General features: G+C 38.1%; 4 protein-coding genes across 4 annotated transcripts; 2 read left to right on the top strand and 2 right to left on the bottom strand.

The window, feature by feature from the left end:
* Positions 1-2,474: 2,474 nt before the first annotated feature.
* On the bottom strand, positions 2,475-4,490 carry LOC149016405 (uncharacterized). The gene has a single exon (XM_089154543.1). It carries the CDS (start codon positions 4,084-4,086, stop codon positions 2,863-2,865), a length of 1,224 nt encoding a protein of 407 aa, XP_089010669.1. The 5' UTR covers positions 4,087-4,490; the 3' UTR covers positions 2,475-2,862.
* Positions 4,491-20,429: 15,939 nt separating this feature from the next.
* Positions 20,430-21,684, top strand: LOC149016404 (uncharacterized). Its single transcript, XM_089154540.1, has 2 exons — positions 20,430-20,992; positions 21,103-21,684. The coding sequence occupies exons 1-2, from the start codon at positions 20,691-20,693 to the stop codon at positions 21,530-21,532; spliced, it is 732 nt and encodes a 243-aa protein (XP_089010666.1). The 5' UTR covers positions 20,430-20,690; the 3' UTR covers positions 21,533-21,684.
* A 243-nt stretch (positions 21,685-21,927) lies between these two features.
* On the bottom strand, positions 21,928-41,795 carry LOC149016403 (ATP-dependent RNA helicase DEAH12, chloroplastic-like). The gene is made up of 4 exons (XM_089154539.1): positions 41,405-41,795; positions 40,454-41,311; positions 36,714-39,864; positions 21,928-23,362 (listed from the first exon to the last, which is right to left on the bottom strand). The coding sequence occupies exons 2-4, from the start codon at positions 41,276-41,278 to the stop codon at positions 22,143-22,145; spliced, it is 5,196 nt and encodes a 1,731-aa protein (XP_089010665.1). The 5' UTR covers positions 41,279-41,311; positions 41,405-41,795; the 3' UTR covers positions 21,928-22,142.
* A 5,306-nt stretch (positions 41,796-47,101) lies between these two features.
* LOC149016402 (zinc finger CCCH domain protein) lies at positions 47,102-66,862 on the top strand. The gene is made up of 12 exons (XM_089154538.1): positions 47,102-47,278; positions 47,923-49,324; positions 53,725-53,732; positions 55,271-55,446; positions 56,819-56,879; positions 56,992-57,090; positions 57,698-57,792; positions 58,033-58,146; positions 60,824-60,891; positions 62,813-62,923; positions 63,869-64,103; positions 65,756-66,862. Exons 2-12 carry the CDS (start codon positions 47,982-47,984, stop codon positions 65,864-65,866), a joined length of 2,421 nt encoding a protein of 806 aa, XP_089010664.1. The 5' UTR covers positions 47,102-47,278; positions 47,923-47,981; the 3' UTR covers positions 65,867-66,862.
* Positions 66,863-67,095: the final 233 nt, after the last annotated feature.

Below are 67,095 nucleotides of genomic sequence, written 5' to 3'. Positions count from 1 at the left end.
TCCACTGCAACTAAACATAAAAGAGGATGGGAGGGATAAAGGATCTCTTAAAGTGGATTGGTTTCTTCGTTCCACTTCATACAACGTGTTAGATACTATCATTAGAAACTCCTAAGATAGCCAAATATATGTTACCAGATTTTATGCTTTAAAGTCAAGTAACAGGGCCAACAATAGGTATAGAGGGGAGAGGCCATTAGAAGTTCTTGTTGTTACATCAGAGCGGCGCGCAGGAATTGCAAGAGGCATAACAGTTAGTTTGTCTCAGATAAAACATTTCCAATTAAATTGTAAAAATATAATACTTCTGTCAGATTCTTCATCTGAATCCTGCATTTCATATATTTGTTGGGATGCATAAACTTACATCAAGAATTTAATTCGTAGCAAGAGATACAGAAACAAATGCCACAGCTATTTGGTTCTGCAAATCAAGCTTGGTTCTTCTTGAAAACTTGAAATGGCAGGTAAAATGCCAAAATTCTTTATCCCAAGACGACTTGACTCTGATTGTCGGTTCCATCTTCCTTCCAATTATATACAGTTCACCACCTTATAGCTTTAGTGTATATTTTGATTTAGAGAAAACGAAGAGGACCCCAATTTGTTGGGGGCAGAAGCTGAGATATCTTTGTCTTGCAGCCATCTCAATCTTGACTAAATATAAAAGAGGAGGAAAAGAATAAAAGATATCACAGAGGAAGAATTGATTTCTTGGTTCCACCATATCTTGTCATCTCTCTACACTTCATATATCTATATGATGCTTCCTAACTGCCCAACATTTTTCACCATCCATCAGTACCAGTCATATGACTGTCCTTCCTCTTCAAGTGTTTTTACATATAGACCAATAGACATCACTCCAAATGCAACTCTACACTTCATCTATCCTATTTTAATTCTCTATGAATTAGCTCATCTAATCACATCCTTTATTTATGATTGAGCTAAGATACAAAGATAATCACTTTGCAAGATCTGCTTCTCATCAATTTTCGCCCTCTCATTGCCTGTACTATTATAACTGTGTCCTCTATGCGTCTATTTATCTTGGAACACTTTGATTCCAAAGCTGATCTCCAAAAGTCTAACTTGGCATTAATCAATCCCTACTTTATCTCATCATGATCACTCAATAGTGAATATGGTATGACACCCCCACCCCCAAACAAAAAAAAAAAAAATGAACATGGTAATTAATGAAAGAAGCATCACGATAAAATAGGAATGAGATCTTTTGTAGAACTGTGTTAAGTACACTGCATGGACTACTTAGCTATGTCAATTATCTCAATGACAACTAAACCAGGGAATGCAAAGGTAACACCCCTGAAAAATTAGAAGGAAATAACCATAAAGAAGGCCCCCAAAAAAAATGTGGTGCCTCAAATTTTGTTACAGTACCATTTCAATTTGAACCCTGTAAAGGCCAACTTCTAAGTAAACAAAAGAGACTCTAAATGATCACATAACTAGAACAAAAGTGTTTAGAGAAGGAAGCAAGCAATCAAAAATTTATAATAACAATGAGCAAATCAGTTAACAACACAAGAAAAAACGTAGGAAAAGTGGTACTTGAAAGGTTACTAACACATGTGAGCAATAGAAGAAGAAATATGCATACAAATAACAGATGCAAACACCTCTGTATGCCCCCCATCCCCTCAAAAAAAAAAAAAAATAAAATAATACATTCTTTTCCAAATCTCAAAGCAGCTCACCATGATCGACATAAATATAAGAATATTAAAGGAAGAAATAATTGTGCACCCATCAATTCCAATAACATGGATCTCTTATTCAATTCCATATCAATGTCAGATACTATCATCAGAGAAGCTCCTGCAGTAGCCAGATAAATGTTAGCTTCAATGCTTCAAAATCAAGTATCAGTACTGTCAATAGATGTTCAGGAAAGAGGGTCATTATGAGTTCTTGTTACAGCAGAGAGGAAGCAAACATGAGCAACCAAAATGATATAAATATAACAATGCTAATGTAAGATTTTTCATTTGAATCTGCATTCTCATTAGTCATGAAGTATAAGATTACATCAGGAATTTCATTGCATCGATACAGAAAGAACTGCCAAAATCGCTTGGTTCTCCAAATCAAACTTGATTGTTAGGGAACGGCTGACATATCTTACTGTTGTAGATATCTCCGCTGCAACTAAACATAAAAGAGGATGGGAGGGATCAAAGATCTCATAAAGTGGATTGGTTTCTTTATTCCACTTCATACAACGTGTTAGATACTATAATTAGAAGCTCCTAAGATAGCCAAATATATGTTACCAGATTTTATGCTTTAAAGTCAAGTAACAGAGCCAACAATAGGTATAGAGGGAATAGGGCCATTAGAAGTTCTTGTTTCATCAGAGCGGCAGGAATTGCAAGAGGCATAACAGTTAGCTTGTCTCAGATAAAGCATTTCCAATTAAATTGTAAAAATATAATACTTCTGTCAGATTCTTCATCTGAATCCTGCATTTCATATATATGTTGGGATGTATAAACTTACATCAAGAATTTAATTCGTTGCAACAGATACAGAAGAGATACAGAAACAAATGCCACGGCTATTTGGTTCTGCAGATCAAGCTTGGTTCTTCTTGCAAACTTGAAATGGCAGGTAAAATGCCAAAATTCTTTATCCCAAGACGACTTGACTCTGATTGTCGGTTCCATCTTCCTTCCGCTTATATACAGTTCACCACCTTATAGCTTTAGTGTATATTTTGATTTAGAGAAAAACAAGAGGACCCCAATTTGTTGGGGGCAGAAGCTGAGATATCTTTGTCTTGCAGCCATCTCAATCTTGACTAAATATAGAAGAGAAGGAAAGGAGTAAAAGATCTCACAGAGGAAGAATTGATTTCTTGGTTCCGCCATATCTTGATAGCAAGAACTTTCCACCACACGAGACTGATCTTTTCATGGCAATAGGTCCAGTTCTTAGAACTTGACGAGTGAAAGAACCATTCATCAGCTTAAATAGTCCTGGACTTCCACCTTGGCCCTTGAAAACAAGTTCTGAATTGGATTCGTCCACTGCGATTACTTGGGTAGACGAATTCCCTTCCGAATTTAATGGAGGAATATTGGAGGGAGAGAAACACAACATGGCTGCAGCAAATGAACCCATAGAAAAAGACCTTTTTACAGGTTGCACGATTCCTTCCTCGCCCAGACGATCATCACCCAAATCGATGCTGACCATCTGAGTTCCAGAATTTGCAGGGTTTGATAGCACAGTTGTTGCCTCTTTTTCAATCTCAGCATCCTTTCTTCCATCATCAACCCGTGATTCAATTTGTTCATCTGTTCCAGTACCAACCCCACCTTCGCCAATCTGATTGCTTCCTGAAGCGCCATCACCAGAAGAAATCCCCAGCTGGGTTTCATCCACTGTACCCGAACCGCTCGAGTTCATTTCAGTCGCAATCGATGAATGCCCAAGACTACCGGAGTTAGAAACGATCGGGGCACGACACAGAGGGCAATTAGTATGGGATCTGAGCCACATATCGATACAGGGAAGGTGGAAGGCATGGCTGCACTTGGGTAAGAGCCTCAAAGTATCATCTTCTTGGAACTCACCAAGACAAACTGAGCACTCAGTCCCTTCAACCAAACCCGTTCCTCTCTGATACTTGCAGACAGTGATTGAATTGACGACGTTATCTGGGAGACCTACCGTTTGGATTAACCAGATGGGATGATCTATAACAGGTCCCTGATCTTCATCGAAGAAACCCTCATAGTCACTATCAGGTTGGGGAGGAGAAATTCTCGCTCGGTTCACAGTTGAACAGTATTTCACAATGAAGGCATAGTAGGTAAGGAGAAGACAAGCACCACCGAGAACAGCGAAAACGATGATCAAAATTGGGGAAAATCTATGAGAGAAGGAATCTTCAGAGTAATAGGTAGTTGGCGGAGGAGGAAAAAGAGAAGAAAGAGGAGGGCAAGCATAAACAGAACAAATAATTGTATCGTTTGTTGAGGGTACACAGCTTTCAATTGAACAATCGGAAGTCATATTGGAATCGGAAAAAAACTTCTGATAAACAGACGCCATGGAAGAAGCAAATGAAGGGAACTAGGTAGAATTAGAGCTTGGAAGAAGAGGGTAGCAGAAGATGTAAGAGTTAAGTTCAAACCTACTCTGTGAATGGTCTGAGAGACGATGTTGATTGGAAGAGATTCTGATACTTCTCCACCTTCCGCTTTGTTCCCATTTCGCTTTCTCTCTTTTTCTCCAAGTGGGCAATTTGGATATAAATTTTCAACCAGGAAAGATGAAGAAACACTGAGAAGTGAGAACCAAGCTTACATAGAAAGCTGATGCTCCTCTAAGGGATGGAGAAGAATCGAACTCAGAGAGTTGCCTGAGAATAATTCTGGTTCACCAACTCAGCTCACCTTTCTGGGTTTGTTTGGTACCACTACCACATGTTTATGGGATGATTTCACATCAGTCCAATGGGCACACTGAAACGGGTCAAATTTTTGTTCTTCACCATTTGCTTTAAAGCAAAGAGTTGTCAACATTTTTTTTTTTTTAAATTTTTTGAGTAAATTGAATTGGTGTTCGAAAATGGAGGTTTTAATCTTACAGTTGTGACACTTCATTTTACATTTGAAACCATAGAGACATAAAAATTGAATTTTCGTCAACGTAGAGCTGTTTTTGTGGTGAAACTAATACCTCTTAGTGAAAGGTCGTATGTTTGACTCTTGCTAAGGCATATTAATATTTCCATCCCCGACTTAATAAAGCCATTTGTACTAAAAATATATATTTGAATTTTCAATAGATACATTAGTCCAATTTATCACTGAAAATTGTTGAGTCACTGTTTATTATAGGGACATTTATGGACTAACGTATCTAATGAAAATTCAATTTTGAGAACTTTTTTTTTTTTTTTTTTTGAAACAAAAGCTTTTATATGTTTGGAGTGGGAATATTATCTATGTCGTCCACGACAATCGAACTTACGACTTCTCCAGTTAGAGGTTTGGATGGATCTTACCAGTCGACCAACCCTGCATTGGCAATTGTCGAAATTTTAAACTCAACCACATTTAGACCGTCCAACTGTTGCAAGACCATAAATGTGTAGGAGTTAATAGAGAATCAATTGGGCGTTGAATCAGAAATCAAATCACTTAGATGCCAAATAATAGGCTAAAAAAATTATAAGTCTATTTTAGACTTTTAAATTTTAAAATCATGCTTTAAATTTCAACCTATTATTTAGCATCTAAGTGCACTGTTGTGCACAACAGAGGATTTTCTTCCTCAAAACCCAGTGCCTAAAAAAAATAATCCAAATTTACCAACCTAATAATATTCAATTGACAACGATAATTCCGGAGAAGCAAGTACAAGTATCAATAAAATATAAATGAATAAAATTTAGCAGCTATAACTAATAATTAAGGGGCGTGACAGCACGATAATGTCCAAAGTGGGCTGGCCATTAAACCGGGTGTTGTAGAATTAGATTAACTCGTGCAGTTGGTTTCTGGACCGGTGAGCAGTAATTGTAATGGTAGTGGATCAGTGGTGAGGTTCATCTGGGCATTGAGCATCTCTACTATATCTTCATGGGAGTTTTTGCACATAATTTAAATACATACAAGATAAAGTCGAATCCATGTCTTCTTCACTAAAAAAATATCCGTCATTGCCGATTGAGTTAGGCTTTGATGTTAATGGTGAAGTTCAGGGGAGGAGTGTGAATAATGATAGCGAGGTGTTTTGAGTTGAGAGGTCATTGATTAGGTGTGTGAAGGTCTATGTTGCTTCACTTGTTTCTTGGGCCAGACTCGTCACCCACAGATAGCTAATGCTAGAAGTGTGCTTTTGCCTTTTTAAATTGAAAATGATTGGAGAACTTTCGAGATTTCACAAGATATTTTTTTCCGATGGAAACGAAATGATGAGTGAGACGAGAGGGTGCACTTAACACATATGGTCTAAGGTCTCAACTTTTAAGTTGTAACTTTGATGATTGAATGGTCATTTCAACTTTGCAATCTGTCTAGGTTTCAAACTTTGATGAATATTAACATACAAAAAAATGAGTATATGATGCATACAATAAATCATCCAGGGAACGGAACTTTGCCGGATTTCGGAGTTTCACTGGCTGGCAAAACCAACAAAACCCTGAAATCTCGGTGAAAGTTCGCCAACATTTTGTAGAGTTTCGGTTGGATTTCGCCGGAAAAAATGAAGAAATTGAGGGGCACCGATCATGGGCTGGTGCAGCCGGAGTTAGAGAATTTGAAGTCATGAGAGTGGTTGATGCTCTGGAAAATCGATTCCGACCTTTTCCACGGTGGAGGAAAGTGAAACTCGAAAAAAATCGTTTTCCGCAACTTGGGCGATTTCGAACTTTTCTATTGATTTTCCAACAACGTGTTGCAATTTCGATCGCTCTATTTATCGCTGGCGAATGTGAATTTTGGTGAAATTCGACGATTTATTGTTCCGTGGAATCATCTAAGGTTTCATAAATGAGTCATCAATGTATTTAGAACAGACGAAATAGATTGATCAACAAGTTTTAACCTCAATAGTCTTGGGTTGGAGCCTCGAGTTGGGAAAGAAATTTTCACCAAGTCAGCGAGATCTCAAGGCAATTCTCTATTTTGAGATGGTGAGATGGACCTTGAAATAGAGATTTTGAACCATAATTCGAACTCATCTTAAAGATTTACCGGCAAAGCTTTCCTGGGTATTCCAACAACTCTAGATTAGCTCCGCTTCAGGGGGAACAATATGCTCCCTTAACACTTTTGAATCACAAAATAGAGGGTGAGACTCACTTGAAAATATTTTCAAAAAATAGAGATAGAAGCCTTAGTGAGATTCATGTGGGCCCCATGCTTTATTTTGTAATTCAAAAGGGTCAAGTGCAGAACATTGTTCTCACTTGATAAGGGCTCTATTCAAACCTCTTTACATGTCCTTTAATGTTGATGATGGTTCTTCCTTAGAGGCAGGACAAGCTTTTACCCTTAATTGTAGCAAAACAGAGCTGTAACAAAGACAAAACGAAGAAAGTCTTTGAGTCTTTTTTGACAATTTTAACATTTCTTGCGCCACTTTTAGCATTTCAAAATTTTTGATTAAACGTCAGTCAACTACATATAGCCAATCAAAAGAGTAATTTATCAACATCGAGTAGTCTTTATGTCAAATTCGATCTATGATTCATTGAGTGTTTCCAAAAAGAAAAAACTTTTCCAAAAGTCAGTTCCGATACCAAACTGATTAGTAAATCACTCCACCGATTTCAATTCAGTGATGAAAATAAACAAGAATACTGTGTTTGATTAAATATATTTTTCAATATTATTTTAGTAAATTTTTTTTCAATACTGGAATTAATGGTTTCGGGCCTGGTTTCGATTTGGTTTCGGGCTAACTAACGGTTTGGGCTAACGGTATATACTCGGGTTGACTAACGATTTTAGGTTAATAATTTATAATATACAATAAAAAAATAAAAATAAATAGTCAAACATCATATAACAAGAACCAAAATTTTATGGAAAACAAAATTATTATTGATCAATTTTCATTAAAAAATGAAAAGTCATTCCATATTGTAGAAATCCCACTCACCTTATAGAAATCAAGAACTTAAATAATAAGTAGTAACATAGAAACTACAAGCTCATTCCTTAGGCTCCACCTGATAGTCTTGAAACAAATCTTCAAACCAAAAACCCTTTTAAATTTTAAGTTGTGATATGATTGATTGTCTTGAAATTGGGTTCTTGTTTTGTGAGAATGTTGATTTTTTTTCTCCCTTCTATGAAATCCATCTCTTTTTTGAGTTGGTATTTAATTGATATGCAAAAGAAATACCTCTCGATAAATATAATCATACTTAATCAACATTTTCATACTTGATAAATATTTACTTAATTTAAACAAACTCCGTACATTCAATTGAACATTAATATTTAATCCTTCTAATTGTCTCTTATAAGTAGTAGAATGACTATTTGATTTTTGAATTCATGCTCAATTTTTTTGATAGTTTATACCAACTACCTAATGGTAATATGATGATTCAAACAATATTTAATGTTAAACTATATAACAGGTTGTAAAACAGGTTATAACAGGTTGCGGTTTGGGTTCAAGTTGGTGCGGACTCTACCACCCTTAGCCCAAACACAGCCCATTAAGGTTCGGTTCGGGCTTGTTCGGGCTATAATTGGCTAGTGCGGTTCGATTTTAACGATTCGGGCTACAAATTGACACCCCTAGCCAAAGGAGAACCTGATTTAATGCATTTGGATGAAATTGAGAAGATATTGTAGCTATTAGTAGTTAGTAACTATGTAAAAGTTATGATGGTTTTTGTAACTCTAAGTGGAGGTTATGTAACTTCAAAAGTTTTATCAGGAGCACGAAATCACAATGTGAAAGCAAGAACTTCTAGGCACGTTACTATAGTTCGCTATCCTTAAGACTTAATTCACCCTCACTAAAGGTGCTATTAGGTACGAACCATCTCCCAAGATACAAAGAAGCCCAACTCAAAGTTGTTTTTCCCCAAATTTTGCAAAGCACAAACAAAAAACTCAAGAATGAGAAAACTTAGGAATTTTCTTATCTCTTGCTGTTGAGAAGCTAGAGGGTATTTATAGGCATTGAGGTGCCTCTACTAAACAGTTCATGATTCTATTTGTATGGGTGCACCTCTCTGTAGGGATACAAATGCCTACGTTTAGATTTGAGCCATTGGATCGTTTGGCCGCATGATCTAACAGTCCAAATTGAACCATTGAATAGATATGTATGGATCTACTTACATCGCCCTAGATTTGTTGTTGATCAAAATACACAATTCAAATCTAATTTCACTCGAAGCGATGCAAGCATGCAAAGTGCTAAGTGCGTGCCCCAAAAACACCTAAACAATCCACTGCCCACACCGCCAATACGCGTGTGTGAGAGCTCTCGGACGGTACACCATCTTTGCTCGTACACTGCAAACGCATTGGCGTGTCTTATTATTATAAATCAAAGTTAATAGGCAGCACTTATTAATTAACTTGGATTCCGACTTCACGGTTTCCAATGTGGAAATTGAATAAAAAAACACTTTCCTAAAATAAATAAAGGAAAGTTTTCCGCACTTATAAATCCAATAAAATGACATTCATTATTTTATTATATTAAAAATAATACAACAAGTTATGGTACCAATTGACTACTTCCTAAGTCTATTTAAAGAGCATTGGAGAAGGATGTAAACACACAATATAATATCCAAATCATGTACCCTTTTTTTATCAATTAGTTTATCTTAGTATGTAGTTTTGTCTTTAATCTTAGTTTAGAATGGGTTCAAGTCCACCCTTATAAGAATCCACGAGCTTTTGTTGCTTTCTCCTAAAAAGCAATAAAGTCATCGCACCAAGGTGGGGGGTGAATCCAACATTCTTTTAGAGGTCAAATGCACACGTTGTGTTTTCTTTGAATCCTCAAGACTCTGGCACACTCACGCACTTCAATTCACGTCAGCGGTGGTAGCCGAAAATGGACTCATATTATTATGGGGAAACAAAAACGTATAAAAATATCATACTATATCAATAGAAAGGTGGAAATTTCTCCTAGGATGATACTTCTATGAGTGCTTCTTTTGGTCTAACACTTGTAAGTACGTAAATATCTTTCAAAGAAGAAGCGAAGCAATATGGGTTAAGATTAAGATTGAGGGAAGATGTGGGGGATAAGTGTCACACCCCACTCACTGGTATCGGTCATGCCCGATAAGCCTTGGGTGCGATCCGTCACAGGATCCATGGTTTACTATCAATAACAATAAATGCAAGCAACATTAATCAAGAGCAAGAGTAAATTCAAATAATTCAAATGAAAAGTTATATAGGAGTCCAAATACTCCTAGGATGAATTAAAGAAAAGAATCAAAGTAATATGTCCCAAAATTGATCGAATTCAATGGAAGCAAAAACTAAATTAATTTAGTTTTATTCTTTTAGCTCTCTCCTGAGCGATGGTCTACTCTTCTAATTTAGCAACGAAGGGAGCCATCCAGCTCTCCTCCACTAACTTCTCGAATTATCGAGCTATCTGTCTCCTTTTGCCGTTAATGGGTGTTATAAGCGCACTCCAAGCATCTACAGGAAGCTTCATGACATACATCTTTGTCTCCCATTGACACCTCCACAACCTCTTCATAGGAGTTGCTCTAATCATACGGAACTTCTCCTGATCCAGTATACCCATCTGTATAATATAATTTCAACACACAAAAGAAATGAGTTTTGATGAACTCAGTAAGGAAACACATCTCCCAAAAATATTGACACTCAATAATCCTAGCGTTGTAGGATGAAACAGAGTCACGTCACTGCTATCACAGGTCATTCGGCTTCAATTCTCCTATCGAAAGGGTAATAGCATATGAGGGTACCTAGCCATACAATCTAAACTCCTAGGTATATCATCCAGCAACCATGATAGTGCTGGGGGCATCAGTAGGCAATGTCCCATACAATGAAAATACATATAAACATTCATAGTATATATTCGGCTACTGGTCATTGAATCATACTACTACAGAAAATTATAAAAGCAATGATATATGTAAGAAATCAAACAGTTCATCATAGAGCATATCATCACATATATATATATATATAAGAGTGTCCTTACCTGTAGATATGTAAAAGCTTACTAAAGTGCAGTTAGACCTCACTCACAACAGTCTCAGTATACCTCAGAGATCACTTAAAGATAGGTTACAAAGTTACATTAAAGACAAGAGTCAAATCAGAGCAACAACCAACTTCACAGAGCTACTGTGACTCAGCCGGTCGCTTGGGGCGGTTTATTGGGCCAAGCGACCGCCCCTGTTCCAGAACTTCTAAGTCCGAAATTTTGACTTTTGATCTCCCAATTTTAATCCGATTTTAGGATAATCTAAATCTGAATTTCGTTCTTAAGGAGCCTACAACACAATCACAAACCAAAACCCTAGATATCTAATGATTCGATATTTACATCATCTCCTTCAATCAGATTTATCCTTTATTTGGATGCAATGATCCGTTTTCAGACATAATCTAACCAAGATCAATGATGGAGAATAGAACCAACACAATTAACTCACTACCAATCCAAGGAGGATGGATCCACACCATTCAAAGACATGAGGAAAGAAAATAAAGATTGTGAAATCGACTTATCTCCAATTGATTTGCAAAATTAACGAAGGATTGGATCTTCTTCACAAATCACCATTCTCTCACCTTCCAACACGTGTTCTCTGCTTCTTAACCGTCCTAAGCTGTAATCCCGAATATAACAATGAGTAAAAAGGTCGGGATTTGCTATATATAGGAGACTGGAGCAAAATAGGGTTTAAACCCCATAAGCAAGCGCTTGGGGCGATTGATTGGTCAATCAACTGCCTTAAGCAATCGCCCTAAGTACTTTTTAGTATTTGGGTGCTTTGCTTAAGGGGTTGATCTCCAACTCAAACTTAACCGTATACAACATGCGAGGGAGTTTTTACCTTGATTCCGGATATCTTCAAATACACTTGACTTTGATTGGTGATCCATTTTCCCAGTAAGACAAAATTTTCATCGAATGAATCCAAATCCATGGGCTCAAGGTATGGATCATGAACTTCAATCCAGATACTCCACAACTTATTCCACCTGGACCTTCGGGTACTCGGACCTGCAATACGGATTCTGGGTTAGAATTACGAGGATTGTTACAATAAATTATATACCTCCACTTACATAGAAATGAAATTTTCTAATCCACAAGGTTAGATTCATGAAACGTGTTAAATCTAAAAACAAAATCCTATTTTTTAGAAAAGTTTCATATATGTTGGAGTCAGACCTAGAAAACAAAATCTTGTAATTACTATATCACATTATTTTGACTTCTATAATTTATTTCAATTGCATCACATCCATCAATATGGTTTGAAAATTTTATTTCTGCAAATGGGTATTAGGTTTCATCCAACTATTGATTTCGAACGGAAAAAAATGGAAAATAGAATTGGATATCATAGAAGTTGAGGAGTTTTAAGATTTGGTAGACGAATGCCCTCAAGAGAGAGAGCTTTATGGTTACTTGTATTTTAATTAATTGATTGAGTAATTAAGAGTCTGCCTTATTGATGAAGTGATATAAACTTGTAAACATATCTTAGGGTTTTCTTTGAATGTAATAAAAGAATAGGTGCAGTGGAAGTAGCAAAAGGGAAGGTAGAACAGATTAGAAATGGTTGTGAATGAGACTGATAAGGTATGTGAAGAGGTGTCTAATAGAATTCTTGCAGATGAGCCTCTTAATTTCCCTTCACCTTTCTACCTCTGCTAATCACTTCTCACCTTCTTTTTTTTGTATTATCCATCACTTTGTGTAAGGTCTAAAATATCGATCCACTTATGATAGTTGACCTAATTATCTTTCTATTTTTTTGGTAAACCAAAAGAGGGGATGCAGTAGCTGCGACTATGCGTCCCCCCCCTCCCCATGCAATGTTAGGACTTTCGAGGTGCAACCTATGCAAGCATTAGACCTGTGCACTACCAGTGCAAATACTTGTCGAGTCAACGGAACATCACCAGAGGCCTAGTATAGTCCATAGAAGCCAGTGGCACCCATGTCAAAGACCACACAATTGCCCAATGCCGAAGACAGAAGAGCAAAGGGTATTCGAATGTGAGACATGAGATTTACCAAACCACTTGAGAGTAAGTTTGGAACCACCAGACCACCACCTCCGATGTTAATATTCTACTTCCGAAGGATGAAATTATACATTAACATCATTAGAACAATCTTTTACTTGTGTTAATAGCTCATCCTAATCCATCTTTAGCCAAAACAAGGTACACCAAGTTCAGAATTTTATCCCAGAGGACACATCATGTTAGGGTAGACTTGAATTAGATTTAGGGCAGGATGGCATTAATGTAAGATATTTTTATTTTTATTTATAAAAGTAAGACAAAAATATGGAATTTTGTACTTTAAAAAAAATTGTGTTTTTAATTTTTTGCCAAACCCGGTTTCCAAGGCTTTGCTTTGACTAATCCGGTGTTCGACCCAAGTCGCACACCTGGCTGTGGTGGGTGAGTCTCCCAGCAGAAATTTTTTGCATCCACAAGGTTTCAATACCGGAACCATGCTTAAATGGACCAAATTGCTTACCACTTGGACCAACCCCCATTGGTTAAAAAAAAAAAAAATTTAAAAAAAATGCTTTTTTAAAATGCTGTGTAATATGTACTTCGCATCCACACAATTAGACTTTTTGTTTTGTTTTTTTGTGAAACCCAATTAGGCTTAGACCACTCAAAATAAATGGATAGATTATTAGAAATACAAGAACAAATAGGGACAGATGCCCACTTCAACCTTGATTCATGCATTAATTTTTGTTGAAAAACAGAAGATCAAGTAGCTACGTAAGAAAATCAATTCTTACACAATTGAGAGTCAAAACAATAATTTCCTTTTCATTCCAATGGTCAACAGTGCCAAACCAACCACAATTATAGAAATACTTAAAATTATCATGATACAAATCCTCTTGTTTGTGGCAATAATGTGACCATTAGGGTGTTATGGACCACAAAACAAGTTTTAATTAATTAATCTTCAAAGATACAAATAATTAGGTCTCTGTTCCTATCCAAACTTGAATCACAATTCCAATTTAGATACATTAATTGACTTTGAAGCCTGAGTTTTTTTTTGCAAATAAAATCTAAAATTCAACCTCTATCTTAGACATACTTATTCCTAAAATTTCTTAATAATTTGAAGTGCTACTTAGTAACAAGTGTGTAGATAATACAAAGTTATGTGACCCATGTCTCATTTAACCTAAAAACAAATCATTTCAAGGTTTGATCTGGTGTAGATGTTGCAAAACTTTACTTTTGGGATTGGATAATCGAGCACGACGATGAACTTTCAAAAGTTTTTGATATGGTATTTGTTAGGTTTATCCTAAACAATATATGGGCTTGGATTAATTACTAGGATTAATAATTGATAAGGGTCTCAACACATAGGGCCGATGCACTGCCATTAGGTTTGAGATGGGCCAAACCGGTCCATTGTGGAAACGGACCAGGGTTTTGGATTGCTATTATAAATAGCTATGATGGGTCCCTCCAATCTCTCAAGTTCTTTTGTTCTCTTTTTTCTCCACAAGAAAGAGGTACAATAGAAAGACGAGGAGATTGGAGAAGTCTTCATCACTCATCGAATATTCTTCAATATACGTCTAGTGTAAAGTATGCCCAATATTTTCTAAATATAATATCGTATTCTAAGTTCTTGCATGGTTTTATTATTGATTAGGGTTTTGAGGAAAACCCTAGAAGTTTCAACAATATTATCTCATCAAACAATTCACACGTAAACGTGAATATCTAGTCATCATTTTTTTCTTTTGAATCTATCTCATCAAACAATTGACGATAAACATGAATATTTAGTCATTATTTTTTTCTTTTGAATTTAGGTCATATGCTTGAGATAAGATCATATGCTTGAGATAAGTCACATAAGTCATGAGAAAGCAATGCCACTTGTAATCGTAAGATTGGTGGGTTTTGCAATTTAGTCAATTCTAAATTTATAAATAAACATAATGGAATTTTTTTTATCTTCACTGTGTGCATGTCTTCTCCATATAAATGATATATCTCTTCTCACTGCTATTTGAAAACCCAGGTGAGTTTATGTTGGCCACTCTCATGAACATGTACGGAACTTCAAATAAATGAGAATTAGTATTAATGGTCTCTAATAATTTTTTATAGATTGTGCCTTTCACGATCATTATTCTGGTTTATTGTTCTTCTTATGAACACAAAATGAAGATTGCTTATAGTTTTGATCATTTGGTTTATGTGTTTCTTTTGGTGATTAAAATAAGATAATGAAGATATGGTGTGACCATATTGGTATTTAAATGTTGATTTAGATTAATGAGAAAAGAAATTGATGGTGGTAGACCACAAATGCAATGAAATCAAAGAAAACTTTTAATTTGAAATCAGTCAGGGAAGGTGGAAAAAAATCCTGGGGGAGGAAAAAATAAAATTCAAATGGAATGAGTTTATCAACACTATGGATAGAACAAGCAATCAATCTTAATGGGCTTCAATTGGGCCCCAAGTTCTTCCTCCAACCAAGGGAAAGTGCCATATTAGTGGGTTTCATCTACATTTGGGCCCAAATTTTTCCTTCACCAAATGAAGTCCATTTACAAGTCACATTATTATTATTTTTTAATTTAATATTAAGTCTTGTATGTAATTTATAAATGGATTTCAATAATTTGATGTGATGTTGGGACACATGTCATACATTGTCAAGAAATAGATTGGATAAATTTCCAAATGCAACATGGATGCGCTTTGTTTTATTTGGCCCAAATTGGTCCTCCACCAAATGAAAGTGCCTCACTGATGGACCTTATAGTTTGTTTTGGGTCATGGACATTTTTTTTGGCAACCAAAGTTTCATTAGAAAGGCACGGAAGCCAAGGAAACAAGATTACAACCTACTGAATCCAAGGAGTGTATAAAGGATAAGTCTTTGAATTCAAATTTAAATTCAAATCCACTATAACTAGCTCTATCCTCGATTGATCTTTATCTCCAACCGATCAAGAAGAATTTGAGTTATAATTAAAGTATCAATAAGTCGTAGAGTTTGATTGTAAGCAAGTTATAGTTCAAATTCAAATACGCAGAGAAACCTTTGGTTCACTATCACATCATATTGAATCAATGCTTAGCAAAAACTTCAAGTTGTATAAAACATAAAAAGGAAAGGAATACACAAAGAAACCTTTGGTTTTTGTAATATAGGTTTCATAATAACTATGAAAACATCCAAAACACAATCCCCATTTATTCTCAGAATAAAGTTACAGATGAGTCGATACAAGTGCAAAGAAAGAGCACAAATGCATGAAGACAAGCAAAAAAAGAATGTTTAACCCAGTTTAATTCTCGTATAAATTTTTTGAAATTAAAATGATAAAAATCTAATTTTTGCCTCTCCTAGTTATCTTGCTTTATTTATTTATCTTCATTAAGAATATTGATTGGCGTTGTGGAGTGGGAAGGGAGATTGAATGTTACAATGTCAAATTTTGTTGCAACCAAGATTTGTGAAAAGTGATTGAGGGATGGCATTGGAAGAACTAGAATCACTGAAAGAGAGGAGTGTGCACTATTGAGCAACTTAGTTTAAATTTCAATTGTGATCGGTCGTCGCCGGAGATGATGAGCTGCAACGAGAGAAGTCTTGGTGGAGAGAGAGGGAGACAAACTCTTGGAGATGAAGACGTGGAAGGGAGAGGGTACCTGGGGGTAATTACATAAGTTACTACCCAATGCGCATTTGAATAATTAAACTTTTAAATTTTAAATGACTTCAAGGTTAAAGGCATTTAAGTAATTTTTACTACCTATTTAACAGCTGAATATAACTGTAGGTAACTTATAATTATGCATGTGGATGTCATGTAATTTTGAAAATAATAGTAAACAGTCAATAGTTTCACCCTAAAAATAGTAGGTGCTATATAATTTTCGGATTTTTATTTGCGGCTGCCGCTGCTGGCAGCAGCGGGCGGCCCAGATATTGCCACGAATGCAAACTTTGATCCAACGGTGTGTATTAAAAATGCAGGGGTTTAAAGGTAAATAAAATTTTCTTGTTTTAGACTACAAGGTTTTATATCTTAACAATTTACAAATTCAAACCCCTGAATATCAAACGCTAACTATTCATCGAAAACTCGAGTTCGATTCTTTACCTCAGAAATCCTGTACAATGAAGGTTTGTAAAATAAATAATCTTAGAGAAGATGAAGCTGCTGAAGAATCGAAGGAAAAAATAACAAAAAAAAGAGAAGAATCCCTTCATCTCCTATAAGGAGTAAGTCTCAAAACCCATTTTCAATTCCTTTTCTATTTTATTTGAAAGCTTAGTTTCCAAATCCCCTGTTTTGTTGTAGTCACTTGGTCAAGTTCCAGCATTTGAAGATGGAGACCTGAAAGTTTTTTGTAAGTAATCGAATATGCTAGTTCAATCAATCAAACGATTCGGGCTGATTTTGATTTGGGTTCTTGCTTGATTCTGCAAAATCGAGCGCAGTAACATTTTATATTAGAAGATCGCAACTGTGGCTTTGTGGATTGAAGTGGAAGCTCATTAACATGATCCGTTTGCTAGAAAATCCTTGATCTACCTTTGTTGGGAGATATTCGGCTATATATCTGCTAATCGTGAAGACCCGATGATGCTTACACTTGCGGATTAGGGTTAGGGCTCACTCCAGATTCTTTATTACATCGGTGACGATACGTCGGAAGAAGCATTCGTAGAGAGAAGGGTTGGAGGTTGCGAAACGGAGAGCGAAGGCATTTGGGAGACACCATTAGCTTGCTTACCTACTTCGATGCACTCACAAGGAGCGATGAACAATTAGCGTTTGATGTTCAGGGGTTTGGATTTGTAAACTGTTAAAATATAAAACCCTTTAGTATAAAATAAGAAAAACCTATTTGCATATAAATCCCTACATTTTTAATACACACCGTTAGATCAAAGTTTGCATACGTGGCAACATTTGGGCCGCAAGCTGCTGCCAGCAGCGGCAGCCGCAAATAAAAATCCATAATTTTCTATGTTGTTTCAACAAAAGAAGAAAAAAACTAGGATCACATGGGTTCCATCCTATGGGCTCGATCCTTGCAGTCAATCACACCTCCACAAGGTTGGATCGCTAGATGATGAACACCTATCTTAACTCTAATCTTATGATTAAGATTTTTGACATTCTTAACTACTAATAATTATGGGTGTAAATGGATAAAATCGAAATCCGCTTCCGAATTCGCATCCGCATCTGTTTAGAGGTAGCGGATATGGTATACCCCTTTCTTACCGATTATTATCCGTCCGATAAAATTATTCGATTGTTACTCATTTAGATTTATTATTCTTATTTTTATAAATTTTATTTATGATATGTGATTATTTTTCTAAACTTTCTACTAAAACAGCTACCAAAGTTGTTAAATTCTTAAATTTCAAACCTAGCATTCACAAATAAAAAGGTAAAGATGTAAATAGGTAGTCGAAAACTTCTATTTAATCTATATTCATGTTCATTTAGAAGAATCTACTTGAGAAAATAACTATTCGATTATCATCTCAATCCGACTGAATCCGTCCAAAAACCGATAGGATATTATCCGAATCCGTCCGAATATAATAGGATGCGGATATGGATAGACCACTATCTGATCCCGAATCCGGTCCGTTTACACCCCTACTAATAATCCTGCCATATTCTTTCCCCTCTGTCTCCTCTAACTCGTTTCCTCCTTCTCCCCTTCAGCTCCGGCACCTTCATACCGCCAGCACCACCACTTGCCATTTATTCTGCCTTCTCCCTCTTCGGATCAAGCAACACCAACTCACCACCACCTGCTATCCAAGAAAGTTTCGATTGGTAAATCAAATGAAGAGCCAAGCCGCTGTGATAGAAAAGGGTAAAGTAAAATCATAATCTACTCACACCTGCAAATCGGCTTTGCATTTGTACAGGGGAGAAATGTAACATTCAATCTCTATTTCTCTAATCTTTCTTGCAGTGCAGGTCTAAGAGTTTAAAGTTCAGAATAGTCGATCACAAACCAGGAATCCACTCCCAATCAACTTCAAGAAACTAATTATCTCAAAGTCACTGCAAATTCAAACTTTGTTTAAAAACAAACTAATCAATTGACCAATGGTGGATTGGTAAAGCGGTTTAAAGCCCAACTTCCCATGGGGAGGTCCTGGGTTCGCAGCCATCCGGCAACACCTATATTAGTAATATTCCCCCACCCTATATATAAAATTTTCGAATTCAAAAAAAAAAAAAAAAAAAAAAAAAAACAACTAATCAATTGATTGCTCTAAATAAAGAATTCATAAGCTACATATTTGATAGCTAAATCTAAAAACCAAACATCGGCATCTAAGATTCAATCCTCTCATGGTCCTAGCAATGAAGGAAACGCTCAAATTTTCAAACTAACCACTCCAATACTTGGCAAACAATGAATTGATGACTACAAAGAGCTCGAACGAGACCGGGACAAAGGAGCTTCACACCTGAAGCACTCTCGAGTATTGACGGTAATTGCGAAACTAGGGTTTCATTAGAGCAATTTTTAAGGAGATCAAAAGGGTTCAAAGCAGAGTACTTGGCAAACAATGAATTGTGACTACAGAGCTCGACGAGCCGGACAAAGGGCTTCACACCCAGCACTCTCGAGTATTGACGGTAAATGCGAAACTAGGGTTTCATTAGAGCAATTTTTAAGGAGATCAAAAGGGTTCAAAGCTCAGAGCCTCAGCTTCATGAGCCTCATTTTTTTCCCTCGACACAGATTGAGTGCCATTGGAAGGACTGATGAGTGAGTCAGTGTTGCTAGAGACGAAGAGAGAGAAGGCACAGGAGGGGAGAGAAGATGTTGCAGGGAAGAGTTGGAAATTTTTTAACCCTACACATGTGTCCGTCATCGAACGAATCTGGATCCTCACCCCGTCGGGGTAGCACAGAGTGCTCCCCGACGGGCTCCTGACCACACAAAACGTGGGGCCCACGGGTAAAATTTAAATTTTTTTTTTTGTTTTTCCAAAAAGTGTTTTTCACCGTGGGCCCCACTACTTTGTGTGGTCAGAAAACGTCGGGGGAGCTGATCCGGACTCGTCATCGAACAGACAACTAGAGGGAACAGAAGCTGATAAAAATCCCCTCCACAACTTGCTCGTGCTGCTAATCATATAAAGATATCAGTTGGATGCGAATCTATGTACGGCTGGATGCAAATCTAAATGGTTGAAAAAGCTATGGCACACGTAAGACTGAGATTATTTTTTTTATTTAATCCAATGACAGATATTATTTTTAAGTATAGGAAAAATATCCTGAGAATATTTTATCCAAAAAGATACGTATCAATTTAAAAAAAAAAAAAAAAAAAAAACTGCAATTCTCTTGTCCACCAAGTCATCCAACACGTAGAGTGACTCGCCCGAGTTCAAATTACAGCTCGAACGAGTTGGTCAAGAATTTCTCAACACACAAACGAATGAGTCAATCCTTTTATTACTCACTTTCAAGTTGAGAAGATAGCAGAGTGACGCGAGAGAAGCGTGTGAAGGGAATTTTCAGGTTTCTTGCATGAAAATTCATGAGATCTAAATTTTTGGGGAAAAAAAAAAAGAAGCAAATATATTAGATAAAGTGTAATGCAAGCGAGCTAACAGATTCTCAAATGAAGAATAAATGTTTTTAGGACAAACTCCACAAAGTCTGAAAGCTTTTCTTGTGGCAAGAGACAAAGATACCTCATCTCTTACTCTCTCTCTTTCTCTCACCTACTCTTCTCGTCTGTTTCTTCTACGGCACAAACTCGGTTTTCGGTTGCATCATCTGATCAAGACAGGGATTAGGCAAGACAGAAGGCAAGCCTACAATTTCTCTGGCTTTTAATACACTTCTTTCCATCCATCTCTTCTGGAATTGGGTTCCAATTGACAAAAAAAAAATACAGATGAACCCATTAAGCCCTTCTCGCAGGAAGTTGGATTTCAATGAGAAACAGAATGCAAAAGGTGCAGAAGAGAAAAGGAACGGTGGGTTCAACCAGGTGAATTTGTTTTCCAAGTCATCTGTTCCTAAAAACTACCCTGATCAAGATTGGATTCAGAAGTATTCCATGGCAGATGACAAAGATATGGTAATGGGTCTTGTGCTTTCTCAGGGAAGATCTTACGTCGACCTTATGCAGAATTGTGATCTTCCTCCACCTGTTAAAGTTTTCTCCGGCACTGAAAGACCTACTCTCACCACCACGTAAGTGAACCCAGTCTCTTTTGATTGCTAGACATCTCTGTAATTTTGTGAAGATGCCAAATTTGATCCTTCGCTAACTTTCTCTTATGCTGTTTTATGATATTCTGCAGAAAAATCAATAAGAAAGAAGAAGATGAAGTGTTCCCGATTGGCCCAGGCTCCCTTCAATACGATGAGAAGCTAGACCTGTTGAAAGCTTTGCAGTTATCCCAGACAAGAGCAAGGGAAGCAGAAAAGAAAGCCACCCTCGTGATGAAGGAAAGAGATCGCTTGTCCAACACTCTGATGGAGGAATCACTGCGATTATTCGCTCATCGACAATGGGTGAAACTTCTCGAACTTGAGGTCCTCTTACTGCGGTCACAAAAGCAAAATTATGAACAGAAACAATTATCAGATAGACATTCCCAACCAGATAAGAGGAGGAAAATACAGAGTCAAAAAGAAGACGATAGCGGCGGTGGCTGGGCACCATTGTTCATGGCTTTGGCACTGTGTTTGGGCTTTGCTGGTCTGGGTGTGCTATTTGGCTGCAGATAGAGCCGTTCTTCAAATCCATCTTTTATTGCTTTCTCTTCCATTGAAGAAAGAGTTTATGGCTTTTCCCTCTCACATATGTTTCCTCTTTGTATTTCTGAAAAGAGTAGTCAAGAATTATGATTGTGAGACAGTGTTGTAACAGTTTTACCAGAGAAGAAAAAAAAATGAAAAAGAGAAGTAGTGTTGTGACAGGAAAATCATAAACTGGAAAAACCAATGTACCAAAAATATATGCTCTCAAGTTTCCCATGGTTCAGATATATTACCATTTCAAGTAGTTTTACTTGTGTTACCATCCAAACTCTTGAGTTCTCATCAAGTAGGACTTAAATGTACCTTCAAACCTTCTGTACCGCAGAAGTAAGCATATCAAAGGCTTCTAGTTCTTCCTCAGCTCTAATGCTCACCTTCTGTTGCGCAATTCAAACAACCCTGAACTGCCCAGAACTCAGTTAAGTGATAAAAATGACAGCAATTTGAGGTAAACGGAGCAGCCAGAACTACCATATGTGTGTGACGCATTTTATTGCATTATGAGAAAGATAAATATGTTTTATTCACATGCATATGTCTATATTTATTCTAGATATATACAGTGCTGATTTAGATATCAATCAAAAGGTAGGTGTATAGAATTCAGGTGGTCATAGCATTTGTCACTGCTGCTAAATACATCCATACAGACCCAGCAAATGTGGCTCCCACACTTGCACTCGACATGGTTGCATCCATCGACCTTCTCTATTGTGAATCCGCAGGCAGGGCAGCCCTTGACTTGTTCCTTCCCTTCGCACCACTCCTTAAGGGACAAATCTGGATCATCCTTATACTGCTTGTACACATCACATGACACAAATTGATGGTACTCCAAGTGACAACTAGTGCACGTCTCTGAGTAGCAAGCTCCACAGAAGAAACGCTCACCAATTTTCCCAGGATCTGCCACTCGATATACTGAAGGACAGTCAGGGGTCGGGCAAAACCTGTAGGTACCACCACTGGCTGTCACATATGCCCCCAAAGAAGCTCTGAATAGATCCTCCAACTTGTCACTTGTCAAAAGACCCTTCAAGTCTGCAATCAAAATGAGTTCTTTACAACCTCCATAGGTGCATCTCAGAGGAAACCCATCATGGCTTTTAATTGCAGACTCACACTGCTCTACCAAGCATGGCTGGCAAAACAAGTGTCTGCAACTCTGAAGCTGGTAACAGTCCTCCACCTCACACAAGCAAATTGGGCATGTATCCTCAGCTTTTGGCTGCTCAGATGGTGGACTACTCCTTAGAAGCTTTGTAAATTCACAAATAATATCCTCTACCTTTTGTTTAGACTCTTTGTTACCACGTACCAATATTACATGACGGCGAACATTAAGCATAACCTTTGCAATAGGTACTTTCTCCTTGAGCCCCTCCAGGTTTGGGCCGAACTTCTCAACCACTGCTTTCATCAGGTTAGGTGGCAGCTCCACACCACGCAGCTGGATTTCTAGTGGCCTGTCTTCATGGAGACTCAACAGGGATTCAACCAGTCTCTTCTCAGCAATGGCAATTTTCTCCAGCAAACCGAAGACTTTAATGTTCATGTTCCTCCTATCATACAGGATGTAAGTACCAGTCACCTTTTGAATTGACTTGATGAGTGCCATACCCTCTTTTGTAAGGAAAAGTTGCAGTATGTTTGGAGTTAGACTGGCACCATTTATGGTTGTCCCTTCCATCAATTCCTCCAGTGGCTTCCTCAACTCTACCACAGTTTTTATAGCATCTGCAGATATTTTCACGCGAAAGGAGCCATTCTCGTTCCTCTGAACATGACAAAGTACACCTACACAGAAGGCCGATTAACTAAAAGTCAGGCAATAGAACTTACAACATAAGAAATTAAGAGGTTCTTACATAGAGAAGCTACAAATTCACCCAGTCAACTGACGATGCTACAGGTAATCTGTCGTTAACAGACTGTAATAAATATGATCATCGGTGGTAAAGCCAATATGGAAGATACATTGGAGGGATTCTTAATGACCGTCAGTAGGGAGAGGAGTATTCAACACTAGATTCAGTTTCATTCAATCGGAGGATATGAGAGATTCAAAAAATCTAATAGAACACCTCTCTTGGACACACTGGAACTGGTACAGAAGTCAAGAGCCAACAAGCAAACCCGTGCTATCAAAACCTGAAGAATATGATTCAGAAACTAGGAGCTACACAATATTGGTCTACCTGATAGCTCATTACAATATAATCTCAACAGTATCCTAAAAATCTTACTTGCCCCTAATTTGGTGGATGTTGTGAGCATCACCATTTTCAATTTGGTAAAATTTCAATGCATTTTTCCAGGTGAGAAAATGAAGTTCTTGTTCAAAGCCCTCTTTTGTAAGAATAGTTCAAATGCAAGTTGAAAAGCTGAATCAGATCATCCATCTAAAAGGCCCAACTGTTGTTAGGATGTGTAGATGGTGCGACCGTGCGAGAACAACCCCCCCCCCCCAAAAAAAAAAAAAAAGAAGAAGCTTGGAGTGCAAAAGAAGTAGAAGAGTTACAAGGGATGCTAATCTATCAAATTAATCAGGGGGACTATAGCTTCACAAGTGGATGAAATGGGTTCTGAAGTAGGTATGAAAATGAAAGCTTTTGGGGGCCATGAAGACTTCTTTCCTTCAGCTCAAGTTATTTCAAGTAACAAATTTTGCTTTCTTTCTGTTTTGCCATTAACCCCATAGGAGCTCAAGGTGATGCTCATGAGACAACTCACAGGTACTAGCATAACCTTAGGCATCCCAAAAAAAAAAATATAAGTATCAAATTTTAGCTAACAAGAATATAAATTACATGAACAATGTCTGCTTGAAAGCATAATTTGATTAAACTAATGGGATCTAAACCTACATGAATGATGGTTGTCTAAGAGCACAATGATTTAACAGAATATTAAAAGAATAATAATTAAAGAGAGAAAAACCTTATAATATTAGTCAGCTACAGTATAAAAAAAAGTAGACCAACAAATGAATCCCAACAAGCACATAATAAAGATAGAAACCTGTTTCTTTCCATTCTTGCAGTAAGAATAAACCAAATAATTATTGATCCATGATGTGAGGTATAAAAAATAAAAATAAAAACACACAACTTCAAACTTCAAACTTGAGCAAATATATTCAAATAACTAAGTTGCATGTGTTCAACTACCAGCATCAGCTGTGGGTGTACATGCATCCAAATAGGCATCCATTAAGTGATCCTAAATTAGCTGATGAACAAGATGTGTGTTGAAATTGTCATGGAAGCTAACTCAACCGATTAGCTATTGGAGCGTTGTACTTTTATTCATTAACCAAAAGCAGGGAGAAGGGGAGAAGGGGAGAGGGGGAGAGGGGGAGAGTACAATAAGGAAAAGAAAGGGCAGAGCCCTTTCAGAGCCAAAGTGGCCCAAAGCAAATTACAAAGATCAACGAGCTAAATCCAAGGAGCTAAGACAACCAAGGATACAGGATTTCCTGTTTTTCTTCTTTTTCTTCCTAGAAGACTTCAACTTGACTATAAAGTCTTCGTCAAGGTGGTGGCGCCCCTTGATAGAGTGGCTGCTACCCACAAACAGGGGAGGGCATCTCAAGAACAAGAGCACTCAGACACGATGAAGGTGAAGGAGAGGGGGCAAAGGGGGTAGAGGGACGGAATAGGCAAGAATAATAGGGGAACGACAGCAGGGGGTGGGCCAAGGGCGAAGAAGAGATGAGTTGAGATGGGAGCAGGGAGGAGGGCTTGAGTGGAAGGGTGAGGGGCCAAGGCTCAAGAAAAGAGTGACGGTGATGTAGCCTTAAGTGAATGAGGGCCAGTTCTTATAGGATCTTTTCAACAAAACCAACTCATATTGGACCAAGAAAGGGTTTAGAAAGGATTTATTGAAGATTTGGTTATGGGTTATGGGGGGTTTTTTGTGATAGGGGGTGTTATGTGATTATTTTTTGGGTAAAGGTTAGGTTAGGGTCTTTGGTTAATGATCATGCACTCTCAAATGATATTTAGGACCACAAGGACATGTATGGGAGATATGGGATAAACTTAAGATGGGAAACTAGGGCCTATAGGTGTCAAAATAGGTCCAAACTTGGAGAGAATGTAGGTAATTATATAGGGATATGATTCCCCAAGTTTGGTGGGGGTTTGGATGGCTAAATTAGAAGATATGAAGGATTTTTGGGGTTTTGGCTGACAAATATTCAAGAAAATAGTTATATCTAGAAATTAGAAGGCAAAAATGGGGTCAAACTGGGATCTAAGGTCACTAGGGTTGGGGGGACAAGGTTCCTAAAGTTTAGGACAGATCTAACAGTAATATTGGCATATATCTGATCTTGAATTTTAGGTCTCTAGAAAAGCCCAAAAACTCAAGAAAATAAAAAGAAAGATGATATGTGAAGGGGAATCAAATTAGCACTTGCTTCTTACTTACCTGTAACACAAGCTTTGTGATGGGGTGTGATGGAGATGGAAAGCAGTGGAGGCAAGCTACAAGCACAACCAAAGGAGAATTTGTAAATGGAAACCTTAGGTTGCTTACTCGATCACATGGAGATCCCTTACCACTGATGAGAAGCCTGCACTAAACTTATGGGCCCATAGAATTGGCCCTTGACCACATAAACCTGTTGAACAAAGGCCTAACACCCTTAAATATCAATCCTAAGTTGATTTCAAAGGGAAGTTGGCCAATTTGGTGCAGAACTTGCATCAGAGGGGCTTGGGAAGGTAGGCCAAGAGGGTCGATAGAGTCAGGCCTAGGCATGGGACAAGGGGATTGGGCCAAAGGAATAAACATAGGTTTAAGCTAGTGGGTTGGGCTAGGCCCAAAAGGAGAAGAGAAAGAAGACGAAGCACAAAAGGGGTGGAGAAAAATCCATAGGTAGGACTAGACCCACAAGGGGAGGGTAAGAATGGAAACAGGTGGTTACTCGAAAAAGGAAGAGAGAAGAGTGAGAGGGGAATCAGTCAAAGGAGAGTCAACAGAATAGGAAACAGAAGAAGGTGGTTGCAGGGTGTAGGAAGAGAGGCAAAGGAGAAATCAGGGGCTAGCGCAAGGGAAGAAGGCAAGAAGGCCGAACTAGGCAAGGAAGCCAAGGAGGGGGTAGGAAGTGACAGAACAGAGGGGCTAGAGACGATAGGGAGGTGTAGAATCATAGAAGGAGAAAAGAGGGGGCAAGGATCTTAGCAGAAGCATGGAAAAGCAAGGAATCCGTAGCACATGAAAGAGGAGGACCTTGAGCAGAGGGTGCAAAAAGAAGGTTCGAGTCAACCAAGTTAGACAAGACAAAGAACCAGTTCAAAGAAGCCCTAGCAGAGTTTGCCGATGGCTCCAATTGACGAGAGAAGATCTGGCATTACAATGATGGCACGAAGATCAACCTCCAGGGAATTTTGCAACACCACTTGCAAATTGGGTTAGGATCTGAAGGGGATTTGTCCCTCACACGGCGAGATGGTCGAACTTCTAGCAAGATAGGCAATACGTGGTCTCCATTCAAATTGCACTTATTAGGTGAACAAAAACACTGATTCTTCCGTGATAGAGATGAAAAAAGGGAGGGGTCTCAGTTGAAGTGTCAATACAAATCCTTGCAAAGGTGAGACCTTCATTCTTCATGTTCATGAAGCAAACAAGACTGGGGTATCTAGGGCAGAGCCGACTATACCCAACACTTTACTGCACTAGTAGTCGAGAGGGAGCCCTGGTAGTAGGACGACAAAAGGAGGGAGGAGTGGTCCTCACGAATGAGTTGTAGCTTGTGGTGCTAGTGCCACAAGAAGAGAGGTTTCTTGGTAATCATCAATGGCCCTCCCTTGAGCGCACATATCTTGTCTTCCTCGGCAGAGAACTTAAAAAGGAAGAATCCGTAGTGTAGAAGAAAAATCTTTAAGGTACCGGCGGGCTTTTACTTTGGAGAGGGAGGCCTTGGTTCTAAGAAGTTACCCACCAAGCAATTACTCCAGTTGGCAACTTCATCATCCAATATCCCAATCGGGCAAATCATAATGACTTAACTAATTAATACTAGGGGAGGAATGAGGCACAGAGGGATACTAGCGCTAAAGGGGATGGGGGAAGGGGAGAAGATAGAGATCCAGCGGGATAGAAGAGCATGGGAGGTATGGGGTGTTGGAGGATGCCAAAAGTGGAGCAAAAGAGTTAGTTGGAAGGGGGGTTGAGTGTTAAATGCACGGGAGGGGGCAGGGGTCAAACACCACCTCAGCGTTGGGCCCTCTTAAGAGAGATCCCTTAATTTCTAGCGTTTTGTACTTTGTTATATAACTATATCTCATCTTTTCCAGTGAAATAGTAATCACCTTTCCTCACTGCTAGCTCCCATTGAAAAAGAAGATAGTTTGAGGGTTATACACATACTAGGAAAGATGAAGCCGCCAACTAGGTATGAGTAGATTTTACATTCCATAGTGAGTTTCTTCTAGACAAGAGGAGCTGATGTAACCAAAATTGGCATCTATAGGCACTTCATACTTTAGCCCCAAATTCAGCCACAAACATGTGGCACCAAGGGCTGGTCAAATCTGACGAAGGGTATTTTGGTCATTTTATCCCCTCTTTTGGAGCCTCAGTAGGGCTAGTTAGAGGCAAAATGTTGTAGGAGTTAGAATCTACTTTTATTTTCTTAATTGAGTCAGTTGTGAGCGACCTAATTACATTAGGACGCTCAGTTGGAATCTTTTCTTCTTTTTTTTTTTTTTTTTTTTTTGGGGGGGGGGGGGGGGGAATGGTAGCTTGCATTAATTCACTAATCTAATTTGCAATCTGAAATAGACCTTGCCATCGGCGTCCTCCCTAGTAATACGAGAAAGAGCCTCTGAAAGGTCAGAAGGAGCATAGTACAATTCAAAAATAGTAGAACAGAATCCAGCCAAGAAATCGGCACCCGCTTTTCCCACGAACGTTATGGTGAAAGCCGCTGGATGAACCAACTCCCAAGATCTCGAATCTCCTCAACAAGGGCCACAACATACCAAGAGATTATTTATCAGCCTCAAATCATTGCAATGGCAACAAACAAGTCAAATCTAATTTGGACCCACCAAAAACAATTGCTCACAAGCAGCTGTATGACCCTTTTGAATGGCAAATAACTCCATGTAGGTGATGTTTGACTCCTAAGTACCCCCAGATATGGCAAAAACTACTTCCTCCGCTGAGTCACACCCTAAGGTCACATACCCTCCAAGACCCACTTGAATGGATTCATCACAATTGATGGAGATCTGCCCTGCGGGAGGTTTATTCCAATCCAGAGCACACGGCATAGTGACTTGAACGAGACTTTAATTCTCCAATGGGGGGAAAAAGACCTGTTGGCAGCAATGTCTTCCACCCGATCTTGCACACCATTGAACCTGCAACAGATGTCACTCAAAATAAGCTGCAGAACCGTTGTGCAAGATTCAAATTTAGCCTTGAAAATCCGATTATTGCGCTGCATCCAAATCCTATAAACAATGCTGCAAAAACTAAATCTCCTCATTTGACCGATCAAGCATTCTCCAAAAAAGTATGTAGCAGCCCATTCCAACTCCTCCTTCCAACTTTGTCAATTGGAAGAGACAAAACCATTAATGGTAAGGATTCTCTTCCAAAGCCAACTTGAGAAAGAACATGAAAATAGAAGGTGATTGTCAGTTTATATATTGTGTTGACAAAAAAGGCAAGACGAGTCATCAAGCACACCCAGAAAGCCAATATACTCATCATGGGAGGCAAGGTTTAAAGTATCGTGTATCGGCAATGTATCGGTCGAGCGATTTTAAGAGATGTTTCTGTTCATATCATATCATATCGAAGATACGTATCGATGGTCGAATAATAGAATAGAAATTATCAAAATACATATGAAAGTAATCTAATTTAAATAGAAAACAATAGACTCTATCTTGAGAAAGAAGGAAAATGGCCATAAGAACAAAAAATCATCTTTCAAGAGAGGCTCGTATGTCCAACCCAAAATCTTGCAACTGCTAGTCACATGGCTTGCAGAGTGCCTTGAAGCAGTTCATGCCTTCAAAGATTCAAGGTTTCAGCTCACATCTTTGCTCAAATTGGTGCCAAACGCATCTTCTAGTGTATGTCCAAGGCCTAAGGGGTTTGGAAGCTGTTCTCTTCGACATAACACATTCTTCTGTTTGAACATTAAGTTTCCCCAAGTTTGGTGGATGTGCAAAACCAGGAAATTTCTCCCCATGTACAAGATTCAGTGTCAATGGGCGAACTAGTCACAAATAGTAAGAAATGCAAGAGTCTGCAGCTCATCACGAAACCAAGCTTTTTCCCTCTTTTAAGTTGGATCTATACTTATGGGTATATATCATTGTGTATCGCATCGTATCGCTATGTATTGATGTGTATCGCAGTTTATCGGCATGTATCGGCCGATACATTGAGAGACGCGAGAGACGATTTGGAAAAACAAAAGTTTAGATACATATCGGTCTGTATCTTATTGCAAGCTTGCGCTACCAATATGTATTCACCGATACGAAGCGGACTGATACTTTAAACCTTGGTGGGAAGGCATGAGTAAGCAGCCAGCCATGTCAAACAGAATCAACCTCAATCTTTCAATTGCCATATTAGCCTCCACCGATCAACCTTCATTCCCCACATGCGTACCACTTCAAAAGCGCTCTTCATAGTGAATTTGCCATGTAAAGAAATCACCCAGATGAGTGTCTTCTCTTCAAGCCTGCTCCATGTCCTAAGTGATCTCCTCCCATTTATTAAATATAGAGAAATCATCATGTGGGTTGCACCACATCCCTTAAGAAGATCGCAATACACAAAACTTATTGTGATGATTTCTTCCAAGCACACTCAGAAGAAGATCCCCAGGCTGCAAGAGAGGGCCACTTGGCAGCTAAGGGTTATGCCAAAGCACGGTTTTAGATCCATCTTTAATAAGCATATGGGTGCACTTCCAAACTACTGTACAGAGGCAATAAATGGTCTTAAGGGTAGGTGAACATCCCTTGAGTAGTAAACCAAATCGTGTCGTCCTTGAACCATCGCTTTTGAACATACGAGAACCAAAGGGATGGCATTCGAGAGGCCAAATGCCAAGCATGCCATGTCAAGGCTGCGTTGTTCCATTCACCCAATCTTCGGATGCCAAGGCCCCCCTACTCAATGGGCTTGCAAATGGTCAACAAAGATACCTTAAAAGATCTGGACTCTGAGTGCCCCTTCTATAAAGATTTTGCAAATAGAGTCTCCAATAGATTGAGGACATCCTTAGGGAAGGCAATAACATTCAACAGTAGGTGACTACCCCAATTAGAATTAGAGTGAATGCAGGTAAGACAACCACCGTATGAAAGAGTTTTGCGTTGCCAACCTGCAAGTCTCCTCTCAATCTTTTCAATAAGAGGAGCACAATCATGCCCTAAAAGTCATTTTGAAGAAAAGGGAACTCCCAAATATTTTACGAGAGAAACCCAAGATTCTATCAATATTTGCCACCTCATTGGGATGAGTGTTACAAAAATAAATATGGGATTTTTCCTTATTAATAGAAAGGCCTGATTGTCTAGAAAAATCAATAAAGAGATGATCAAAAGTGGTAACAAATTTCTCATTGGCTGCTTCAAAGATAAAGAGATCATTTGCAAATGATATGGATGTGATGTCCAGATCTTTGTAATGCCAATGATAATCAAAATCACCCTCCACCACCACCATTGATAGAGAATCAACGAAAACTTGAAGGATGATACTAAACAACATCACGGACATTGGGCATCCTTGACGAAGACCTCGGTTCACATAAAACAGGGTGGGTTGAGTCCCATTTAGAAGGATGACATAGCTAGGGTCCACAATGCACCTCGATGTCCAAGAGATAAAAGCCAGAGGAAAGTTAAGCTTATATAGGAGGGTAAAAAGGTAACTCCACTGCACCGAATCGTACACCTTTTGCAAGTCAACCTTTGCAGCAAATCAAGATGAGCCTTTATTGTGATGATAATCATGCACAATTTCTCTACATAAAAGAAAATTGTCCAAAATGTGGCAGCCTTCCATAAAAGCACTTTGATTCAGCTGCTCAATTTTATGTAACACCAACTTTATGCGATTGGCCAATAGCTTCACCAATAAATCTATAGATTCAGCTGCTCAATGCTATTCGGTGTTAGACACTACAGGTGTTTTGGACAAATCCCTTAGGAATCAAAGTGAGATGGGAGAGCTTCAGTTCATCAGGAAGACTAAGGGTTTGAAAAAATCTTGAAATACAAGGCTAATAGAAAGCCCAGTAATATGCTAGGTTTTCTTAAAGAGAACAACATTACGCCCGTCCGTCCCTAGAGCACTGTCTTCATCCGCCGTCATAATGGCATAATTAGTTTACTCCAAAGTGAAAGGCTTGATCAGCATACGGGCCTCCTCATTGCTCAAAACTCCATCATCTTGAGACTCTTAAGTGACTACAAATGATCAATGTGTACCCTTGCAAGCATTTTCAAAATAGTTCACAGCTTCACAACGGATTTCATTCTCATCAAACAACTATCTCCCATTCCCATCATGAATGGAGGTGATCCGGTTTTGAGCTCTTCTATTGGATAAAGATCTATGGAAGAACTCAGTGTTTCCATCCCTTTCACATGGCCATGTAGCCCTTGGATTTTTTATGAAGCTTTGATTCACAAGCATTGAGAAGCTTATGTAACAATATGGAGAGCTTCCATTCCTAAGTAATCAGCTCAGCATTGAGGTTGGGACTGAAGCTGAGATTGTATCATCTCTTAGCTGAGTCCTAGTGTCATCAATCTGGCCATCTAGGTTAGAGAAAACAGCACCAACTCCATTGCTTAAGCTCCACTTTTAGCATGCGAAGCTTCGCGATGAGATTAAATAGAGGTAACCTTGCAACTTGACAATGCCAAATCCTCTACACCAACAGAAAGAAATCAAAATGTTTAATCCAGTAACTACAAAAGTAAATTGCATACCCCGCACCACCGGAGATTGGTTCAGATTGACACTCATAGGGGTGTGACTAAAACCCCACAACTCTAGAATTTGGTGAAGGACGAAGGGAAGCTAGCAACCCATTGGGGTTTGACCAAAACACGATCAATCATTGAAATTATGAGTAGGGACCCCTCCTTAGTTATTCCATAGAAATTACCTGTCCTCCGTAATACCGTCAAGCCACAATCACCCATATACGTGCGTCAGATGAGTTTTCCGTCAACCATAAAAGACACCCCCTCCTCTATAAGGTCCTTAAAGGTGTTGAAGTCGCCTAACAGAACCCACATGAAAGAGGAGATAAGGCCAATTTGACGGAGAGATGCCCAAAAAGACTCTTTTTCGAGGTAAGAATTAGCTCTATAGACGAAGGAAATCATAATGAGTTGTTTGGTATGCCCCAAAAAACTTATGTATGGATGAGTTGGTCAAACACGTGCAAAGGGAAAACATCAACATCATCTTCACGCTACAACACCCATATCCTACCATTAATGGCAGAATTGTAATTATTGATAAGTTTCTAATTATATCTAAATTGATGAGATATATTGTCAAATTGCACTCCTTAGCAGTTAGCATGCATCCCAAAGAGGGGAAAAACAGAAAGTCTATTCATCTAAATCCAATCCATAATGGCTCAACGTTTACCAGGGTTATTCAAACCAAGAACGTTCCAACCTAATCTATTCATAGCAGTAGAAGAGGAATGTTGTTGTCTAACTTGGCAATGTGGGCTTCTCTCTTGAACCCAAACCAAGGTGCTATGGTCCACATCACTGCCATCAGGTTCTTGGTCATCTTCTCCAAAAAGGGGGTTGATTAGATTCAATCTTCTAGATGTCATCGCATCCTCATTAGTAAAGGAAGATATACATTGGCGGTAATTATGGGCGTCAACATTTAAGTCAACTTCCCAAGATGCAAGGCATTGACCCACAAGATTTGAATTTGTCAGATTAGGTAAGGAAATCAAAACATTGTCAACTGCCAATGCATGAGAAGAGGAATTTACCATCTCCGACTGCACATTGCTAGGAATATTGGATAAAACCGAATGGTCAACGACTATAGGAGCTAAGTCAGCTTGATTTGCATCCACAATCTTTGGAGCTTCCACAATAGTAGCTTCCATGTTCACTCTTTCCTCAAAAACTTCATTTGTATTGGGAGTAGCCATGCAAACCGCAAGCACTAGATCAGCATTTGGAATTTGAGAATTAATGGGAGAAGATTTTGGGATCTCCATTAACTCCCTTTCCATGATGGAAGCATCCCTGACACAAGAGAATCTCACATGACTGACAGCTATTGGATGGGCATTGGATGGTCTATTACCTGTTGCCGTCGCACCACATCAATGTCTTCCCCGGCACCGGCCAGCCTACTTCCACTTCAAGGCTGCTGCTGCAGCTGCAGAGGCCACATTTCTACCTTCGACTTAAGGCTCTATCTGATCTGATCCTTGAGTGCAACCTTCGTCGCTATGCCCGAAAGGTTGACAAGTAGATCACACTAGGGGACCCCCATTGATACTCGATGTGCTGCGAAAGCACATCCCCATCAGCAGTTCAAACTTAAAGCAATTTGGGTAGGCCATCCTTGCAAAAGAGAGCCCTTCAGAATCAAGGGTTATCTCTTCAGAACACATAGATTCTGCAAGTACACTTGCCAATCTTTCCAAAATAGATGTCTCCAATAAGTGTAACCACAAACTCTAGAACCTCACCCACAAGGGTAGCACTGACTCCTCTTTCTTCTGCATCAACATCTCCAGCAACCAAGGTCTGAGAATGATGGGTTTGTACCTAAGTACCAGGGACCTTCATTTAATATCTAACTCAATCCTTTCTCCTAGAAGTCGAACATGAAAAGGCCATTCCCGATTCCGAACACTTCTGCTCCGCCAACATGCCTCCATTTCTCATCTGCAAAATCTTCATTGTGGAGAAGGGAGAATTAGCTCCAAACACAAATCCCACCACAGCCACATCCCAGCAATTAATGCCATTCTCATATTCTTCAAAGGGGCAATCAGTAATGCGGTCTCCATTCTCAATGGCGGACAGAACAAACGGGAGGCACTCAGATCCTTCTCTTACCTTATTGCAAGCAAAAGTCCTACCCAGGACCGAGGGCCAGGCTCATAATGCAATGGTGGGGCCACTGGAGGGGGGGCCCAGCAGCCATAGAAGGTTCCATGGTGGTAGAGAGGAGTTCATGCCGAGAGTTCACGGAGAGCTCTGAGGAATCTCCTCCTGAACTATTCATTAGATTCTAATTTCAAGTAGGATTCCTCGGTAAAGTGATCTCTTACTTTGCAAGTTGTATTTGTTTAGGTACTCTTCCTTAAGAGTCCTTCTCTCGTTTAGAAAGTTAAGTCTAGTTGTACTAGGGAATTCTAATCCAAATTGGATTCCCTAAGTTGAGTCCAAATAGGTTTCCTAAGTTAAGTCCAAGTTGGTATCTTTATTGGTCCTAGTTGTTTTCCATCAATGTAATATGGCTATAAATAGAGCCAACCCCCCCCCCCCCAAATGTAGCAAATCAAATTTAATGAATTAAAAAAAGAAGAGCATTGAGGGACGACTTGGAGTCATGGGAGAGGGCCAAGACTGGGGTTTTTGGAGTTTTCTTAACTCTCTGCAATTTCAGATTTCCTTTCCTTCTCCAAAGTCTCTGGCAGAGAAGTCTGTGGCAGCCATATAAGAGCTTAATTTCCTGCAATTGATCAGACAGCCCCTTCTCCTACAGGTAAGTCCATCCCCTACCCCTCAACCCAACCTTTCTCCCTTTCTCCCTTTCCCTAAACGTAGTGCTTCCCCTAAACCCTAATCCCTTGCATCTCTTTTATTTTTCTGGAATTTTCAGACTTCTTCTTAGATCTAAAATATAGTTCTTCCCCTAAACCCCAATTCTTACATCTCTTTTATTTTTCTAGAATTTTTCTGGAATTTTCGGACTTCTTCTTAGACCTAAAATTCAAGGTTAGATTTACAGCAATCTAACCATTAGATCTCTCCCAAACTTTAGAAACCTTATTCTCCTAACCCTAGTGACATTTCCTGCCGATTTCACCCCAATCAGACCCAACCAAAACCCTAGTCTAACTGTAATTCCTTTGCCTAGATTTCCAAAACCCTAGAAACCTAATGCTACTTCCGACTATAACTCTCGAACGGCTCATCCAACCTTTAAAGCCTTTTAAGATCTTCTTCCTCCAATTCCTCTCTACCTTCGACCTTAGCCCTAACCCTTACTCTAACCCTAGAGACCCTAGAATTGCAAAAAAACCTAAATTCCCAAGCTCTAGCTAAGAGAATAATACTGCAAACTACAATCTGATAAAATAGAATTATTTTTTTCAATTTTCAGACCTAACACTAACCTGGCCGAACCATAAACCTTCCCCCACTTAACTCTAGACTTCCCTATTCATATTTAATGTTTGGAAGACAAAACCCTTGAACCACAGGTCATTATTGGTGAATTACAGTTTATGTCCACATCAGAACTTAACCACAGAATTTTCAAAGCCTAACTTAGCTAAACACCCTAAGCGGTAGGCTGTACTGAAGCATTATCAGCTGCTGTCCACTAATATTTAACCTAGAACAGAAGATTCTTAACCCTAATCGTACTGCTGGTTCACTTGAAAAGATCCTGAAGACTGGTAACCAGAAGCGCTTGCCTGTGCTCTCGGTCTATTATGCTCAGAGAAACTATTTTCTTCTCTGCTGAACAAACCACCTGAGCCGACTCCAGAGAGGAACAAAATTGACAATCTTTCCATTGTTAATGATAATTTTGAAAAGGCAAAAAAATTTGCTCATCCAGATAACAAAACAATAACGATAACAAATAAACATCATAAGAAATACCACATGAAACACAGAAGTCATACATCTCAGGCTGCCATTTACAGTTCTAAAACAAATAACAGCATTGAGACCATAGTTGCCAAGATGTTGCCTGGGTGTCCAATCACCCTGGTCACCCTGCATGGGGGCCCCCTCCAACACCTTAGGTTGCCTAGATGCTGTGACAACCATGACTGACAGATCCCAATAGTTTGCATGTGTGAAACAAAAATGCATGAATTAAATATAAGAGGAGAAAATAGAGTCACATAAAGTACCCTGCCGTTGCTTGAAGCTTTCAAGTAGAGAATCCAGCGGTGTTTTAATAACATGATAGACAGCAGCAGGACAGGATACAGAGCTATAAAACGTCTGCTGGCATCTTATCTTCTGCCATGGAAGACAGGCAGAGAGCACATGCCCCTCAATGTGGCGCAAAGCCTTGGCTGCCTCCAAATATAGGCTTCTATCAAAAGTTATCAGAGCTCTCATAAAATAATCCACTGGTTCAGGAGGGAATACCTGTACCCGACAACAATTACTTAGGGGAATATTCATTGGCATGTAGGGAGCAATTTCCCGAAGAAGTGCCTCTTCACAAGCAGATGGTGGGTTAGTGACAGCCTCTCCCCTTACCAGGAAAACATCCAGAATTCTCTTACCCAATATATTTTTCAAAATTTCAATAATCTCTTGTTCAGAAGTTTCTTTGTCAAGTCCATTCATGACAATAGAATCCATACACTTCTTGCCAAGTTCACAACGGACAAACCGACCTCCAATCAGCAAGTTAGAACACTCATCCATGACAGACTTAGCATCCTGTATAGCACACTTAATGATTGCACAACCCTTACTATGCCTGCGTGGCCAAGAAAGCTTAGCTTTTATAGCAGGAAATGAAAGCATTTTCGCATCACCTCCAACGCTTACCCACAAAGGGAAAACCTTCAGAATGTTGCCATTGAATACAAAACCATCTAGCTCTGCAACTGCTTTTTCGGCAGCTTCAGGAGTAAGAAATGTTAACCTGCCCCATTTTTCACAGTTTTCACTATCTTGTCCAATGCAAGGACATTTTTGGAAGTAACAGATACCAGGTGCACGGTTCTCAAAAGTCATAAGAAGTTCCTTGTCATCAAGAGTGCCTGCATCTGGATGGAAAACATCCACGCTTAAAAATCTCTTTTCCAGTTCCAGATGCTTGATTTCAGCCCCAGATCCAAACAAAGCTACTGGGGAAACACTAGGTCCACCACAGTACAAGGACTTCTCCATGCATTCATAACTTAACCATTTCATTTCATGGTGCAGTGCTTCATCAACAAGACTACCAACCTTTCCCATATCTTCTGCAGTGGCAAACAACTGTATCTCACCCTTTTCAACATCAACTTCAAGACCAATCCATCTGTCCATGCAAGCTCTTTGAATGCGTGATTTAAGATGATGCAAGTTATTGTTTGACTTCCCACAGAATTTTTTCAATACGATACTTCCAAATCCTGTTTTCAAACTCATTTGCAGCTTCCGACTCTCTATCTGCGAAATGTTAAATAAAGGCTGCGGACAAAGGTTAGGGAGGCATTCAGGGTCAAAAGTTGTAACACAAACCAAATATTCATTTGATATTGATAGGATTTCACCAAAAACTACCCAACATGGTTTCCGACCATATATCAGCAAAGAACAAGAAGGATGAAGTTGAACATGTTGCCCAGTTAAGGCCACTAGATATCCTAATCGATCATATCCAGAATACATGGCAACATTTTCTGAAAGGGATGAAAGTATAATTCTTTTCAGATTTTTATCATGCTCGCTGGACACACTTGGGTCCCAGAGCCAGTTATCTGTGGCAGTAATATTTAGTTCACCTTTAAGGCAATGTTTCATTTCCAAAACTGCCTCTTTACATCTTCTCATGGTCTTTGCATTGATGCGGTTAACCCAACACCATTTGTTTTTCTTCTCTTGGGGCACATCCTCCCATTCCTTGTAAACAGAAAGAAGAGTTAGAAGGTCCCCATCCTGATGGCAAAATTGAACCTTCAGACGGTCAGCTTTAAATTTCTCTTCATCAGTGCCAACTCTGCAAAAAACGGCACTGGCATTAGCCATAACTGCAGCAAGAACAAGACCCTCTTTATGCAAACCATGATAGCAGCCACCCAGGATCAGTTTTCCAAGTCGAGGCTCAATACCCAACTTAACTAAGTACAGACCATCATCAGTTAATTCATAAGTACCATTCTGGAAAGTAATTGCGCCTAGCTGAAGAAGGTTCCTGATTGCCATGTCAATTGCCTTGGGACTAGGGGCATCAACAAAATCAAACTCTTGGACATTCTTGATGCCCAGTGCAAGAATCCTCAGAACTGCAACACCAAGATGAACCCTATAAATTTCAGGGTCCGGATGTGAAGGCATAGACTGAAACTCAGTTTTTGAGTACATTCTATAACATTTGCCCTGTGCTGTTCGACCAGCACGGCCAGCACGTTGATTAGCAGAACTTTGACTTACCCTGCAAACTTTAAGAACATTCATACCAGTTCTAGGCTCAAATCTGCTCTCTTTGACCATGCCAGAATCTACCACATACTTAACCCCAGGGAGAGTCAATGATGTCTCAGCTAGATTAGTGGCAAATATTACTTTCCTTTTTCCAGGGTAGTCCTGGAAAACACGTTTTTGCTCTTCACACGAAAGTCTGCCATGCAAAGGCAATACTACTGCATTACGGACCTGAAAGTTCTCACAAGCCCATTCAACTTCGATTTGAGAAGTCAAAAAAGCAAGTATGGCACCCTCTTCCTCCATCCTATGAATCTCAGTTGCCTTATTCAACACATCAGAAACATATGCAGCACAAGCACCAGAAACCGGTTTGGAAAAGGTTGAAGTTCCTTCAGATGCACAAGGAACATATATGATTTCAACAGGAAATTTTCTTCCAACAACATGGAAGGTTCTGCAGCTAAAAAGGTAATCTGAGAGCTTCTCTGCATCAGCTGTTGCCGACATTATGATAAGTCTCAGATCAGGCCTGTTGTTCAGCAGGGCTTTAAGCAGAGCCAAAAGAAGATCAGTGTTTAAGCTTCTTTCATGAGCCTCATCTACAATGATGCATGAAACGTTACTCAAATTCTTATCTTTCGAGTAGTGTTGCAATAGACAGTGGTCCGTCATAAAAACTACCTTGGAATCAAAATCTCGCGCAGACGAGTATGTTGGATAACAAGCAACCAAATTGTCTTTATAACAGCCTTTACTTTCTTCCATAACCCTTTGCGCCAAGGATGTGGCGGCTATTTTGCGAGGCTGAGTGCATATAACAGACTCTTTAAAACCTATTCCTGAATCAACAAGAAACTGAACTAACTGTGTACTCTTCCCTGAACCCGTCTCTCCAATCAAGATCATGACCTAAGTGGACAAGAATGAGAACAAATAATTAATACGAACAGCAGAGCAGCTGAAACCTCTCCCCCACTTTTTTTATGTTTCAGAATATCACAGGCAAAAGAGAAATAGAAAAATAAAAATTCTAAAAGAGAAGTTTTTCTGAGATATTTTAGTTCTAAATTGTAGAGGTAACGTTGCATGGGGACATATTGCACGTACCCCGGGGGGCGGGGGGAGGACTCTGCTTGTGGGAAGCCTTCAGTACGCAGTTCTTCCATATTGTGTACCAAACGGAGCTCTCATATCTCTAGAGGTGAAATTAGTAAACTAGACACCAAAAGAATTCCTAATAGGTCATATTAGTATTTGATCCCTAAAGTCCAAACCTACCCCACCCTCCAACCCAAGGAAATAAGAGTCCAGAAACAAAAAGAGGGTCATGTCAACACTCAACAGAAAGCACAACGTATACATAGTTCCACTGGCAACACAAGCTTTAATCAGTAAACACTGCTTAAAACAGGGCATTCGAAATAACACAGAAAATAGCAGTTTTGAGTATATAATTCAAGTTATAAGAACAAAGAGAAAACATTGAGAACAGGCGTACCTGATGATGATATATTTCTTGGAGAATTTCTTTCCGTGAAGCATAGACTGGCAAACCCTCCTCAAGGCGCCGAATCTCCCGTGACAGAACGTGGTGAATCTGACACCAATCAAAATCACCATTGAACCTTAACACCTGAACTGGGTCACCACCATCCTCCGAAGAAGTCAACCCATTTAGATAAGAAAGTATACAGTTCATCGCAGTCCTAAACTCCCTGATTCTCTTCGCAATAAGTTCCCTTGCAACGACAAGCTCCTTCTTCTTCGAATTAAGCTTGTCGAAGCAATCCGCAGGCTGACGCTTTCTGAGTGAAAAGATAGACTGAGGCTTTTTGAGTAAATTCGAGACATCAGCGATCTCATCACAGGCAAGCTCAATCTTCTTCTGCAACCGCTTGACTTGCTCCCCATTCAAAATACTACTGACACGTGAGACAAAGAGGCCTTTGAGCCGTTCTGTTAGTTCCTCCATATCAAAAGAGAGAAACTCGCAAGGCTTCACAGACGGATCAAAAAGATGAATGCCGTCGAAGCGCTGTTCCCAGAGAAAAACCAAAGCTTCAACTACATCACTCCATTGCTCGAACAAAATCTTTGCCGCTACAGCACACTCCTCGGTGAAAACAAAGAATTCCTTCGGGGATGAACTGCAAGAGCGAATTAAAGCCTCTAAACTGGTCTTGCAGAAACCATTACTCTTTCCAAAATCGAGAACAACGACGTGACGGCCCAAGTAAGAATCTTCTGGCGCCAAAGTTGGTTGCTCTTTAAGTAAATTGCCATCAGAGTCCATCCTTTCCTCCGGAGGCGCGTGACTTCGCATCTCTCGTGAGAATTCAGAGTCTCCGACGATGCCCTAGACAGAGTATGGTAAAATTTTAGAGACCAGCATTGAAGAACTCCCGAACATGAAAGAAATTAAGCAAAACAAGATAACCAGAATGCTTACCGTGATTTGGAGATAATAGAGAAGAAGAAATCGAAAGCTATCTTACAGGTTGCAGAAGTAGGGAAAGCCCGAGACGACAACAAGCACAAATTCTCGAGACCGATCATGGAAAAGCAGAGACTAGAGAGAAAAGAAGCACGAACACCACACCTGTTCTCTCACCATCTTTCGCGTCGCAGTCGTTTTCTCTCGCTCTCTCTCTCTCTTCACACCACTGTGGCTTTAAAATTGTCCTCGCGCGGTTTTATATGCACACTCTCTCTCTCTCTCTTACTCTCTAACTCTCTAACTCCTCTCTCTCTCTCTAAGTTCTCTTCCATTTCTTCTGCTCAAATCCTGCAGACGATTGACTCACCCAAAAAGAAAAAAAATCTTGCAGGAAAAGAGGAAGCTGTACTGTACCTCACGTTCCAATATTATTCCAAATTAAGACCTATTCAGGGTACGCATGATGATGACGTTCCATGATTCTGATCCGACGGTAGATGATGAAATCTGACAGATGAATTTATCGGGAATGTGAACTTAATCATCATCTTCCGTACTGTCTCGTAGTCTAACAGATAACTTCATTGGGATCGACATGTACATCTAATTAGTAACTGATCCTGATCAAACGGCTCATATTCGAGATAATCGTATAAAAGCTGTTTAGAGTCCAAGTGAGAGAGTGCCGGGTTGGAACTCATTTATCACGAAGAGTAACAATTGGTTCTCTTGGAGTCTTGGTTGACTTGGTTGTCTTGGACTCTTGACAGCTAAGCAATTGAAAACCTTGACGACGAAGAAACCAGCGGTAGGTCACGTGAGGCATCTTATAAGTGGGCCCAGTTATTGATCTTAGGTTGACGTTAGTGCAACATACAGTATGCTAAGTTGTGTCCACTTAGATTTAAAGCTATCTCAAAGTTCAAAGAAAAAAAGAGAAAAAAATATATCAATAATTCCAATAAGTTTATTTCTTTTCTTTTCCTTTCTTCACAATCAAACACGAACACAAAAATGTTTTTTTCGTTTTTAGTCATTTTGCAAAAAAAAATTCATATGAAAAATAAAAATATTATATATAATGTCAGCAAAAATTGAATCTATGACCTCTTCACTAAAAAGTATTACCAATCGAACAACTTATGTTTACTACTTTTCAATTTTGTTTTTCTTTTTTTCTTCTTTTGAATTAACTACAAATGTTGGTTGTTAACTGTTGATACAGAATCTAGCTCGTCCTTCCCTATCACGAACCTACAAGATACAAGCTCGACCTTGGGGGGTCGAGGTACGTCTCCGACGAACAAATCAGTACCACTATTATGATCTCAACTACTCAATAGATAATTCAAATAATTGATCACACAAAGTATGAATACCTACCTCCTAGTGTTTACCAGAGGTGTTTATATAGTGTATGGTGATGGAGTTATATTCGGAACAACCCTGATATGAGTTGTCATAGGAGAGTAACTCTTTAGAAAAGTCCTTTTACCTAACTAACTCTCTTCTCAAGTTGTTGGGTGGTAGGAGTCTACCTTCGTGAGACCATCTCATCCTGCTATTTGGATGGGCTTATTAGTGTGATTGGTCCTACCATGAACCGCCTAGCCGGACCTTGTTAAGTTGCGAACCTGGTCGGATCGTGCAACTGCACGGTTCAGACCGGGAGATATAGAATGACCATTTTAGTCATTAACATTAACCATATTACGTAACTTGGAAATCCATATGTAGTTCAATTAACGTCCAAAATAGTAAACAATCTGTTATATTGACTATTAAATGATATGATGTTGCTAACTAGTAGAACAAAATCCAGAGGAGTAAATCATATGTCATAAATGTCTCTTCTTTTTCGTTATTTGCTTGAAACTTTACTCAATATGTTGATAGTATCGGGGCTTTCTGATAGACACAAACAATTGATGCTTCAACCCATGTAATACAAAGGAAACTATACAACAAGTTATGTATACATATACATAGAAAAAAATTTTACTCGACGAAAAATCTTTTACATTAATCTAAGGACATATCTACAGAAATTGATGACACTGGGCAAATTTTGTAATGTTTCCAATTTAGATAATCATTGATTTAATTTTGGGATAATTACTATTGCCCCCCTTTACTTTGATTTTATTACTATTGTATCCCTGTACTTTTCAAAATTATTAATCCAACATTTAACTTTGTCTACAATTACAATTGCCCCCTTACCGTTAAGTTCCTTTAGTTTAGTGATGATGTGGCATCTTTATATTTTCTCAAAAACCTCAAAATACCCTTATACTTATCTTTTACTTATCTACCATTTTGTCAAGTTACAATAGTACCCTTAATTAATTGTGGAGAAAAAAGTAACTATAATTTGTTATTAAACAAAAAAAAACCACTAAATAAAGAAATAATGATTGAATAAAACTCAAATAAAAACCAAAGAGGAAGGAAAATCGAATTCAACTCAAATTGGAAATTGAATATCACTGAAAATATTTTCAAAGTAAATGAAATTTAGTGAAAGTGGGATACCAAATTAGATTTGGATTTTTCTCATTTATTTAATTCAAAATAAATAAAGTTTAGTGAAGGCGGGAAACCAAATCGGATTTGGATTTTGCCCATTTCTTTAATTCAAAATAAATGAAGCTTGGTGAAGGCGGGAAACCAAATCGGATTTGGATTTTGTCCATTTCTTTAATTCAAAATAAATGAAGTTTAGTGAAGGTGGGAAACCAGATCGGAATTGGATTTTGTGGATTTTATTAATTCAAAATAAATGAAGTTTAGGGTAAAGTTGACATTTAATTTGATTTTTATAAATGCGGTAACATTGTCTTTTGATTTCTTAATTTTGATGAAGGGCAAATTAGATATTACATATTCAAACTTAACGGTTACTTAACACCATTATAAGGAAGGGGGCAACAATAATTTTATAAAGAACAAGATTTTCTTAGTTATAAAATCAAAGTACAGGGAAACAACAGTAATTATCCCTTTAATTTTTGTTTAAGATTCTTAGTTATTTTACACGTAACAAGATATAGGATGTTACATCATTGCAATTATCAATGTCTCTTGACAATCACAAAACTTAGAAGTGTACTACAAGTCTAGAAGAACTGTCCAACCAACTTGAAGAGTTATTGTCAACGACTGAAGAGTCATCTTCCATTGATACAACATTAAATATGGCAAATTGACAACATCCACCATATGAGAATAATATAGTCATTTTAGAGAAAGAGAGACATAGAAAACTAGACATCGATGTAAAACCATTAGATATACAATATTAAGACTTTTTTGTAAAAATAATTATAAGATTTAGTGAACATTTCTTTTAATATTGGCTCGAAAATGACTTGGTATTTTCTACCTAGTAAAAAAAAAAACATGACTAAGCATTGTATATTATTAGAGGTTGTCTAGATACATTGTAAAGTGAGTAACAAGTCATTTTAATGTGAGTACAAGTAAAATAGGCACTCGGTTACCTAAAAATAAGTAACAAAGACATTGGAGTAAAGGCATGTCCTACAATAGTATTCTATGACATTTCGGCATTTTGCTATCCTCACCTGTCATGATGGTGTAAATTATTTGTCTAATGATTGACACCCAACAACCTAGAGTTTATTTTCTCTCACTATAATGTATATATGTGTCAACATGGTAGGTTGGGTCCATCTATGCCCTTTATATGTTCAACTATTTGAAGTAAGATAATGATTACAAAAGTATCTTTACAAGCTGAAAATAATTTCTCTTCCATTTCATAAGCAATCAAATAAAATTTGAAAGGATCTAGTAGAACTCCTTTGATTAATATGACATGTTATTATTATTCAATCAATATATATTGATCAAAATAACTAAAAATTTGTATAAGAATATTTTTGTAGAAGATCTACCACATTCATACATCCTCTCCCATTCGAGAAAAGTATAAACACACATCTTAATGCGTGTCGTGTCAACCCACCATCATGTGCGCACAAGTGATTCTTCCACGCTATAATTAGATCATTAAAGCCGGGGGGGTTGATATTTCTTCAACAAAAATCGCATGCCAACTGCATGCATTGGAATCTCAGACATGGAAATAAGTGCTTCATTATTTGCATACTTCAATCACATGGTCTATTATAGCTTATCAAACACTATTATAGAGGTTGAAGCCGATGGACTTTATTTAGCTTTAAACTCTTGTGTTGATAGAGTTATTTTATTTTCAGATTGTCAGTCTATTATTTATGTTTTAAATGGTAATAATCAACCCATTTATTGGGTGAGTATGAATATTATTAGAGAAATTCAGTAGATTGTTGAAAATTTATCTTTTATTGAATTCAAGTTTATTAACAAATCTTCAAATTCTACTGAAAATACTATTGTTCGTGGAGCAAATTTATTTGCTCTTTCTAGGTTTTTGTGGTTTGTCCCACCTCATTTTATGTATGTAAATAAGGATTTTTTCCCCTAATTTATTACTAGGGAAATGTTAATATAAGATTGGTAATTGTTGGGCAAAAAAAAAAAAAAAATCATATGGTCAACAAGGAAGGAGAATATTTATTTTCCTTTTTTTTTTTTTTTAGTCAAAGTAAAATAAAATATATTTGCATTCTAATTGTTTAATGTATCCCCTAATGCTTGACTTAATAGTGTTTTGTTGTATGGTCTAAGTAAAAGGCAGTCAAGTTAAATATATTGCAAACATGAAATACTTGTGCATAGTGCACATGTATAGAATATATTCTATACGAATTAAAACAAAAAAAAAAAAAATAAAAAAAAATCAAAATTGAATGCTTTAAATTCCTACGTTAAATCTTCTCGATTGAATATTTATAGGTCAAAAGGAGAAAAGGCATGCTCCCCAAAATGTTTTTTTGCTTAATTTTGTTAGATTGCGCTTGTTTCCGTACATGAAGATGAATCAATAATATCCTAGATTAGCTCATCCAGTCTCTTCCATATAGAGTGTTCAGAGTGCATTCCAAAAGCCACTACTAACCTATCCATAAGATATTTCATTCTACGTTAGGAATGCATTCTCCATTATGATAAAAGAACGAATTTTCTTAAATTTGAGAATTCACCCTGAAGATATCTTTATCGAATTTGCCAATACATTAATGAGCAACCAAATATGGCCTAACCTATAATAATGCGATGTAATTAAAATTTCTCCTAGTAACCCAACCACAACCAAACCCTGATCTTGACATCTTTAACTAACACTGACGTCAGTGTGATAATTACCTGCTCAAATATTTAAAAGTTAAAATGATGTGATTACACAATAAATTTTTCAAAGCCATATAAAACTTGGAATATTCTGTATTGCAACAAAGTATCTCACCTACCTAAAACCCACATTCTTATAATCTTATTGGTTCTATGGTGTGGAATTTTACTTTTAATTTATTATATATTTATTATATATTTTTGGATTTTCTTCTTACTAATATAACCAAATAAAATTTATAGGTTGACAAATTTATAAGTGGCTTGAATTTTTTTCAGCCTTGGCCCAAGCCCAAGACCAAGCCCAAGCCCACGCCCAAGCTCGACCAGACGCTCAAGCCCAACTCCAAGCAGCAAATCACAGATGGTTCTTATTTTATTATCTGGGGCAACGTTGCTAACTTACCCTTTCTTCTCCCAGAATATAAAGATGGAGCAACGCATTTGGTCATTTCATTAAGCTCAGGAGAAAAAAAAAAAAAAAAAAAAAAAAAAAAGACAAGACAGCTTCTCGTGAGGGTTACTGCATTAGAAGCAAAATCGTTTCGGTAGGCAACTGGAACGGCCGTGACCAATCCTTGAATCACAGTTTGCAGTATTGAGTGGCTGAGCGAAAGGAAAGCTGAGGTAATGTTCTTCATTTTCTCTAGGGTTCAGTTTTCTATCTTTGAAGCAGTTTACTTTCATTTAAATTTAATAGTTTATCAGCGCCAATTGTTTTTGCTGGATGAATAATTTGCAGAAATTCTAGATCTAAACATGTCAGGTCACTGAGGTAGTCACTGAGAATTTCGATTGTGTATTGGAAATTATAATTTGTTATGATCCTTTACGGTTCTGTACTCTCTCTAATGTAGAAAAAATAACTCGACTTTATGACTCTTATCTGAAGTTCTTAGCCATCTGATAGGTTATGATTCTGCACTGGTTTAGTAATATTTAGTTTTAAATGCTTTGTTGTGGCCATTTTTAGTCATCCGTGGTAATTTTATTCGCTAATGATGCAATAATCTTACTTGTAACAAGTAATTATTCATTTTTTAAAAATCTTCTTCCTAGATTTTGGAGTTTTATTTTCCCGTCTGTTGTAATTCTAGAATCTAAATCTATAAGTGTTTTTTGATTATGAATTTTTGTTTCACATGCTAAAGCATCTGCTGATTTTTTTTGTTTCCGTGTCAGTCTTGCTTTGGAATTCTAGAAATCTGTGAATGAATAGTTGATAGTTCCGTTTGTATTAATATTTAGCAATGGCGTCTGGACTTTTGCAGGTTCAAAACCAGCAAATGTTTGTTCAGAGGATAAGGTAGGTTGCGACATCCAGAACATTATGAGTGGTGCTCCTAAAAGGTCGCATGAGGAGGTCAACCATCCCACAACGTCAAAGCATTCACTGGAAGAGAGCAGCTTGGCACCCCACTCTGTGAAAATTTCTCAGTCAGGTTTGAACGAACATCCCTTCGAACTGGGGTCTGAAGGGCGTTTAGCAAAAGTCCAACGTACGGAAGCAAGGGATTCAGATAAACGGTTGACTCCTTTTCCACAATATCGACTATCATCTTCCTCTAATGATTCGTGTGTAGCCATGAGTGAGAACAGGATAGAATCAAAAGACTCCAAGGAAGCCAAAGATTCCAAGGTTGAGAGTAGAGACTCCAAGGCTGAAGCAAAGGATTTACATACTGAAGCCAGGGTAGATGCTCAGTCTGGTAAAGGTGAGAAAGATGTAAGATTAGATAGTAGGGGGGATGTTAACAAAGAAGTGAAATTTGACAGAGAGCCTCATACAGATTTTAAGTCTGAAACAAAGATTGAAAAGGATGGTTATACTGCAGGAAATTTTCACTCAGGTTGGAAAGAGCACAAGGAACACCACAAAACAAAACGATATCCAGAAACACCCGAGGATAGTTTGGATCCATGGCGTGCTGCACGACATAATATGCATGGACCCAATGAGACTAGAAAAGAGGCTTCAGCAAACGAAGAGCGTGATCATTCAGAAGTACATGAGGCTGTTGGGGAAAACAAGGTTGACTTGAAAGGTGAGGATAAATTTAAAGAGAAGGAAAGAAAAAGGAAAGAAGAAAAACAGAGAGATTGGGGAGAAAGGGATAGGGACAGGAATGATCGTCGAAACAACCTGCAAGTTGGAGTTACGAATAGTGAACGCAGAGAATCAACGAGAGAAGAGAGAGAAGTAGACAGGTGGGAGAGAGAAAGAAAGGAATTTCCGAAAGACAAGGAGAGACCAAAAGAGAGAGAGAAGGATCATATTAGGAAAGAGACACCTAATGGAACTGAGAAAGATGATCTACCCAGTGAAAAAGAATTGATGGATGGATCTGTCAAAATTCCTGAGCAAGAAAATCCAGCTTCTGAACAGAAGCTGCAGAAAGAATTTGATAGTTGGAAACCAGTTGATAGGGATGCTAAAGATAAAAGAAGGGAAAGGGATGCAGATATGGAAATTGATAGACATGAAAAACGCAGCAGGTCCTATGAAAAGGAGTCAGATGACGGATGCACTGAAGCAGATGGAGTTACAGACAGAGAAAGAGATGGCTTTGGTTATGGGATTCAGCAGCGTAAGAGAATGCTTCGGCCAAGAGGAACTCCCCAAGTGGCAAATCGAGAACCCCGTTTCCGGTCCAGGAATCGGGATAACGAAGGGTATGACGTTTACTTACACTTCCTTGTGTTGAATTTAATTCAAGCTTAACTATTGCAATTCTTTTTTATTTTATATGCACCGACTGTACTTATGTAATGGTATTATTGGTATAGGATGTTCGTAGAAGTTTAACCAGGAACATGATTCAGATTTAGAGAATAGAAATGAAAACAGGCCAAAAAAAAAAAAAATGCAGTGTTCATGGTTTTGGAAGGTACTAAGATAAAATTAAAGAAAACATTCTATATAAGGTGAGAAAGTAATAAAGTGTCATATCTTTGGTTAGTGGGTCAGAGGAGGCCTAGGTTCATTATGTGAATAATGATCCAGATTAAATGTTTGTTTTCTAAGATGAAAATCTAGGAATAAAAGGGGGGGGGGGAGAAAAGCGAAAAAAAGGGAAACGCTGAAAAGCACCGCTCCTAATCTTACTAAGATTATACCTGCAGGATATCCATTTCTTAAAGCATAAATTTTAATGGAAAGTAAAGGAATGAATAGTTTCCCATGGACAGGCTACTAAGGGTATGTATGGCAATATTCTAAAGTTGATTATGGTGTTTTTCCCTTTTCTGAACAGAAATGGGTGAAAATTGCACGGTATTTCCAGAAACCTTTTTGAAATGGACCAGAACACTTTTGAGACCCTTCCAAGGATCACCTAATTGGGTGAAAACTCTTATGTCCCCCCCCCCCGCGGGGGAAATGAACCAGGCACTTGGAACAGTTTTGAGCCCCATTTGAGGAACCCCCAAAATACTGATTTTGTGTTTCGGTGTGTGAGAATCAATTTTGCTGAGGATGGAAAACAATAACGTCACTTAAAGGATGCAACCGTGCTGGTGTATTTATGGCATTTGCTGTCAAGACGTAGCAATGCCTCTAAAACATAAGATTTTAACCTAAAACAAAGCCAATAGAAAAAAGGAAATGCCTTTAAAAGTTCATTTGGAGAGCTTCATTGAACTTGTAACTGTTTTTCCTGAGATTGCATTACATATTTACATAGCTTGGGACTTCCATCTGCCTCATGGCGTTAGCTTTGGAATCTCACATGTCTGTGGTCCGTCAACCTCGATATTCCTTGTGACCTGTGTCAACCTCCATCTTCCAGCAATCCTTTTGTTTAAACCGAACTTGCAGTATCTTAGATTCAATCTCTACAGCGTTTCTCGGAAGCATGAATAGTTCAACAGATTCGTCCCATCCAACTTTCAGCATATCTGATGATTCATCCGAATTTGCTGTCCCTGATCTCCGATTGCCTTCCAGCCCAAGGTATGAACTTCTTGTGAGTTTGGGGTTCTACTTTGAAAATTCCTTGGTTTTATGAACCTTCATTTTCTTATTGAACCACTTCTTGGAATAAGAGTTTTATGGACCCTATTGTCTGTAAATGTAGTGTTTAATTGCTTGGAGTAGGGTTGTGAACTACAATTGATGATATCTTCAATTATTATGCGGACTGTGATTTCTCTGGGTTTCCCTATGTCTTAGATTCGCCGTTATGAACTTAGATTGCTATGAACTTCAATAGCTATGGGAATATCTGATTACTATGAACTTTGATTTCTCTGGATTTCCCTATATCTCAGATCTTTCCTCTTATTAGCAGCTGAGACTGAAATACATGAGTTAAGCAGTGCTGGTTTTGGTGGCATTATATGAGTTTTCTTTTGTAAACAAGAGAAACGTTTCTGTTAAGTGCGACCCATACAGGTTTCTGTTTAACCCAGTTATGAAAGCATTTAAGGAATCAGAATTGATCCAAAAATGCAAATACACAAAAAACTGGCCAGACCTAAGATCATTATGGCCAAGCTTCTGATTTGAAGTCCTAAATTAACCGGAAAGACAACTAAGATCGGCATGAAATAAGAAAAAAAAGAGAAAGGACAAAAGATTCCATGTGGAGGATCAACATCCTTAAATGGCTAGGATTATCCTGCTCCCAGCTGTACATGTGCTTCAATTTCAAGCAACCTCCCTGGCCTTCCTAGGCATAAAGCTGACATCGTATTCTAAATTAGTTTGTGGGACATACTATTTCTATACCACTCTTGAAATTATCCCTTTAGGGTTTCCTGAAATTTGGGTTTTAAGGCTGGAATGGGTTATATTATAAGTAGAGAGTAGAACTGTAGAAGGTATTTGGATACACTCTACTGGCTTTGGCTTCGATGGTGATTAAATGATTGAAGGCTGGAACTGGTGGGATTAGGATAGAGGAATCTGCTAAGTTGATCCAGTGATGATCATAATGGGGAAGGAGGTGTGGTTATGCAGTTGAAGTGGAGCTCCTGCCTAGGAATTTCCCTTCAAGAGGTCTCTGAAAATCCACATGGTACTGGCCAAGTGGTTTTATAGAGAGCCAAAATTCTACTGGATAGCTGACCCCATTTAGTTGGGATAGGCTTGTGGTTGTTGAATAAATACTAGTGGATTCCTGAGTCTGGTGACAACACTGGCAAGTGGGGTCCTAACAGAATATTAATTTGAAGGTGAAACTTAAATAGGATGCCTCTTTAAAACAGCCATCTGCTTGAAAAGGCAACTAATTTTGAAAAGTAATTGAAATTAATGCCAAAATGATATTCACAAATTCTTGCTGCAACTTAAGTGCTACTGTGACTGACCATATCCTGTGGTGTTATCGACAGATAACAGAACTATTTTTGATGTTAACATCCTAATTATTGAGAATGTAAATATTCTGCTTGGAAATTATCCTCCATAGAAAAGCTGCCTACAATGTAAGACTGAATGCGTGAAGGTAGCATTTCCTTATTAAACTCCTCAAATTGCAATGAACATATGGGGTAAAACTTGGTTTAGGTAGAAGAAATTAGATGATCAATTCAGAGACACTTGAACAAGGATGAAAACCAGGTTATTCACACTCAGTATAGCTGTGTACCCAAATTGGTTCAAATGAAGGGTCACTGAAGCAGCAGTATAAAAAAGAGAGACAGGGATAGGGGGGCCACCACAAGGATCTTCCGTTTGTTAAGGGTAGAATGAGTAATGCAAAATTAAAGACATATTTAAGAAAGAAAAAGCCCGTTGGGTTAGGCCCATTAAAGGCCTACAACTATCACCTGAATCAACCCATGGCTTTCATGGGCTAGCACTGTTTTAGTGGGTTAAAGTTAGCCAACATATGTTGAACTTCATAGTCTAGACCTAAGCCCAAGTTTAGTTTTTGAAAAGTCAATAAAAGGGGCTGTGGTATGAAAATAAAAGAACTCATTGTCAAAGGAATTCCTTTGTCAAAGAGTTAGATAGTAGTTGAGTTATTAATAAATAGGTGGTGTTAGCTAGTGGTTGGATGTTACTATTTATGTTTATGTCTCTTTAGAATGTTATATAAAGAGACTTATGTAAGAGGTGAAGACAACTCATCGATTGAAATCAAATTGCTTTGTTAGCATTCCTTATCTATGGATAATAGCATAACAATACAGGCTGAATAGATCTTCAAAACAGGGGCAGAACTATGATGAAGAAATTGAGAGGACAATATGAGGGAATTGGAATAATAATGTAACACCTGGGCTTCACACTGCAAGGTGGATCGATTGGATCGAACACCAACCTACCTTGATCAAACACAAGGATTCTCCATAGAATCTAGTATCAGCCCTCGTTCACATCTAAATTCTGTTTCATCTTAAATCTATCAAATCTGAACTTGATTCCCTGTGAAAGGTCCTTTGGCTACTGTTTTGATCAATCAAATGCAATACTACATTAATGAGTCCTCTAAACTTGCTAAGAATAGGTTCCAGATTGGAACACTAGTTGGATCAAATACAAAGAAACCCAAGTTCAGCAAGGTTCGAGTAGCCCAAGCAGACAAGAGAATACATCTCCAGCAGCATCTTGTATATCTTTTTCATACAGCAACAGGGAGTTGCAGCAGTCACAATCGACGTGACAAAAATTCTCAACAGAAACAGTAAAGGAAAACAAATAAACTCTGATATTTTTATACAGAAATTTTCCAGCTGCAGTTTTTATAAACTTTATATTTTCTTAGCAAATACCTGGTTGCTTATATTGTGCGTACTGCATTTTTTGAAAGACTTGAGAAAAGGATGTAAAGACAATTTTTTGGAACTCTTTTTATGAGGACTTTGTTCACTTGTCTTCAGTTGAGTTTCTGTTCTTTCTTAATTATGCTATTATAGAAATTTTTGTGATATTACATTTCAAAGCATTAATGGAAAACAAATAAACTAGGGATGGGTCACAGTCTCAAGCTTATGCATATTGCAACCTGGTACTTAAGCAACATGAATTGGTCAACATATAATAATTGGTCAATTTGGTGTATTGATTTCCTTTTGTTGTTCTACAGCATGTACTAACGATCTCTTTATGTGTTCTGATTTTGCAGATCGCAAGGTTAGGCCCTATATTTTCTCTATATTGAGCTGATATTTGCCTGGTAACAACAGGAACATGTATCATGGTGCATTGCTGCATTCCCTGTCAGAATTTGTTCTCTTCGATTTCTGTTAGAGATCATTCCCAATTGAGTTATTTTATTTGCATATCTTTACTACATAGCCAGTGATGTATTTCTTTTATTTCTATTACATATGTGTTTGTATTACAGAAATGTTTTGTTTTTTGTCATAATGTTAGATTCATATATGCTGCTAATTTCTAACTTACGTTCAAGCTTTGAGTCTTTAAGCAGTAGTTGTTTTACAAGTGATATGAGCATAATATCTGTTTACTTTTATAATCACATTCTTGTTATCCATCCCTGACATTTAACTTAAAAAAGAGACATTTTCCAGAATTCAAAAACTTTAGCTTAAAATATGATTGATCAGTTTTGTTCTTAGTTGCAGGATGGATCCAGGATTTCCTTTGAGGATGGAAGGGATTAAATAGCCATTGACAAATCTTAGAAGCCAAATGTCCTGGCTCTGATGCAGCTAGAAATCCTATGACTATAGTTGCTACAAAATATTGTTGAATAATCAATTAGCACTCAAAACCGTAACTTGCAGTCCAGTTGCCTGATCCGATCAGTTTGATTTGTTGGGGTCTTTACAGGTTCATCGACCAATCAGTGGTACCAGAAAGTTTGTTTTGGTGGAAAAAGTTAAGATGCCATGATTATGATGCAAGGAACAAACATTTAGTAGTTTATATGGTACAATAATTGTTAATTTATAGCACCTCCATTAAATTAAGCATCACATTTAGATACCACTTAGGGTTTCTTCCTGGAAATTATTACCTATGTGTTCACAGCTATGTAGAGGGTGGAAGAACTCATACAATTAAGCTAATCTTTCTAGTAGAGGATCTATTGGATGGAGCCTTTGGAAAGTGAACCCAGCTGAACCTACTGGTTACGTAATGTAGCCTTACATCATCTGTCAAACTGAATTGTAAAGCCTTGCATCATATGTTACATCATGTCTGAGTATATTATATTGATACCTGCAAAAATATAAATATATTGGGAACATGAAAGAAGAGTTATGTACGTAATTTGCTGGCTTATGATAACTTTGAGTCTGATTTTTGCTTGTACAGCTTGTGGGTAAGTGATGTAACCAGAAGGGCCAACCCTAGCATGCTTTTGTACAGCTTGTGTTTGTTGTTGCCTTGTTGGCACTTTTGTGCTTTCAGGAACTTTGAAAATCCAGCATGGAATAATGATAATTCCTACCCCCACCCTCTTATTTGTTTTTATTTAGAAATAGTGAGTAGCATGCTTGAGGTTCATGAATTGGGATAATTCAAACAAGCTGCTGATAGCTTATGGAAAAGAAATATCTTAGGTGCTGTTCTTTTTAGTTGTTATCTAGTCTAAAATGGTGTATCCAGTGCAGCGGGCTCCTCCTGCCACTGTGGGGAGTGGGGAGGGTTTTTATTTTTGGTATCTCTATATGTTGAAATTTGTTTTGTTTCTATTGCAGGTAAATCTGAGGTATCACCCCTCGTTTATAAAGCAGGTGAATGCATGCAAGAGTTAATAAAATGTTGGAAGGAGTTTCAAGAGTCACAAGATGGTAAAACTGATGAAAGTTCTATCGGTGGCCCCACATTGGAGATTCGAGTACCTGCTGAATATGTTACTGCTACAAATCGCCAAGTAAGTGAAAGTACAAGATTTGTATTCTGAGGCTATTGAAGTGACATTTTTGTTTGTTATCACTTTTACTTGCTCCTAACTTCTCTGATTATATGCATAGAGCTGTAGCATTTCCTTAATCAGTAATAGTGCATCACTGATGCATGAGGTAATCTTGGGTAAATGTTAAACCCAAATTATATACTCTACCTTATCATAGTTATATTATTGTAATTTAGTTAAATAGTTTTCTCCCAACATATATGTAGATAGGACTTCTCTATGTTTATCATTGTAATTTATTTGAATAGTTTTCTATCAACATATATGTATATAGGACATCTCTATGTTTTTTCTTGATGATGTTAAATGTAATATGGTAATTTTTTGGGGGCTAAACTGTGTGATGTGGTACTCTTACTTTACCTTTTGTATAAGTTTTATCTACCAAAAGACAAAGGGATTGCGACTTTTTTGTCCCCCCCCCCCCCAAAATACTCATCTTCCTTTTCTCTTCTTTTTTGTCAGTGTCATCTTCTTCTATTTCTTCCTATTTCTCTTCCTTTTTTCAATCCATTTGCATGTTTAACCATGCCCATACATGTGTGTGTGGCAGTTGTCGTGGTTCATCTATATGTAGACCATATTGTAGTAACATAAGAAAAAGATTGTAAACTTTTGGAGATCCCCATGAAAAGGACCATGCTCATGAATTTCTTACTGATGTGGAAAAGGGATCCTAACCTAAACAGTATTCAGACTTCAGTCACCCTATGAGTCTATGAAAAGGAGTCGGGGATAATCAAGATTTTTATTGCAAAGGTGAAGATTAGGAGAGACGGCAAATTAAGATTTAATTCAGAATGACTTCTCAGAGAACTGAAATTAAGTATATTCCTGGTGAATTCAATTCTGTTTCAATGGATTAAAAAATTCTGGCATTTTTTCCTTATGCCAAAAGTATGTGTCATCCTGATGAGACTCTTTGGTTTTAGTAATTTCACATGTAAATGCGAATGTCATGATTTATGAGTATCTTATTGCATCTCTGAGTACCAGACTCTGGTACAGATTGGTGATATGCATCAAGTTTTCAACCAGTGGTTTAACAATCAGTCTCATTCCCAGGCAATAATGGTTTTTATCAGTACGGATCAATATCCAACCAAAGGATTGAATGATCCAGTGAACTAAAGCTTGTTATCCCTAATGGCCCTGTTGTTCAATTTTATATGGTAGATCAGATTGGTCCAGTCTATTTGCTGATAAGGACCAGATGATCCAACCTATTTTTGCTGGTTTTTTTATTGCTCTCAAGCGTGGAACTATTGGTGTAGCACCAGTCTTTCAAACAGTTTCTACCTAGGTTTTCATTTTGGTGTTGCATGTTCAGGTTAGAGGTGGTCAGCTTTGGGGAACAGATATTTATACAGACGATTCAGACCTTGTTGCTGGTAGGCAATGATACAGAATGATATAAAATTTCAATTTGATCTAAGGACATAAAGTACTGTCTTTACTGGATGATTTAAATTATGGTGTTCTCTCATGGATTGTGTTTGCTAGTTCTCATGCACACCGGTTACTGCCGCCCAACAGCATCCCCACCTCCACCTGCCATCCAGGAGTTGCGTGCAACAATTAGAGTGCTACCGCCACAAGATTGTAAGTTGCAACAGAGCTTCCCTGTTGCGTCCTTTTAAGTTGTCAATTGATATCTGAAGGAACTTAAAATGTTGGATCTTTCTTTCATAATTGTTCATCATTGAGCTGGTTTTGATTTGTGTTTCTATAGCTTTCGTGATTCTATATATAAGTAGATACTTCTAAACACAATTTTGATTGCTTCTATTTTGGCAGAGGAATGTATTTTATATGGCTAGACCCTGTTTGAGTATTTTATAGGTTTTTATAATATCTCAAATCATTTGATTGTGTCCAGTGTGGAAATATTATGTTCGTGCAAATTTTGGGAGCATGATATGTTCTTTCTGTGTTTCGTTGCTGGTCTGCCTGTTGGGTTTTTTCTTGTGGGGTGGGGGTTGGAGCATCCTCTTGCCTTCACATTGCAAAACAGAAGTAATAGTGATATTGCAAAGACCACATCTTTATCGTTGAAACAATGCTAATAATGTCAAGCAAAGATTCTTGTACAATAGGGACTGGCAAGTATGCTGGTGAGGCAAAAACATGGGAATTTTCCTTCTAATTTTTTCTTTTGTGTTCGACTGTCTGAAGATTATAAAGCTTATTCTTTGATCATACTGTGTAGGTTACACTTCTACTCTGAGAAACAATGTGCGTTCCCGTGCGTGGGGTGCTGCAATTGGTTGCAGTTATCGTGTTGAGCGATGCTGCATTGTTAAGGTGGCTGTTGTTTCCATTATCAAAATTTTCTCTCCTTCGTAATGTGGTCTTTTGAATATTCAGCAATTGATCTCCGAGTCTGCACCTTGTTTCAAGTGGAAATGCCAATTTTGTGGACTTTTCAGTTTTTTGATAGCTTTTATATTAGTGTAGAATCCTCGTCAATAATCTGATTTTGTTGGTAACCACCTTCTCTGTGCAGCCTCTTAACTACTCACCATGTTCTGATGTTTTATGCAGAAAGGAGGGGGCACCATAGATCTTGAGCCATGTCTAACACATACATCTGCCGTTGAGCCTACTCTGGCACCAGTAGCTGTTGAGCGCACAATGACTACAAGATCTGCAGCATCGGTAGTGTCCTGCAACTATTTGATGCAGATTTCTTTCCTATCTTTTTGTGGATCCATGTGAAGCAGTATCTAGGCAGCGAGGTTGGAAGAAAAGGAACAGCTGCAGTTTCAGAAATTTAAAAAATCCTAGTTTCTCCATCATTGTTTTTAGGATTTCTATTTCCATTCTACTATGTTGTATACAAGTAGAATTCTGTTTTCAATTCCCTTTCCTATTTTTGTTAATTTTGTGTCCTAGTTTCAGGCTAGATTAAGATTCTTTTTATCCAGTCCTGTCATAAACTAAATTCCTTTCATTGTTTCAAGTCCCAGTGGTTGAGAAAGTCCAAACACAGTGGTTCAGATTGACCACCCAAACCTGCACGATCAAGATTTTAAGTGGACAGGATTGGACCAGCCAGATTGGCTAGGTTCATCAAATTGTGGGAGTTTAAAGAGTACAGTGAATTTGATTTTTCTTTTCTGGTAGGAATAGCCTATTTAAGTCCTCATTATGATGGGAATAATTTACTGTTTATTATTTAATTTAATTTCAGCATGGTTGTAATCATTCCTTGTCAGTAATGGACTTAGCTATTCAGTTGTCACAGTAATATATAGACTTTGGGTCTGTCTATATGTTGTAAGGCTGCTTAGCCATGGGATATTTGACTATGGAAGATTTAAGTACTGTTTACCTCTAGTGACACATGAGAAACAGAATGGGAGAGAGTCCCTTTTTCCTGAAATAGGTTGCATATTCCCCATCCTGCTCTTCTTGGGGTCTCATTGGTAGTCAGATTCTCTGTCCTATTAGGAGTCTAGATCTATTTTTCATTTTTTAGTTGATTATGTCATGGTCAACTTGTTAGAGAGTTTTTGTCCAAGTGGGAGTCCTAGGTGGAAATTATTTTCATTCTAGATAATCTTTATTATTTTTTTTAATTTTTGTGGTCCATAAGAGACCTCCCTTTTTCAGTTAGGAAGTTGTTATTTGGTTGGCAGTTAAGAGATTTCCAATTCAAATTGGATTCCCAATTGGAGTCCAAGTTTGTTAGTCTTGTAGTTTGAGTCCAATAGTCTTCCTTATTTTTAATTGACTATAAAAGAGAGCCACCCCCTGATGTAAACCTTAGACTGGATTAATACAATTGAGCATTGAAGGAATTGGGTTTTGGTTTCCAAGGAGGATCCCCGTGGCTGAGTGTGGATTTTGCAATTTGTCTTCAAGATCTTCAACCTCAAAAGCCTATTACAACTTGACAACCTTCCATACAGCAGCATCGAGTATACCAGTCCACTTGTTCCCAAATAAGTAAAACCCCGGCGCCTCTCCCACCCTAAAACCCTGCCCTAACCCTTGTACAAGGCCCTCTCCCTCTCCTATACCCTGTGGCAGCAACACCCCCTCCTAAACCCTGCTATGGTCTCTCCCAGCTCTCCCCCTATTCCTAGCAGCCCCTTCTACCTTTCTTCATCTTTCGGCAACATTAAAAAAATTAAAAGAATACAAAAAAAAAGAAGAAAGAAAACAAAATTCTTTCCCACATTCAAAAAAGAAATGAAAGATAAAGAAAGGAAAATTCAAAATTCTTGCAAGAACTTCAAGAATTCACATTCAAGAACCTACCAAGAAAGCCTTCTAGCCTAGCCACAAGTTTCCGTACCCTTTCCCTCTAATCGTCAGCTTCCATATTCCCCCCTTTTCCCTATTACTAGCTTCCACACTTCCTTTTCTTTCCCACATCCATTACTTTAGGATTAGTTAGAACCCTAGCTTTCCCATTTGGGGTTTGTTAAAGTCCCTAATCTATCCCATTCCATTTGAATTTTGAACACTTAATTTCCTCATCCCATCCTATCTAAGTAACTTTAGATATCCCAAAACCATAGCAACCACAATCCACCCTCCACTTTAGAGTTCGTATAAACTATAAACCCTAACATTCCTATTCCTCTCTACAAGCACGATTTCCCAAATAGATCCAGCCACCTTAGGGGTACTTGTTAACCTAGAAGTTCCTTATTTTTTCACCAAAATCATGCCGTCTAGGATATATATAAAAACCTAGCCTCAGAGATAGCTCAATTGATAGCTAGTTCTACTTTGAGAGGAAGACTAGCCTAGAACCTGGGTTACACCATAGGTGCGGCAAATGTTTGGTTCCTGATTTCAAGATATTTGGTTCTTCCTTCATCATGTTGTCAATCTTCATATCAGGTTAGATATGAATAGGAGTTAATTTTAGTTTAAATCAATCTGCAGCATACTCAGTTCTCTGTGTATTTTCATCATATATTTTTTGGGTCATAAAATGTTAACCATAGATCTGTTGCCCTGAAACTTGGGTTGTCAAAGTACTGCCCATGAAAGTACTCAACTCCTGTTCCACTGGCACCACTGGTATCTAACTACCGGAATATAATGATGCCAAAAATAAAATTCCTCCCAAGTACTAACCCTTACCAGACCAGTATCCCATTTTGGGGTTGGTCATTTTGGTCTGGGTTTCCAGTTTGGTATATGCCCATCCAGCCACCCAAAATGACTGCATTACTTTACAGTGATCTCACATTTTGTAAATTTCCATGACTTTGTTGTAATATTTCAACTCCTAGCCATTATATTCTCCTTAGTAGACACACATAAAATTGTACTGATAATAACAATTTGATATGGTTTTGTGTGTTTTATGTAGAATGCATTACGACAGCAGAGATTTGTTCGAGAAGTCACAATACAGTACAATCTGTGTAATGAGCCTTGGTATGTTTCCTGTGTTCTGTTGATAACTTGAATATGCTGTTTGTCCATGAGCTGTTAATTTGTGCTTGGTTGGTTAATTGTGTAATTAGTTGTTCAGACTCAGTTATACTGATTAGTGTAAGGATTTAAACTAGACTTAGTGGTTCTGATGGAAAGTTTCACTCACACCTCTTAAGTTTCTTTGACCATACCTGTTACTGTGAGAGTGGAAAACTAATCTGCTATACAAGCATGAGAGGTGTGGGTGAAGCTGAACTTTGGTCAAAATGATTTTCTTTTTAGGTAGAGTTGTTGAGTTTTTTTTTTTGGGCAGAGTTGAGTGTGTTTTTTCTTTCTTTTTAAGATATATTTATCTGGCTGGCCCTTTCAATTTGGCTATATGGCAATATGTTTGGCAACTAAAACCAGTGGATTGAAAGGGCAAGTTGGCAACAGCTTCATTAATCAAGTGTCTAATTCCATATTTAGATCCAACAAATACCTTCTTATGTATGCCTATGCACCTGTGTATTTTCACTTGCCTGAGTATTAGCATGCACCCTACCATTGTCCTTCCATTTGGTCACTGTAATTTCATCTCCCTTTGGTGTTGTATTGTGATGGCAGTTACAGCTTATTTTCATCACCCTTTGATGTTCTGTTGTGATAACAAGGCAGCCATTGGCATTTCTTATAATCTGGTACAACATGATTGTCCCAAGCATGTTGAGGTTGATAGGCATTTCATCAAGGAGAAGTTAGAGAAGGGCCAGTTTGTGTTTCCTTCGTTAAGTCTGCTGATCAGCTAAGTGATATTTTCATTAGGGTACTCTCTAGAAAGTTGCTTCAACAGCGTGTCTGATATACACACTCCAACTTGAGGTTGGAGTATTCAATAACGTGTACCTCAGCAGCGCCATCTTTGTTGTCATGTATTCAAGCTTTAAAGTCATATGTTTTCTTTAATCATTTAATTTAGGAGTCTCCTGTCTATCTTCGGTTTATTTTTCTGAGCTATAGTTTCCCCAAGTGGCCCACCAAAAATGGGTTCCCTGTAGAGTTTAATATCTCCCATTTGGCAGTTTGATTGGAGCCCAAATTTGTTAACTTTTCATATGAACAGGAAGTCATGATCAGTGGCATTTTTTGTAACCATATCCTCTCCTCTCTTATTATAAAAAAAGAGGCCTGGTGATCTAATTGATATTCAACCATTACAGTCATATCTGTTCTTTTAACACTTAGTTTAGGATTCTCTTGCATATCTTGGGTTAATTTTTCTGAGTTATATTTTCCCAAATGATCGACCAAAAAAGGGTTTCTTATATTGCCTTTATATCTGCTATATGGCAGTTTTGTTGGAGCTTAATTTTTGTGAATAGACTCCAAGTTTCCCTGCTCAAATGTAAAATTTCAGCTGAAACAAGCTGGCCATGTGGAAGCATACCAAGACATGGGATGGTATGTTGTTGATTAGGCTAAGAAATTTTAACATTGTTTAGGGTATTGGCTATCCATCCAATGGTTTGATGTGGTACATAATGCATCTATGTGGCACAAGTGGCCACCTTGGAAACTCTTTCTTGCTGGGTACAGGCTTTTCTATTTTTGCATGTGCGTGCGTGTGTGTTTCAGTTTTTGTCTGTGGTGAAATAATCATTCTAGTTCCTCCCCCCTTCCTCCCACCAGTTGGATCTTCTATTCTGCTCGTCTTTAATTAAATCCAATTTTTGTTTTCACTGACTTTGAACTTTATGCCTCATGATTTCCAATCGTTTGTTCAGCATTCCTGGTTGAGCTGTCACCAACTTTGCAGCATTTGCCCTTACCTTATAGATGAACTGTTTTTTTTCTTTCCAAAAGTTTTCCAGAGGTACATTACAATTCTACGTGTGGAATTATTCATGTACTTATTTGTTGATTCATCTGAGAATTACTTCAGGACTAAATACAGTATAAGCATAGTTGCTGACAAGGGGCTCAAGAAACCTCTTTATACATCAGCTCGCCTGAAGAAGGGTGAAGTTTTGTATCTAGAAACACATAAAAACAGGTATGTTTCTCGACATACAAATGGGTAAAGTGTAAACTTTCTTTAGTGGATCGTAGAGTGCACATTAACTAAGATAATAATTTATGTTGTCATTTAGTAAATCATTTTTGTTGATTAAGTTAGTCATATGACAATGATCTTACATAACCTTACACTGTGATCTTTTCTCTTCAAACCAACCATAGACATATCTTATGTCACTATGTGTGGAAGAAATTAAGCATATCTGTTTTAGCTAGATATTGAAGGAATTAATCATGGGCTTCTGGTTAAGATTTTTAAGTTCTTGGCACAGCACAAGATACTACTGTAAAAATCGTCCATATACTACTATAAAAATTGATTATGCTTTTTGGTTTGAAGGCAATTCTGAGGGCATGATAGTCATTCATAAAATAATTAGTTAAAATAACACGTAGCTCCCCTCTTACCTTGACTAATGCCAGAAAACCTCTTCCCTTGACAGAAAAGAATTGGATAAAATATACTATTTTAGCCTACTCTTTCTCCATACATCCTCTGCATAATATACAGACCTGTTGCAAGTTGTTCCACTGCCATACATAACTACATTGCACCTAAATTTATAGGATCAAACGGGAAAGGTCTCTTTCCCGTTTCTCGGTTATTTTTATTTTTTACTACCCACCATCTACCCTCCCCATCCCCATCCCCATCCCCATCCCCACCCCCACCCCCACCCCCACAAAAATCCCCCCAAAAAAAAAAAAAATGAAGGCTTTTTTCATTTTTTCCCCCATTCAAATATTTGTGGAGGAAAAACAAAAGAACAGTTCCGTGGTGTACTTGGATTACATTCTGAGCCCTCTACATCCTTCAAAGTTGCCAATAAAAAGGAACATTTTACAAAAGTATAATCATACATCTAACCCATTTTGTGTGTTTATATTTCTCTTTTTAACATTCTGTGGAATGTTGTTGAAGGTATGAGCTCTGTTTCAATGGTGAGAAGATGATCAATGCAACATCCACTTATCAGGCATCTGATGCAACGTCAGAGAAGCTCCACTTCCACAACTGCAATGCCCAGAATGGTGAAAGAAGTTCTGACCGTGAGAATATGCTGGTTGATGTATTCCGGTGGTCTCGTTGCAAGAAACCCCTTCCACAGAAAGTCATGCGTTCAATTGGGCTCCCTCTACCCCTTGAACATTTGGAGGTACTTCTTTACGTTTAACCTAGATTTCTGCTGCATGCTTAATATTCACAGTGAAACATAATTCCTCTTCAAGATTTTCTCTTACAGTCAAATGGTAATTTTTTTTCTAAGCCTTATTAGAAGTTGCTTTGTTTATTCATTGAGTTTTTTACATGCACCCTAACCCCCCAAAGTTTTGCAACAGAACCCGTTACGCCTCCCCAACTTTGAAAACCTTACAAAGAGGTCCACAACATTAGGCACCGTCTCCAATTAATGATTGGAATTTTTTTCAACATGACCTAAATGCCCCTTATGTGTTCAAATGACTCAAATGCCCCTTAAACTGTATTTTCAAAGTTGAACCCATCTTCTTCCTCGCCTTTGCCCCCCTCTCGTCTTCCTTCGTTCCGCATGACAAACCCCCTCCCTCCACCTCCACCTCCTGGAACATCGCCCCCCTCTTCAAGATTTTCTCTTACAGTCAAATGGTAATTTTTTTTCTAAGCCTTATTAGAAGTTGCTTTGTTTATTCATTGAGTTTTTACATGCACCCTAACCCCCAAAGTTTTGCAACAGAACCCGTTACGCCTCCCCAACTTTGAAAACCTTACAAAGAGGTCCACAACATTAGGCACCGCTCCAATTAATGATTGGAATTTTTTCAACATGACCTAAATGCCCCTTATGTGTTCAAATGACTCAAATGCCCCTTAAACTGTATTTTCAAAGTTGAACCCATCTTCTTCCTCGCCTTTGCCCCCCTCTCGTCTTCCTTCGTTTCGCATGACAAACCCCCTCCCTCCACCTCCACCTCCTGGAACATCGCCCCCCTCTTCTTCCTTTTGGTGGGTTAGGACTCTTTTCGGGTCACCAGCAGTGACTATTGCACCTCTACCTCGAGGACATTGCCTCTGCAAACTAGCAATTCGGCCTTACCTTCATGGGAAAGAATTTCAGAGTCTGATCATGAACATGATCATCTTCATCATACCTTGTTTTTTTTGTTTCGGAAATATCCCACTTAAACCTGTCTATTTCTTCTTCGTTGGTGGCACCATTTGTAGATGCTTTAGTCTTTTTCATATTTCTTGGGAGATGGAAGATTTGAATTGTTACGGAGAAAAAATGGGAAGGAATGTTTTGCTTGATTGTGTGGGTGTTTGGTTGCTGTCTTGCGATAGATGGTTGCATCGTGGGCTCAGAGTTCCTGAAACCAAACGAAACCAGAATAATGAGGGGAAGAAGAATTAGTCTTCATCCCTTTCCACTTTGGATTTTCAATATTTGCAACCCAATTTGCGTGACATTATTCTGAAAGTTACTGGTTAACAGGACTGGGTTGCAAAGGAGGGAGAGAAGATTCTCTTTCCTTTGACAACATGGCAATTGACTTGGAAGATTTTCTTCCTAGTCATACCATTGGATTTCTCTAGTGTGTTCTTTAATCTTCGTACATCGCAGTTTCCTTCGGTTCTTGTTAGAATAAGAAGTATGACTGTATGAGACAAAAATATCTTAGATTATCATGTTACCACTATGTAATGACACTTTTAATGAGAAAATAGTACTTAATGATGCTTCATTCTAGTTTCTTTTTGGTGGGTTAAAGGGGGGGGGGGGGTAGGGTGGTTTTGTCGTCATTGGTAGTATTGATCATTTAATTTGGACAGGTGATGGAGGAAAACCTTGAATGGGAAGATGTGCAATGGTCACAAACTGGTGTGTGGATAGCAGGGAAAGAATATCTTCTTGCAAGAGTGCATTTCCTGTCACCAAATTAACGGTCGAGTTTCCGTTAAGCCATGTTGAATCGATTCGATTCATCACTCTTGGGCTGTAATGCTCATGGGAGGGACTTGTGGAGAACATCATAAAATTCTCTAGGGATTCGTGAACCCTAAGATAGTGTGGTGAAGTGAAGGATTACCTTTCCTCCCGCAGATTATATTGATTTTCTGATTATGTGTATGTACAAATAACTAGATGTAAAAAATGCATATGCATTTGTGGTATGTTTTGTTTTTCTTAATGTTTATTAGCGTTAAGTTAAATTTTTAGGTTGTAATTGTATATTGTTAAACAGAGTTTTTGTTGGATAATTTTCTATTACCTTATGGAAGCTCCTTCATGTGTTCCATAGGCAACAAAAATGAGGCGCCCTACATGTTTGTCGCCCATGTTTGCCTAGTTGTTTAGTTGTGCTAGTGGATTTTGAATTTGGTAGAACAGTTGCAGAGCGTAAGGCTACAGCCCCTTCTTGTTTAAAGTGATGCAAGTGGAGGATGCGCACTCGGCGTGATTGCTACTTAGGTTAGTTGTATCAGCATCTCATATGTTGAGATCCAGTTGAGGAAAGGGTTGCTAACCTCACAGAGAATAACACTTACAAGTACATAGATGCACTGGACTTCAGAGGATAAACTAAACATGATCTTCTTTTTATCTAAACAAAAGTTATATTAGACTCTCTAGAGAATTTACTCCAGGAGTGAAGAGAAGTATTTACAATGAAAGAGGGTAAGGACAGCCATCAAACGTTAGACAAATTAGAATGTTCAGATCCTTGCTAGAAAACCTGCTAGAACATTCTCAGAACCATTCACATAAGCTAAATTTTGAAGATTCAAAAATTGAACAAAACTTGAGAGTCTCAAAAGCTAAGCTGTTATTTAGCCAATCCAAGGAACTGACCTACCAAGGGCTTCAACTATCGTTCTGCAATCTGAAAACACAACCACTTACACACAAAGAAAAGAAAAATACAGACACAATTGCATGAATACACCAGGTTTGAACCGAACCAAGGAGCTAGATTAGTTCCCTGAATGAATGAAGTGTTGTAAAAAAAAAAAAAAAAGAAAACACAACCACTTAATGTGAAAATAAAGCTAGATTAGTTTCAGTCTTGGAGAGTCTACAACTCCAAAACTGATCCTTTAACGGGTTTTCTCCCCCCTCTTGCATGCGTTTATCTTTAGTGCTGTGAATGGTGAGGATCAAAAGTTGCGGT

The sequence above is a fragment of the Hakea prostrata genome, chromosome 5, assembly GCF_041222555.1.
Source record: "Hakea prostrata isolate BN-2017 chromosome 5, UWA_Hpros_2, whole genome shotgun sequence".
NCBI classification, from domain to species: domain Eukaryota; kingdom Viridiplantae; phylum Streptophyta; class Magnoliopsida; order Proteales; family Proteaceae; genus Hakea; species Hakea prostrata.
This window is presented reverse-complemented; position numbering and strand designations above follow the sequence as displayed.

Coding starts and splice junctions, on each gene's coding strand:
- LOC149016405 (XM_089154543.1), bottom strand. CDS start 4,086: ATGGCGTCTGTTTATCAGAAGTTTTTTTCCGATTCCAATATGACTTCC.
- LOC149016403 (XM_089154539.1), bottom strand. CDS start 41,278: ATGCGAAGTCACGCGCCTCCGGAGGAAAGGATGGACTCTGATGGCAAT. Junction 39,865..40,453: donor AAGAAATATATCATCATCAG/GTACGCCTGTTC, acceptor TTGTCCACTTAG/GTCATGATCTTGATTGGAGA. Junction 23,363..36,713: donor AAGCTTCAAGCAACGGCAGG/GTACTTTATGTG, acceptor CCTTCTGTGTAG/GTGTACTTTGTCATGTTCAG.
- LOC149016402 (XM_089154538.1), top strand. CDS start 47,982: ATGAGTGGTGCTCCTAAAAGGTCGCATGAGGAGGTCAACCATCCCACA. Junction 56,880..56,991: donor CGATTCAGACCTTGTTGCTG/GTAGGCAATGAT, acceptor TGTGTTTGCTAG/TTCTCATGCACACCGGTTAC. Junction 58,147..60,823: donor CTACAAGATCTGCAGCATCG/GTAGTGTCCTGC, acceptor TGTTTTATGTAG/AATGCATTACGACAGCAGAG.
- LOC149016404 (XM_089154540.1), top strand. CDS start 20,691: ATGAACCCATTAAGCCCTTCTCGCAGGAAGTTGGATTTCAATGAGAAA. Junction 20,993..21,102: donor AGACCTACTCTCACCACCAC/GTAAGTGAACCC, acceptor GATATTCTGCAG/AAAAATCAATAAGAAAGAAG.